At 32.3% G+C, this 72,089-nt stretch overlaps 4 protein-coding genes across 10 annotated transcripts; 3 read left to right on the forward strand and 1 right to left on the reverse strand.

Moving 5' to 3' along the window:
* Positions 1-3,189: 3,189 nt before the first annotated feature.
* Positions 3,190-15,240, reverse strand: LOC126714576 (ABC transporter I family member 11, chloroplastic). 4 transcript variants are annotated; one of them, XR_007651629.1, is made up of 12 exons: positions 15,136-15,240; positions 14,962-15,022; positions 13,620-13,699; positions 13,189-13,240; positions 12,903-13,036; positions 12,468-12,582; positions 12,250-12,336; positions 12,027-12,075; positions 11,429-11,513; positions 10,305-10,428; positions 4,151-6,321; positions 3,190-3,610 (listed from the first exon to the last, which is right to left on the reverse strand). XR_007651629.1 is itself a non-coding variant. In XM_050414782.1 (11 exons), the coding sequence occupies exons 1-10, from the start codon at positions 15,231-15,233 to the stop codon at positions 10,350-10,352; spliced, it is 840 nt and encodes a 279-aa protein (XP_050270739.1). In that variant the 5' UTR covers positions 15,234-15,240; the 3' UTR covers positions 3,190-3,610; positions 10,305-10,349. The 4 variants fall into 4 exon arrangements, 1 of the variants encoding a protein (XP_050270739.1); XR_007651630.1 differs by lacking the exon at positions 4,151-6,321 and adding an exon at positions 9,473-9,537; XR_007651631.1 differs by lacking the exon at positions 4,151-6,321 and adding an exon at positions 9,473-9,568.
* Positions 4,951-9,855, forward strand: LOC126714575 (protein LAZY 1). 2 transcript variants are annotated; one of them, XM_050414781.1, is made up of 5 exons: positions 4,951-5,049; positions 5,131-5,197; positions 5,798-6,576; positions 7,217-7,490; positions 9,509-9,855. In XM_050414781.1, exons 1-5 carry the CDS (start codon positions 5,044-5,046, stop codon positions 9,526-9,528), a joined length of 1,146 nt encoding a protein of 381 aa, XP_050270738.1. In that variant the 5' UTR covers positions 4,951-5,043; the 3' UTR covers positions 9,529-9,855. The 2 variants fall into 2 exon arrangements, with proteins under 2 accessions (XP_050270738.1, XP_050270737.1); XM_050414780.1 differs by lacking the exon at positions 9,509-9,855 and having other exon boundaries at positions 7,217-8,353.
* Positions 15,241-41,826: 26,586 nt separating the features above from the next.
* Positions 41,827-46,683, forward strand: LOC126714577 (uncharacterized). Of its 3 annotated transcripts, none has more exons than XM_050414785.1 (5): positions 41,827-41,998; positions 42,129-42,282; positions 42,573-42,772; positions 44,414-44,643; positions 46,160-46,683. In XM_050414785.1, exons 2-5 carry the CDS (start codon positions 42,188-42,190, stop codon positions 46,436-46,438), a joined length of 804 nt encoding a protein of 267 aa, XP_050270742.1. In that variant the 5' UTR covers positions 41,827-41,998; positions 42,129-42,187; the 3' UTR covers positions 46,439-46,683. The 3 variants fall into 3 exon arrangements, with proteins under 3 accessions (XP_050270742.1, XP_050270743.1, XP_050270741.1); XM_050414786.1 differs by having other exon boundaries at positions 42,169-42,282; XM_050414784.1 differs by having other exon boundaries at positions 42,186-42,282.
* Positions 46,684-69,000: 22,317 nt separating this feature from the next.
* LOC126714578 (probable WRKY transcription factor 75) lies at positions 69,001-71,345 on the forward strand. The gene is made up of 2 exons (XM_050414787.1): positions 69,001-69,464; positions 70,984-71,345. The coding sequence occupies exons 1-2, from the start codon at positions 69,097-69,099 to the stop codon at positions 71,159-71,161; spliced, it is 546 nt and encodes a 181-aa protein (XP_050270744.1). The 5' UTR covers positions 69,001-69,096; the 3' UTR covers positions 71,162-71,345.
* Positions 71,346-72,089: the final 744 nt, after the last annotated feature.

Consider the following 72,089-nt stretch of genomic DNA (forward strand, 5'->3'; position numbering starts at 1 on the left):
GCCCATCTAATATAAAGCACTTTCTGTTTTCTCAATAAAATAAAATAAAATAATATTATACAACACACTAAAATAATATTTACAACTTATCAAACACAATCTAGGAAAATCACTGTCACAACCACCACACAGCTACCAACAACCAACAGCTACCACCACGCAACCACCACATCCTCCACAACCTAAAACACAATTCAAAACAAACCTATAGCCCATCTAAACCCACCCACCACCGTTGGAACCGAACCCAATCAACACCATTTGAACCCACACATCACTGTCTAAACCCACCCATTACCCAACCCACCCATCAAATAATAGCAACAACCAAAAAAAGAAAAAAAAAAAACCATTGCTAGAGAGAGATCAACGGCACAGTGATGCGTCAACTTGGTAAGCTTGAGAGGAAGAGCAGTGAGGGTGAGAGAAGAAAAGATGAGAGGTTGAGAGAGGAGAGGATCGGGGTTTGAGAAAAAAGAGAAGAAAAGATCTGATAGAGATATGAGAGATGAGAGAGAAAATGGAAATAAAAAATCATTAAAATTTTACAATTCTTGTCCGTACACTTCCAAATATGAGAGTTTACTGTTCATCAATGTCAAATATTTTGGTATTTAGAATATCTCATGGGAGATGTTTTTTGGTGTTTGGTATGCCAAATGCCAAATATTTGACATTTGGCACACTTGATGGTAATGCTCTAACCATCCACTTATCTTATAAATCACCGTGTGTTGTGTTGAAAGCCTTGAAAGAGATTCTTCCAAATTGATTTGGAGAAAACTTTGTTTAAAATCATGGTGTTCCAATCAAATTAACAACTCAATAGGGTGTAAAATTTGGATATGTCTGTAAGTAAGGAAATTTTAAAGAACTCTCGGAATATAGAAAAATTGTGTTTCTTCCGCTCGTATTCATGGTGAATTCTACCATAAATTTAATGAGTAAACCCACCATAAATATAAAAGAAAATTCTTAACAATTTTTCGAAATATGAAAAAATTGTGTTTCCTCTACTTATATTCATGGTAAACTCTATTATGAATTTCACAAGTGAATCCATAGGAAAAGGCATCATTCTCTTAGAAAAGTTAAAACTGAAACCATGCACGCATCCCAATAAATGTAAAAACAAAAAACTGATAAATTGGGACGTGGAAACTCAGATCACAGAGCTGTACATTCCCAGGCCTGATTAACAAATTAAACCGCCGAAATGGGCATTGACAATGACGTGTGACATATTAAGATCATGCTAGAAAAACCAAAATATGTAGAGGCAAAGTTAATGGGGGCCCAAAATGAAGTTCGCTATTTGTAACAATTGGCCCAAAGAGTGGAGATTTCAGAAAGTTTTACAAGATTAAAACTGGACCCAATTCTGGGCCTCTAGAAGGACTTCTTTTTTTGGGTAGGCTTGGAAACATTCCCAAGGAGCCTATCTGATGAGCCAATATTAGGTAGGGAACTTAGGTAATTAGATTTGAGATAAATATTCAGTTAGATCAATAGGTAAAAAAATTTTGTTATCAAATAAGAGATCTGAGAATCGAATCTTGCTTACGCACAAAAACCAATTGATTTCTTAACTTGATGATAAGAACAATCATTATTGAGTGGATGTCAAAGGTTTAAATCTTATCATATCTATAAAAAAAAACATTTGAAATTAACCACCCTCATTAATTCAAATCCAATCAGAGATAATTAAAACAAAAAACAAAATAGTAAGCGTAAAATTGTAATTTACAATTTTATGATTTTTTTTCATAATTTATTGAAGTGATACATTCATTAATTTGTATTTGATGGATGAATTCATTGATCACATCTGGTCAATTCAACAAGTTATAATAATAATAAAATATATTCCTAGCATTGCATAAAAAGAAAAGAACAAGAAAGTCCTGGTCAATTCAACAAGTTATAATAATAATAAAATATATTCCTAGCATTGCATAAAAAGAAAAGAACAAGAAAGTCCAAGCCCACTCAACAACCACCATGTGTTTAGCCAATGGTGCCTTAGCAATATTGTATCAAACGAATTATTTGACAAACTACAATATATATATATATTTTAACTTGAACCCATGACAGACCACAAGATTATAATGGACTAAATTCAACAATCTTTCAAAATAAAGTGAAAATTTAAAAACCAAGCCCACTATTGGTGATATCATTATAAAGATTTTCACTTTAGATAAATCAAATGCATAAGTCGAGTGTGAGATTTCATAATAACGGTGTTCCAAACACTTTAGACAAATTCTCAAAATCAAATTACAGGGAAAAGTAAATACACAGTTTCATCACTAGAGTTCTTGATACTACTGCAAATTATAATTGATTGAACAAGCTCTCAATTCGCTCAAATCTCAATCTTCACGTGGCATCCACATGGTCACTATCTGTCATTGGAAATGGATCGTACTGACCCCCCAAAGGCCCCAACAGACCCACAAAATGAGCCATACTTGTGCAGAGTTATGCGTTTGTTTTGATTTGGATTTTAGATTGGTAAGCATGACTGGCTTGACTGCCGGACTCTAAAAGTGGCAAATCTTTCGTTTTATAGCTCCTCGTTGGTTAGCTGAAAATGAGGATGCTTCAACATTTATTTTTGAGCCTATTGGTAGGACACTGATAGATTTGGGCAAGCTTGTCTCACCTATATTTAGAAGGGTTAGAACCGCTTGTTTCTATTTTTCTATGGAAGAAAGATGCTGTACAGCTTTAGGATTATTGTTACTTTTATACCAAGGTTCCATAAGTTCTTATCCTGACTGTTTATTATCATTTTCAAAGCTCTACATATGGAAACTATTATGATGTTATTATCATAATAGTTACCATATGTAGACCTTTGAAAATGATAAATTGTTATATAGCAATACTAAAGGGGGGTAAATTGAAATTTTTACAAAATAAATCCAATAAATTAGGAAATAAGGCAAAAATGAACCTGCTTAAACCTTGAAGTACAATGGATGGCATCAAAAAGAATTAAGTGTCTGAATCATATACTTCATAGAGACTGAATGATACTGCACTTGAATAATTTTCAACACACTTGGACTTTGAACCTAAATTCTTAATAGTCTTTTAAAGCTCGTCAAGTAGAGCAATTGTGTGCATCATCTGTCTTCCTATGTTAAGAACAGTAGTACATTTGTACCCGGAACAGAACCCAAATAAAAATTTCCATAGGGGTTCCATAGTTAGATTAGAAGATAAAATACAGGGTTACAAAGTGGATGAAATTATACACAACTACACATTTTGCCCAAGCCTCCATGCTTTCTCTGCAGTGCTACAATAATGGTATTTCATAGTAATAAAAGAGAAGTGCAACATCCACTACATTTTCACAATTTCACAACAAATCTGTTGTTGGTCTTCATTTAGGATTTGTTATGAAAATGTTGTGTCCCTAGCATTTCTTGTAACAAAATTGTAGATAAGGGTCTCTAGGATTAAAGATGGCTGTGGCTTTTGCCTCCAAGCCTACCACTGCTTTCTCCTCCTCAGCTCACTCTTAACATCAAAAGATGTTTGTGGGGTATGCTGAGATTTCATTGCAGGCAGTCCTGTCTGGGTGAATCTTCTGCAATCAAATATTGTATGACAATCAAGGCAGTTGAGAAGACAAGCTTATGTATCTATTAAATGTCACAATCATGGATGAATCAAGAATATATTTTCAAACATAAATAACTGAGGATATCAAGGCTATGTGGCTATTGTTGACATCATTACATGGACAAAAGCAAAATTTTAATTCAAGAAAGGTGCAACAAGAGCTGTGTCAAAGTGATGATTGGGTAAAAGCCGTGGCTGTCCTGGGTCCCAAATGTAATGTATGTGTAGTGAAAAAATTCTGAAACCATGACTCACACAGATCTTATACACACAATCAACAAATTAAATTCAAATTCCATTCAAGTTTTTCGAAGTCTAGGGACTCGATAGAATCTCAGCCATTGATTATCACTTTACATATGATCACCAGCTTTGCAATGGTTTTAAAAATTATAATTAGCCACTATATATCAGCAATAAACCTTCAAATATATCCACCATCATTGAGATAGCATTAAACGGGGAAAAACAGTTAAAAAGATTTGAAAAAATACTCTACTAGTACCTGATTTTAGTAATGCAAAGTAGCAACAGGATCCTGTTACAGCTCTAGTCCTGAGGCAAATATGAGATGTCTACTACAACAGCTAAAGCAAATACTTAGCAATGGCCAGTTTAACCAACTGAGGCAATCACAATAGAACGAGTGCACACCATAATCTTTTCAGTAAGGACTATCTTTCCCAAAGCATGCCACACCAAAAACTTTTGATAACTCATCCGGTGAATTCAAGGACCATAATGAGTAAAATGTTTTCAAAATTTAATCATCTTTTCAGCAAGCAATATTCGAAAATCTATACATATAGGAAAAACTGCCCATCAGTCACATTAGGCTTACTAACCAAAATGCTTGTTAGATAAATAAGTTAGATGTGTGTACAAATTCAAATGTCTATAAATCCATCTCAACTAATATGACCATTGGTCATTGAATGTGATTATTTGCATATTAAAGCACACATTTATCAGATGTGACCAACATGAAAGATTCACTTGTATTGCTAATTTAATATCTAAGTGATTGATTATCTTATTAATATGCCCATGCAACTACTCCCAAGTATGAATGTGTATGCACAATATACATAGCACACCAACTTGTGGGTCTCCAAAAACCACTCCAGTTTGTCACATGATTTGATCTTGAAATGAACAGCCAACCACAATCTTGTATCTTTCTAAATGTTTCTCTCTACCCACATCTATCTCAGGGCCTTCTAGCAGAATTCCAACTTCTTAACAGTCTTAATGAACTGATCCTCGTTCTTTTGCTCTTTAGCAATTCTAAGTCCTTCCTTTAAAGTCCCATCTTCCTTGGAATCTAAGTATACCTATATTTCTGTCTACTAGAACAGCCTGGAGATCTAAGATCAAACCCTCAAAAGAAATATCAAAATGAAGGTAAGTCCGAACTCCACCAAATTTGGAATTACACTAATGTTTTCAATCCTTTAACTCAATCTTTGCCTTCCACTGCTGCAGTTACTGGACTGGCTGCACCATAAATTTCGTCATAATAGCATCGAGCCTTTCAAGGATTTTACAATTGGTATTCAAACTGTCCTCATCAACTTTTTTCTCCCCTCAAAAAAAAAAAAAAAAAAAAAAAATCCCTGCTGAAGGCATACATCATCATTACATAAATCATCAGAGTAATCAGGTTAATACACAACCATGATAATTGCTTCTGCTACTCAATGTCTTACAGAATTCTTCACAATCTAAAAAGATAATCACAGCGAAAACAAGTATAAGTTAAAAAAATCTGGTGGCCTTTGAGATAGGTGGTCTCAAACAATCAGAACACAAACATTTTCAGTTATTATAGCACTGTAGCAATGAAGTTGGGTGATACCACCAACCTTTTGTGGACACAGGGCCACCTGATTAAGGTTCTCAGCAGTAAGTGATGGGACCACCTTGTTCTACAGTCCACATCATTCAGTGAAGAAAGCACTCAACCCTTAACTCTAACAGGCATACATGTCCAGAATGGAGCAGCCATTAAATTGATCCACATTCCCCTTTCCAAAGCACAAAAGAAAAAAGAAACAAAAAGGAATACTGATATGTCTTTCTCATAGACAAGTCTTTCTTCCCTAATTATTTTCATGGATATCCTAACTCTTTTTTGGAACTATAATTTCAGGAAACCCTTGCATTTGCCTTACTGCACAGCCATCAATTGATGACCAAGACTTCTACACGAAGCCAAGCTTTGGCTCCACATACAAATCCAGATCCTTAAAGCAACCCAAACAGGAATCTGGAAAATCTTTTTCTGACTCTGATGCCAAGAAAGAGGAAGAAAACTTAGAAGAAGAAACATCTACTGTAATCTCTGAGCTCTTCAATGGCTTTCTCACCATTGGAACCCTTGGTCTGGAACCAATCATGAGTGAGCCAGCTACACCAACATTTGCCATGCCTCTGGAGAGCTTAAATGAGAGCAAAACAGAGGTAACAGAGAATGACTTGAAGCTCATCAACTATGAGCTGGAGAAGTTCCTTGAGGCTGAAACTAAAGAATGGTGCGATGAATCATCCGGACGGAACAGTATTGCTAGCACCATTACACTCAGTGGCAAGCCAATGGATGTGGCTGAAAATGAAGATTATGAGAAAATTTTGGTATGTCCACTGCAAGGATATCTATTTGGCTCTTCAATTGAACTGCCAGAAACAAGAAAAGAAGTAAAGAAAGAGAAGGCATCACTTGCAGAGCTGTTTCATAGGACAAAAATATCAAATGAAGAAAACACAGAGAAAAGTGAGAAAGGGGAGATGCAAGACAAGAAAACGCATAAATCTGCTATGCATCTCATGAAGAAGATGCTAAAGAAGCTCCATGCTTCCTCAAGGAGCTCCATCCCTTCTGCTGCTGGTGATGCAGCTGACTCAGTTTCAACCAAGAAGATACTCCACAAGGTTGGTCTCTTGCTCATAATTCTTCTGAGAACCATTATTGAACATTAGATCCCTCAGGTGAACACGTAATCCTTAGATCAATATCACTCATTGTAATCATCTATTGTCTTATAAGTTGAATATGAGTTCCTAAGCACACTACTAGTGCCAGCTATTTAGGATAAACAAAAGTCAAATAAAAGATTCAGATGATGTGGATTCTCCGCCATCCAAAATCCTGTGTCAACCTTTTTCCCCAAGGATTCTTGCTAGCTAGCAAGAGATCCAATGGTGATTGGTGCTTTTAGTGTAACCCAAAACCCAAAAAATGGAAAGAAAGAATGCTACTTCTAATTCACGCAATTGATGTCAAACTAAAGATTCTTCAGTCAAGGTCAACAGAAATAAATTCAGAGCATAGTTAGCAATGCCAAAGCATGTTATCTACCAATCCTAGCATAGCATCCAAATGGAAAACCTTTAAGCTCTCAAACCAATCCATAACTTTTCTGGATATGTCTTCATCAGATAATAACATTTATGAATAATTTGTCATTGAACACAAATGATCACATAGGAGTTAGTGCCTCCACTGTGTTCTAAATGGATCTTATAACAATTGTTCATTAAAGATGTTAGCTTCTTTATGTGTGGCATGCAGGTCATACGTGTGTTCCACAGAAAAATCCATCCTGAAAGCTCTATAGCTGAAAGAGAATTTGTTAATTCCCATAAATATAAGGTCAAAAAAGCTCCCAGTGGTAGCTATAATAATGGAGATCAGATGCACTTGGGTGAAGACAATGATGCCTTTACTCTAGAGCCCATGTCAAAGATAAGCCACCGTTACAAGACCAAATTGAACCCACCCCAAGATGGGCTGCATGACAGTAATCTAAGTGCAAAAGAACATTGGATCATGACAGATGCAGACTGTAAGTATCAGTTTTTTTTTTTGGTTTGGTAAATTACACATGCACCAAGTGGGTTTTGAATCCGCAATCTCACCCTCCACCTACAAGTATAAATTAAATGCTATACAAAATATCTAGTATAAATCCCACCATATCATAAAATTCAGGAATTATAACTTCAAAATGTGATTACCTTCTTTGTTTGTTTGTTTGTTTGTTTTTTTTTTTTTTTTTTTTTTGGAGAAAAAAAATGTGTTATCCTCGGTATCAGTTTCTGAGAATGTGCATATATATATATATATATATATATAAAGGTAAATAGAGTGATGGAGATGTCAATATCATTCTAGACAGGAAATTTGCAAGGTGTAAAATAATTACGGTGATCTTGCCACGAATATTTTGAAAATGCACAAAGTCTTATTTTTGGGGATAAGTAAGTGAAAATGCACAAAGAAAATGATCAATTAATAGTTATATTATTGAAAACAAAAGGCATACAGTTCCATTCTAATAACATTAATTTGTTGATTTTGACATCCATTATTTGTTGAAACTAATGATGTGTCCGGATATCTTGTTATGCTAATAATTGTTGAATTAACTGTAATGTATAAACTATTGGGCATTATATTTGTCATGTAATATAAATCCCACATTAACAAATAAATATAACCTCAACATGTATTACTTTCATCATCAGTTTCTAAGTGAGGAGACACTTCAATCCTATGCTTATGTATATAACAAAACAATGAATTGGAATTTCACAAAGTTATAAATAAAGTGATGGATATGTCAATAATTAATTAGTGTTATCTTACCATGAATCTCACAAATTTTTTTTTTCGTGGGAGGGGGGGGGGGGGGGGGGAGGGAGATAAGCAAGTGAAAATGAACAATTAAGAGTTATAATATCATAAACAAAAGGCATACAGTTCCACTATAATAACATTAATATATTGATTTTGACATCCATTCTACATTGAAATTAATTCCTCCATCCCAAATTGTTAGTCCTATTAAGAAAATCCAACTTTTTAAGAGAATATCATTTAATATCTTGTTTCCTAAATAAAAGGCTTAATATAAATTTATCAAAAAATTGGAATATGAATACTGCTATTATAAAAAACATTTACTGCGTCCCAAGATTGGCGCCAAGCATTTTTGGAGTACTTTCACAAGTCAAATACAAATTTGAACTTATCCTTTTAAGCAAATATAAAAAACCTACTACTACAAAAATACAATCTTTATTGGCGCCGAGAATTTTTAGAGTACTTTCAGTTTCAAATACAAATTCCGACTTATCCTTTTATTCAAATCTGAAAAACCTATTACTACAACAATACAAACTAAACTGTATTGAAGTGTTTATAGTGTTTTTTTTTTTTTTTTTTTGGTTTCATTTGGAAGAGAATGGTGTGTACAATGCCAATTTTAAATTATGGATGAGAAGAACATTGGATAACAATGTATAGAAAAAAAGAATATTGTATAACAAGGTATGATAATGTCCTGTGCAATGTAAAATTGTTTCATAATGAAACTAGAAAAGCACCCTATTTTTATTGATTGTTTTGAGCTTCTGTTGATTTTTTTTTTTAAATGCTCCCAAAGATAAAGCAGGGGCATAATAGGAAAGTTAGTAAGTTAGCGGCTTTTAAATTTAGAAATAGTACAACATTTTGGGGCATCCCAAAATGTAATATAGGACCAATAATTTGGGATGGAGGGAGTAATAATTTTTTTTTTTGTTGGGGGGGGGGGGGGGGGGGGAGAGAGTAAGCGAAAATATAACATTAATATATTGATTGGACATCCATTATTTGTTGAAATTAATCATGTTTCTTGATATCTTATTGTGCTAATGATTGTTTATTAAAAGTAATGTATAAACTATTTGGCATTATATTTATCATGTGTGCAACTTCATTCCAGAGCATAATTGTGGCAGAAAGATAAAGAGTACTATGATGATTATGTTTACTGATTAATACATCTAACCCATTCCCACTGTTGGTATTGTGTTGTAGACTTGGTGTTGGAGCTTTAGTGACTGAATCTGAAAGAAGGTGATATTATGTCATCATCCTCTACAAGTAAAAAGTGTACATTTAGTGTTTAATAGTACATCTTACTATGTTGTGAGTGATTATGTGATGATGGACTTAAGAGAAAGTGAAGGGTCAAGAAGGTGTCTGTCTTATCTTCCTCAGTGTGATAATAAAGCTGTAACTAAGTTTCATACAAGCTTCCTAATAATGCTATTTTGAGTATCTAGAAGTAATACTTTTATCATTAAGAATATCCCAGGATTTATGTAACAAGGCCCTTCCTATATCATTGCCTATTTTCTTGTGTGGAACACCTCATACATTTATTGGACATGATGTTTGCAGAGTTAGCCATCTGCATGTGTTCTCCTTGTGTGGAGTCAAACTAGAATTAAAATTTGTTAATGTGAGTGGATTAAAAAAGGTAATAACATGTTTCAGCTTTTGGAGGATAAAGTCTAGGCACCCAATGTCCATGTCAATACACATAGATGCTAATCTGACTTGGTGCAACATAGTTCAATCATTCAAATTGCAAACCAAGAGCCTCCATTCTTAAGTTCATAATTGATCATAAAGTATTGGAAATGAAAGAACCAATGCGGAAGTGCTGGCTTTAATTTCCTGACACAAGTTTCTTTTTCTACTCAAATTTTTTTTGAGTGATTTTTTTTTTTTTTTAATTTTTTAATTTTTAAATCCTCAACAACTCATTTCAAGCACTAACATGCTAGGAATATATTCACATGAAGCACTAGGAGCATCAGGGTCAAACCTCACAACATCACAAGTTGATGAAGGCAAAAGCATATTTCCAAACTTAAAGTGGTAGTGGCTCTTCCTTAAGAATTCCACCCATTTTCATGCTCCAGGATCGATCAACTAGAGTTGCTAACTCTCTGAAAGGCACACAGGAAGCTTATAATCAAACAAAAATGCATATAATTAGGAGGAAAACAAGAGGGAAAAAAAAAGCTTGACATAATTTCCTTTTACCAGCTACTTAAGGTATGTTTTAGAATGCTTTGAAACTCATTAATTAATGAAATTAATAATAGGTTAATGAAATACAATAAACTTTAGCCAAATAAAATTTTATAATTGGTAGGGGATCTCCCCTCCAACCAACCCCACCCCACCCCCCCCCCCCCACCCCCCAACCCCCAACCAAAAAAAGAAAAGTATCTGGCTCTTTCCTATTAGCCATTATAAGATTGTTTTTATTGGTAAGTTACATAAGCACCTAATTTGAAACCATAACCTCCCCCTCCACCCATTCTTGTGAGATAACGAAGCGAATTTGAGCCAGAGCTCATTGTAAGATTAATAATTTTAGGCCAAACTGCAATTTTGGTCCTTGTACATTTGTCACATATTCAGTTTCATCCATGTACACTTCATTGTGTCAATTTCATCCTTCAACATTCAAAATCAAGGTTTTCAACTATTAATCATATCACTAAAGTCCCTCAACTTTCAACATCAAGTCAATTTTATCCTTAAAAGGCAATAAACAAGTGAAAACACATGGTTACAAAATCTGATTATGGCTACTACTTTCTCACTATCCTATTCTTTACAACTCCTCAAAAGTACACACCAAAAACAAAAATAAGGATATATGCATGTTCATGTCTAGAATCTAAAAGGTTTCATAGTAAACAGCTGATCTTGTAAAATATATGTCCAAGGCTGTAGGTTATAGGTAAAAACCATGATTGAACACATTTAACTTATAAATCTTTCTGTGGGATGACTACAATTCACAATGCATGAATCTTTCATAAGTCCAATTTAGGCAACACGCTGTTTTGAGTAGAAACAGTAGTAACACAAATGAAAACAGAAGAACAATGGTAAAGGATAAAAAATATAGAGGAAGGAAAGGGAAAGACAGACTTGAGGTCATGGCTGACAGCTAGTATAGTTAATTCTTTCTTTAGATGCTTCAAAAGCTTCACAACATCTGCCCGTGCCTTCCAATCTAATCAATGAACATTAACACAATTTGAAATTAACATTGCAGCAGTATTGTAGAAAACAAAGTATGATAAAGATCAGAAGGAAGCAAGAGGATCAATATAATAAACTTGTAAAAGATTCCCAGCAAAAGTTTTATATGGAAGCCGTTGGCAAGTCAAAATAACAAATCCTAAAATTTAGAAGCCACCGGTTCAACTGTAACTGAAACTTACCTATCATTAAGCCAAGTTGTTTCAGAATTTTATTTAAATAAAAAGGGATTAGAAATAGTTGCCAACCATATGAATTTGATTAATTCAATACAAAAAGCAGGTCTTCTTAACTATCAGCAGTAAAAAATGTTCTGCAAGCATTTTAGTACGAGAGATTTCAGAGAATTACAGGGATAAAGAATGCATGATTGTTGGATAATCTCTTATGAAATCCATATATATGTAAACCATGGTCCTATTTGCATAAAGTTGGAAGACAACCAACAATGTAGAATTAAAGGGGACCAAATGCATATTCATACCAAGACCAGCAAGGGGCTCATCCAGTATCAATAAATCTGGGATTTGTACCTAAAGAATAAAATCAACAAAAAATAATGGGTCAAATCATACCACAACTACAAGCAGTGATGTAAAAGGTTTATCTCATGAAACCAAGGCCAAATTGCCCAACAAGTGTTTGCCTTAATGTGTCCGTGCATGTTTCTGTTTGGGTGTGTTTATAGCAATTATCTAGGGTCTTACGAGTTGAATTGCCAAGGCAAGCCGGCGTTTATAACCACCACTAAGAGTATGAGGATCTTTATCCAAGGATATACCATTTAAACCAACCTGCAGTCATTAAAGAGTTTAATTTGGAATATACAGGATATTATAACCAAGACCTAGAAACAATGAACATCAAATATATAAGGGCTCAATAAGTAGGAGAAAATTAGTTTATATTCAGAGCACACAAATACCCAATTAATTGCTCTTTGGAGTCTCAAAGCAAGATGCTCCTTGAATTGGAGGTCACCCCTTTGCCTTGGCCACCCAAATGTAACTTCCTCCAGCACGTTATCTGCCATGAAGTACCTAGCTTGCAAGATGACATGCTCTTAAGGTCTAAATAAAAAGAAATCCAATAAAAATGCCAATAGATAATAGGGAAGTACAGGTGCAATTTTGTAATCTATGAAACAAGAAGCTAAAAGAAATGCACCAGCAACAACACATACAAAAACAAAGTACAAAGACCATGCAAAATCATATTAGACAAAAGGAAACAAGTTAGAAATGCAGTACGTTTTTGGATGGATTCCATTGATTTTATCAATTTTGATGAAGTGGAGCATCAAAATTCTTTTAATGAGCGAAGGAAACAACTTTTCTTCCCTTCAATTAGTAATAAATACCTTTCAGGAAACTGAAAGACAATGCCAACTCTCTCCGGGGTTAACGGTTTAGGAGATTGATTTGGATTGCCATCATTCCCATATCTTTGAATATGAATGGAACCTGAAGTTGGTTTACTCAGCCCTGCAAGAAGCTGCAAGATGGAAAGAAAATGAAATTGACACAATTTATTGAATAAAAAGGGGGAAGGATTATATAAATAGTAAGATCTCTGTTTTTTTTTTTTTTTTTTTTTGGGAATTTAAAGCACACTAACAGAAACACACATTCACGAAAGAGGTATACCTGCAACAAAGTAGTTTTACCACTTCCACTCCGTCCAAATATTAAACCAAAACTGCAGCAATTGACTTGAATAAGTTATCCCTAGAATGCAAGGTACTACTTGTTAGATATTCTAAGCTGCCCATGACAAAGATGTTGAAGTCTCTGATTAGTACAGTACAATTGATAGAGAATATGACTAGGAGAGAGGTTCCCCCACTTAGTATGGCTCTGACCTCACAAATTTATCAAATTCTATGGGATGGTCAGAAGAAAATATGGAAAACTATTAACAAAAATAATCTGGTGACAGATCTGATGGAAAAGATTATCTGTTTAGACTTTAGAATGATACCTTACCCAACAAAGTCCTAGAGAAACAATTGAAAGGAAGATCCCAAACATCGAACAATGTGCTTTGGACAGTATTCAACAAAACAGAAACAAAGTACCTTTTTTCAGGAAGTGTAAAATTAACAGACTTTAGAAGGCTCATCTCGGTCCCTGGTGGTCGATAGCTAACATCCCTAACCTTAAAGAGAGAGAGAGAAAAAAAATATTTATTGTATCCATAACTTCCTGCACTTTCACTTCAAAATTCAAATTCTAGCAAACATGAAACTGATATTTACTGGCAAAGCATGCAACTGAATACTTAAGACCATGAAAGCATCTTTTCACCCATAAAGGTAAAATCCTGTATCTGCAGAATGCAAGAAACAGATACACTGCTAATTCCTAAATCAATGCATCCAGAAAATTTTTTAGAGCACTTTGGTTCAAAATATTGGGGAAAGTAAGGGCCTGAGAGTCCATTCTAAATTGAACTGACATGAAGAATCTAAACATGACACTTACTACCTTTATAATTTTGAAGGGCTCCATTTGAGGCAAACAAATCCACCTTTTGGTAAGACCTCAAAAAAATGCAAGTTTGTATTGATGCAAAATTTTCATTTTCAGACAAATGTATGTTTAATCCCCAGAACCAAAACTTGGAAGAACAAGCATGAGGTGCCACATTAAGAAATCCCACATTAATAAGAATTTTAACAATAAAATCCAAATTTGTTTTCTCAAATGCACTCTTCTCTTCAGGAACTCTCCAAGGATTCCATTAACTACGTCTCCTAAAATCCCCGGCATGACAGTCATTTTGTTTTTCATTATGCTAATGGGTACTACAAAATCCTTACAAACTGACACTAATCACACTAGTTGCCATGCTGTAAGCCTTTTTGTATTAGAATCAGTATTACTTTTTAGCATTTTCCCCAAATGAAAATGCCGAGTATCTCCGTTTGTTTCAACATTAATGTTTTCTAAAAAATGAGTCATTTTCCAAAAAGGATTTGTTTGGAAAATTATCTCATTTTCCTATGTTTGGTTGTAACATCAAAATGAGATAGAGTTGTTTTTGCCTCTTAACTTCTTTTATTTAGCGCAGCTTGAGATAAAGTTGTCGGAAAATTTTAGCAAAAACAATCTCTAAAAAAAATAAGTCATATTGTTAATAGGGTTTTTCGTTGATACTTCCAAACACACAGGAAAACGCAAAAAACTATTAAGTGAAATAACCATATTGTTACCCTTATATTTGTCAGTACATGTGGACAAAATAACATATAACAGCGACAATTTTCATGAGCCCAAGGTGGACTAGTAAAAGTTTCACCATAAAAATCACGCAAATTACATGCATTGCCACTGTCAATGATTTTTCAAACAAGAACTAAATTGCTAACCACACAATAACAGTAGTAAGAGAGAGAGAGAGAGAGAGAGGAAGCTCACTTCAAAGCAGGAGTAATCACATTTAACACTGGAAGGCCGAGGTGTTCGGAAATTCAAACAGCTAGAAAATTGTTGCAGATAGAAATTCGATGAAATCAAATTCACAGAGAAATTAAAATCATGCGGAAAATGAAAGAGATTTAAGTGCGAAGAAGGAATTGGAAAAGTGATTACCTGGATGATGATGAGGATTTTGGTGTGATTGGGAGTGGCGGTGACTCCAGAGCTCCCCAGCCACTGAGTTTGAGAGCCATCCTGAGTTTGAGAGCCATCCTGTGCCTGAGAGGTACAGATATTGAATCAGTTGGGCTTCCAGATTTTGTTTATATACCTTATCGTTGTCCATTATTTGGGCCTTTCGAGATTCGGCTTTCTTTGTCAAGGGGCCTCAAGGCCCATGGGCTGTGGCCATGGGACCCTTTTCTTTTGGTGTAGTGATTTTTTTTTTTTTTTTTTTTTTCCTTTTAATAATTTGATGGTTACAATGTGAGAAATGGATTTAAATTTAGATTTTTGGTTAAAAACACTATGATATAAGTATCTCTTAAGTTATAAGACTCTTAGTGGTAAGTGAATATATATTAGTAGAGATTAAATTTCTATACGGATGTGGTGTAGAACTTTTACACCCTTCAATCCTAATTTGTCATATCAATATATCATATATTAAAGAATAAGCATAACATCTTTCAAAAAAAAAAAAAAAAACAAGCGTAACCACATTCAATAATTATAATATCTATATTAAAATCCAATCCAACTAGAAGTATATTGAAATATTATTAGGTATGGTAAAATATATTGAATTTTATGTAAAAAAAAATTGATATGTCAATAACTCAATATCTTATAAAACATAGATTTTATGCTCATTCTTACCAAATTTGGGTTCATATTAATAATATGAGGGTCAGTAATTTTTATTTTAGTGAGCTTCGTTTCATTGCTTTTTTTTTTTTTTTTTTTGGTGAGATAGCTCACTTTCATTGACTTATTAGAGTGTGTTTAGAACTTTCTCAGACTATTTTTTTTTTCTTTTATTTAACGAATACAGCATCATTTAGAATTCTAAAAACTATAGTATTTAACAAATCAAAATACTAATGTATTTATTTTAATATTTCACTTTATAATTTCCTTTTTATATTTTTAATACTTCATTAAAATATCATTCCTTTATTATTTTTTAATTCTTTTTTGTTCACCATCTGCATCTTTTCCTCTCTCATTATCTGTGTATCTTTCTTCTCCCACCACTCACGCCGCCGCCACCCCCCACCATCTTATCCACTGAAAAACCCAAACCCAAGCCACCACCCACTGCAAAACCGAAACCACCAAAACCCAAACCACCGACATCGAAACCCATAGCAAATCAGTAACCACTGAAACCCAACCCATAGCAAAACTGATACCACCGAAATCGAAACCCACAGCAAAACTGTAACCACCGAAATCCAAGCCACCACCTACCACCCACCTTTCAAACCCACATCATGAACCCAGAAAACTACACCCAAACCCGGGGCGGCGCTAAAGCAAATTCAGGGGGTTCATTTGAACCCCCTGGCTTCAAAATAAAAAGCTATATATATAAAATATATATTTTTGTTTTTGTTACTTTAATACTTTAATTTATTTTTAAAAATATTTTTTTCGCACTCTCTCTTAAATTTTGTACAGTATTATGCACGGCTAAATAAAAGAATTATATATATTTGATAATATAATTAAATTTAATAACAAATAAAATAGTAAAAATATTTTAAAGATTACGGCAAATTTTAAATTTTTAAAAGCTTTTAGTAGTAAATGAGTTGGGCTTTGCACAGTTTTGGTCATAAACTTATAACATGAATAATTTTATTGAGAAACACTAATTAATGATTGATGAGAAATGCTATACTCGATCAGATTAAGAGATAACTTTTACTTATTCAAATACCAATTATGGTGAAATAGGGTGAGGAACAACAAATAATAATTGTAACATACCGGCATAATAACATTTATATTTAATTATAATGAAGCGCTTGTATCTCAAAGTGTCAAATTAATATCAACACTAAACATGCTAAGATGTTTATGTTAATTAATGTAAATAAGCATAAAATTAATATCAACATCTAACACCCTACTATTGCATGAATTATGATTAAAATTGACCTAATATTTTTACTTTAACTCCAAGCAATCATCCTAAATTTACAAATTAAAACTACCCAAAATTATAAGATTAAAAAAAATTGAAAGAGAATTCACAATAACACACACATAAATATATCGACACAAAGAAACTCTGAATTAAATAATTACAAAGAATATTAATTTCTAAACATTAAAAAAATTTGGAATTAGAGTTAAATTAAAGATACTCACATGAAAATTGAATTAACTTTGACAGCAAGGAGGAAACAGCGAAGTCATGGAGATTTCACATCACCTTAAATATCCATTGTTTTTACATCACCCTTTTTATATTTAATCAATTTTCTGTCTCCATTCTTTGTGGAGTGATGTTCATTATCATAGTTTTGGATGCTCAAATCTTGGTCTCACGGCTACCTGTGGGATCTAAACATATTGGAAAAACAGATCTTTCAAAAAGTGAATAAGATTTTTGTTAAAATTAATTTTTTTAGTTTTCATGGAAGATATACAATTGATTTTGAAGACCATAATAAGCATATAAATTAGATCAAAATTAACAAAAATAACTTAAACAAAAGGCCACCCGCACACAAAACATATTCAATTTGATGAAAAAAAGATAAAGAATGGGAATTTTATGAAAAAACAAAAGAAGAAGGCAAATACATACATGCAAGTTTCATAGGTAAGGTAAGTATGGGAAGGAAAGAATACATCAAGAAATCGTACGGTAGGAAAAGGGAAAAATATACCAAACTGTATATATACCCCCACTTTTATATTAAATAATTTTAAGTTGTGAAGAAGTTGATAACTTAATAAAAACAGCAAGAAAAATGAGTTTACGTAATTATGAAGTTTATGTTAATTACATATATATATATATATATATATATATATATTTTTTTTTTTTGTTTACTTTATCCCAAAAAAATAGTTAATGTTATTAGATTGTTATTAGATTTTTTTTTTTTTAAGTTTACGTTAAAGTTAATAAATATTAGCTTTTTTTTAATTTATTCCAAAAGAAGAAAATTTTGAGAAGAAAAAATAATACTTTTAAATTTTTTACTTTATTATTAGGAAATAGATGATGTAGGATAAATGTTTATTCCAAAAAAAAAAAAAAATACTAACGTAAGCTAGTAAAATTGTTACTTTATATATATATATATATATATATATATATATATATATATTTATATTTATATTTATATTTAAAAAAAAAAGTTCATTAGAACACTTATTGTTACTTTATCCAAAGAAGTTGATAAAGATAAAAAAAATAAAAAAAATAAAACTTTTTGTTTTTATCTAAAAACTTAAGTGAATGAATTTATTGAAAAATCTAAAAATATTTCTGCAATTTGGTGAAACCACGGTTTAATTAAAAATCATATGTAACTTAAATAAAAGATAACGACAACTAAGTTTTTGTATTTATCTAAAAAATTGATAGAGATGTATAGAAAAAAAAAATTCGATAAGAACAACTATAATTTTGTGTCTATCCATAAGTTGTTTTAAAAAAATAAAAAATAAAATTAAAGGTTGATATTAGTAGTTGTATACGCGCATTAAATTAACGTTGATATGAACTATTAGTGTGAAACCAAAATTCTAATCCCCTAGAATGCTAGAACTCATAAATCTCCTATTGCTAATTAAATAAATCACTTAGAAATTATAGATAAATTAATAATAAAAATATTAGATGAAGAATTTTTGGATTATATTCAAATTGAAATTTTTATCAACTTAGAAATTATAGGAGAAGAGGATAAGAACAATATATATATATATATATATATATATATATATATATATTTTAAAAATCTAATAAAAACTTTATAGAAAAAATGATTAGATTATTATTTTTCATTTTCTAGATAAATATAATTTACTTACTTATATATCATGTTTACACATGCATAATAGTTGGTGATCTATTTGAGTTGTGCATCTAATGGAGCTGCAATATAATGATATTGTAGGACTAAGAGTGAAAGCATGTTTGTGTGAGCACACTTTGGAATAACTTTTAATTTCATGCATGTTTTCTTCTAAAAAAAAATTTCATATATGCTTGCAAGGGTTACATATATACCGATCCGGTAAAAATGGAAGCTTCATCTTTGAAATAAAGAACTAATGTAATGCTCAAGGAAGCTACCTGAAAAGGTCAAAAGAATCAATAGAGTATAGAAGAAACGATCAAGAAGAAAAAGAAAATATATTATGCTCATAATATGCACAACTTCTAATTTAATTGAGAAAAATATAAATAAATAAATAAAATTTTGACACTAAGAAAATATAAACTTAGCTATCAAAAATAATTAATTTTAAAATTGTACAGTTGTACTAACATTTTCCTTAAATTTAAAACCCCTACACCTTTGAAGAGTTGTAGAAGACAACCATATATAGTTTATCTATGACATTCAAACATTAATTGTCTACATTTAGAAGTTTATAGACATATAATGTTGTTACCATAAAAAATAGAAAAAAAAAAAAAAAAAAAAAAAAGGGCATACCATATATTTCAAAAGAAAGAATTGCATACTCGTATATTATATATAACATATATTTCTAATAATGGCCTCCACAAATATATCCAAAAAAATAATATATTTTCTCCCTCTTGCATAAAAATTTCTGTTGAACAATTAATTAAAATATTTTCTCTTGATATAATGTGTCAAATCTAAAAAATATATTAATCAATATTAGGTTTGCCAATTTTTTTTCCCACCACCTCTATCTTTTAGTGTATTGGCTTCAGTAATTTTTGTTAGTTATGAAGATAGTAATGTATTATGTAGAATCAAATTTTTTATGTTAGATATGAAAATAGCAATGTATTATGTAGAATCAAAATTACCTGTTAGGTTTTTTTTTTTTTTGTCGGCAAGATAGTCCAACTCATGGACGTTGAAGTACCTTTCTTATATGAAAAAAAAAAAAAAAAAAAAAAGAGAAATACATACCTCTAACATTGAATATGTGGGCAGAGGTAGGAGTTATTTTTACAATTGCACAGTGCCACAATGAGAATCACGAGGCTATCCATTGCCACAGCGAGTTTGTCCCACAAAAGCACTTGTTCTTCCCTGTACGTTACAAAAAAGATCAATGAAGTTATACCGAATATTCAACACTGAAAAATAAAATTTAAAAAAAGAAAAAGAAAAAAGTGGAAGGATTGAAAGGAGGCAAGGAATGTATAAAATTTTCTATTTAGGAATTATAAGAGAATGATAATTAATGGTGGAGAGAGAGTTGATAAAAAGATATAAAGGTGAAGTTTAGAGTTTATATATATATATATATATATATATATATATATAGAAGTTTAGAGTTTATATATATATATATATATATATATATATATATATTAAAAGAAAGCTGAAGTAGCCATGTGACAGTGAAAATTAATAAGAAGTTGATAGACTTCAATAGATGAACTTTTTATCCATCTATCAAAAAAACCTTCTATCCTTTACTAAAAAAAAGAATAATAGATTAACCAAAATAGGAGGAAAAGTTTCCTCCAAAAAAAAAAAGAGGAAAAGTGAAGAGAAAAAAGAAAAGAAAAGTATTAGAAATGAAAAAACGTGAAGGAAAAAATAATTACAGAAAAATATTAGAAATTGATTTTTTTTTTTTAATCTTCAATATAATTGATTAGTTGTAATACACTATTAGGCATTTGTGTCTATCCAAAGTGTTATTTTCCCTTAAGAGAAGTCTATCCAAAGAAGAGATTGACATATTATTAAGTTTTTGAGTTCACCAAACTTTATTCAAAGAGGTGATAAAGTAGTAGACAAAATTATGATAATAACAAATAATTTGCCCAAGATGCACACTTTAATTAAAAAGTATATGTAACTTAAACAAAAGATAACAATTGTAGGGACATGTTTTGCAGCCCAAGACCAAGATGTATGGGATTTTGGCCTAATGAGCCCAGTACAATAAATTTGTAAAGAGTGGGTCGAAGAACTAAACCCTAATGAATTTGACAACGGCTTATTCAAAGAGGTGATAAAGTAGTAGACAAAATTCTGATAATAGCAAATAATTTGCCCAAGATGCACACTTTAATTAAAAAGTATATGTAACTTAAACAAAAGATAACAACTGTAGGGACATGTTTTGCAACCCAAGCCCAAGATGTATGAGATTTTGGCCTAATGAGCCCAGTACAATAAATTTGTAAAGAGTGTGTCGAAGAACTAAACCCTAATGAATTTGACAACGGCTAGTGTGGATTTAAAAGATGATCAAGTAAGAAAAAAGAAAATAGATCTGAATGAATTCACTGTCCGAGGAGGTATTTTGTCATACAAATCAATAACAGTTGGGTACAGGTATAATTTTGATTACTACAATATTCTTTCTCTATTTTTCCGATCCCTTCCTCATGGAAAGTCCCTTACATGATATAGTTCCCTTTAGATCATCTTGATCCTACACTTTGTTGGTCATCTGAGCCCTTATTTGAGTACCTGTCCCATCAGACACCCTCTTTGGCTTTTTGTGATTTGTGGTAGTTAAGGCAGCACTGTTCAGGGGTCTTCTCCACATAAATGAGGCAAAAAAAGTAGTTACAGTGCATTCAATGCGGTGGTCGCAGCTTTTCCTTAGATATTTTTGGGTTCCCCTCCTTTTCGTATATTCATGATGCACGTCCTTATCAATGAAGTTTCTTGGAAGGTCACCCTGATTGTTGGAATACATATTTGAGTTGTACTTATTGTATTCGAGGAGTTATTCCTCCTTGGACCGACTTCCCATTCGTATCTTGCTCATTAAATTCTTAGCCTAAATCATTCATAACCATTTGTTCCTCCTCGGACTGCTCATGCTCTCGGCAAAGGCCCAAGACCCAATATATAATTTGAGCCCTTAACCCTACAACAACAATTAAGTTTTTGTATTTATCTAAAAAATTGATAGAGATGTATATTATATATATATATATATTTAAAAATCTAACAAAATTTCTACAATTTAGTGAAGTCATGTGGCGCAATCACGGCTTCTAAGCCCAACTTTTATTATATATAATATGATTTTTGACTTTAAGAATAAAGAGTAATTTTTTTTTTTTTTTGAGAAACCGAATAAAGAGTAAGTGTTTGTGAATTGTAAGTGTAATTTTTTATTATTATAAATTTATATTATATGTATGTGAGTGTGTTTAATATTAATTGTGTATATTACTTTTTGTTATAATATTACATATTTGTGTAAATTATGATGTGTGTGGATGTTTGCTTGTACAATATAAATATAATATAACTTTATATAATTTAATAATTAAGAAATAGACATGGTTTTTTTTTTTTTTTTTACATGTGTGTGTATTGTTATCATATTAATTATAATAACTTTTTGTAATAAAGTAGTAAAATTCAAGAAAAAAATTGTAAAACTAATGATTGTTCAAGCATTACCACCGCACATCTTTGGTACAATGGTCACTCCACAAGTATAAGTACTTGTGGGGTCTTATACTTGTGGGGTGTAGAGGGAAAAGAGCCGGGGTTCAAGTCTCCAGGAGGGAGTTTCACACACACATACATTTAGATTAGGCTGTATAATTTATGTATGAATAAGTGTGATTGTGTACATTAATAATTAATATGGAGCCAATGAGTTGAAATTAGTCATTTAGTCTAAAATATTTTTATGAAAACAAAGTCATATAGATAATAACAATTGTATAAAGATAAAAATGTTAGACAAACTTAACAAAATAAAATTATCATAAACTCATACAATAGCTACCCACATTAGCAATAGATATTCATAATGAACTATCATGTAACATTCAAAATTTGAAAACTTATAAAATAAAATTGTAAAACTTTATGTATTGTTATTATTATTATTTTTTCGATAATTCAATATATTCAAGTTTTCTTTTTATTAAAATTTTGTAGTGAACCCCATAAACAAAATTCCTGGAGCCACCATTGCCAAACCCATCAACAGTGAGACCCACAATCAGAACCACCACCCACAACACAACCAAGAGAGTGAGAGAGGAGAGAAAATCAGAGAAAGAGTGAAAGGAAGAGAGAACAAAAGAGAGGAAAAGGAGAAAGCGAGAGGTCTGAGAGACGTTTGGGAGGAAGAGAGAAAGAGTAGGGAAAGAGAAACATTGGGGAAGAAAATAGTTTTTTAATCAAAGGAGGAGAGATGTAGAATAAAAAAATTAGTTTTTATTTTTAACTTTGTAGAATAAAAAATTAGTTTTTATTTTTAACTTTGTGTTACCGTAAGTTATCAAAGATGACAGCTTAATGTAGCTAAGTTGTTATTTTTTTTAGCTATAGCACCTTTTTTGTGAGCCATATTTTAGTGCTTTAGTTGTCTAAATAACATTTTGAGAAATGATATGTCTACAACATTTTTACAATATTTTTACAACAAATCCTAAGTGGCAAGTTGTTATTGTTTGAGTAAAAAAGTAATCTTAACGTTAATTTGAAATTTGAACCAATAACAACTAACCACCTGTGATTTGTTGTAAAAATGTTGTAGACGTAGCATCTCTCTAACATTTTAGCATTTATACAATCCTTGATGTGAATGCACTAAGTTGGATAAAAGTGTAGATAGGCTCAATAAAAGAAAAGAGGCTTGTAAGTCATTAGGTTTGATTGGTCTTTTTTGTAAGAAAATTAGGTTTCAAAACTCGCCACTCTTTCACTTGTTATAACATTATTTTATTTAAAAAAAAAAAAAAAAAGATGAAAACCATATTTTCGTTCCTAGATTTTCATGCAATTCCACTTTGGTCCCTAACTTTTATTTCCACCGTTTTTAGTCCTTATCCTGAAAAACGCGTCTCATTTTTGTTCCTGCCGTTACATCAGAGACAGAAAATGCACACGTGACAAATGGAGTACACTGTTGGCACACTAAAAGCTGACGTGGCCATTAAAATAATAATAAAAAATATTATTTGACATTAAAAATGCCACGTCAGCATCTAAATTAAAAAAAATAATTTATTAATTTTAACTAAATAAAAAAAATTATAAATAGAATTAAAAACTAAAAATCACATGAATTGAGATCTAAGTGTGTCTTGAACAAGAACACAAACCCAGAAATTTAAAAAAAAAAAAAAAAACAGTTAATCAAAACCTAGCCAAATCAACGACAAAACATCTAAATCATCCAACATCAACAACAAATCAACATAGCACCAATTAGACCATAGATCATCAACAAACCCTAGAAAAAACCCAATCATAAACCCAAAATCCATAAATTACATATTCAAACCACAGATCCACACCACCACCACATCCACACCAACACCCACAACCACCACAAGCTCTGTCGTCATCAACTCATTCGCCATCGCAATCAATCAATGAATCCTCCAAAATGATGAACCGCAGCGCTTTCGAGTGGGCTTTCTAGCACTTCCTCCAGCTCGAAGTTGAACCGTCTGAGACCGAAACCACAACTACGTCGTCCTCCTCGACAAGCACGAACAAGAGCAACAACAGAATGACAAGCACGACGGTGAGCTCGACGACGTCGTTTAATGCCAGTCCTCTGCCAAATATTTCGATCGATTCCAAGGAGTACCAGGCTTTCCTTAAAAGCAAGCTCAATCTTGCTTGTGCTGTTGTTGCTTTATCTCGGGTATTTTTTTTTTTTTTGTCCTTGTTGTTGGTTTTTTTTTTTTTTTTTTTTTTTTTTTTTTTTTTAATTTCTAGGTTTGTGTTCTTGTTTAAGACACACTTAGATCTCAATTCATGTGATTTTTCGTTTTTAATTTTTTTTATTTAGTCTTTTTTTTTAAATTTAAATGTTGACGTGGCATTTTTAATGCCAAATAACTTTTTTTTATTATCATTTTAATGGCTATGTCAGCTTTTAGTGTGCCAACAGTACACTCCGTTTGTCACGTGTGCATTTTCCGTCTCTGATGTAACGATAGGGACAAAAACGACACTCGTCAGTGGAAATAAAAGTTAGAGACCAAAGTGGAAATCGCGTGAAAATGTAAGGACAAAAATGTGGTTTTCGCCTAAAAAAAGAAAAAAGAAAAAGAGAGGAATTGAGACTTTAGCAAAATAAGCCAAAATACAAGCTTGGACAAACAGACCACTCTATTATCATATCATTTAGTTGATAAAATGGGGTTATGTGGATCATAATTCATGACAAAAGTGGTCACATGCACATCACATAACCATTCTCCACATTACTATATAAAAATAATAGTAACTTCTAAAATAAGATGCGTATAATATATGATCATTTTCTGTTAATTATACTTAACAAACTGAAACGGAGTGGCTAGTTTGCATTTTACTTGCCTAATTTTCAGATGATGTTGTTTTATTTATCTCACTCTTAATTTGAACTCTTTACATGCCTAGTTTCTTCCTTTTGTAGGCAGGTTAGGCTTGGTAAATTAAAGTTTACCCCGTTTCTATTCAATTGTATTTCATTTCTTGCATTGTCATACATGTGTGATGTTATTAAGTAATGCATGGTAGAAGTTGGCAAAAATGGCCAAATACCGCTGTTGGTTGAAATATTTGGCAATCTATCACTATTTTAAAAATATATATATGAATATATCACTCTTTTAAAACTCGAGTTTGCTGTTTAACTCGAGTTCCAGGAACTTAGCCTTTAAGTTTGCCGTGCTATTTTTTATGGAATTCGAGTTTCTGGAACTCAAGTTATATAAAAAATTGGTGACTATTTTTTATGTAAATCTCTAATTATTTTACAAACAATAGTAAATCATCAAATATTTTCGCCAAAGGTAATGTTTGGCCATTTTGGCTGTAGAAGTTATTGGTCGGTAGATGCTAGCTAGGAGCTCAGTTTGTAAACAGGAGGGTGTCTAATATTTTTTTCACTTCATAAATTAGGCTTCAAAGTTTGTAGAAGCACTTGACTGGATCTCTATTCGGTCAAAAAGAGGGCAAAGAAAGAGAACATTAAATTAAAAGTGATATTTGTGCACTACAAAAAACTTGACGGTGTTTTGTCTGACATAATTGAATTGAATTATTATGATAATTTGAGATACATATTATTCAAATGTGATTGGGTTGACGTTGATACAGGTAGGGGATATAAGATAGATGAATTTGGGTTCTCCCTTGTCAATTTTTCACATTTAATACATGTTGGGAAGAGAATGACAGATGACCCATTTATTTTGGCATCTCAAGCTTTACAAGTATATTATACTGATGATGAAAGAGACAAGGATTCGCTTGTTGTTGTCAAAACAAAACCAAGGGATGTGTTCGATGTTGGTAATGGCGATTTGAGTGATAATGATGTAGACATTTATTGTGATAATGAGCCATATGATACAGTGATTGAAAATCCACCTAATAATGCGAATGACGACCTAAATTGGGCTCGAAATGATGTGGATGGAACCATAGTCGATACACCCCTTCCACTTGATGAAGAGAATTTTATGGATGATTCTGAGTCTGAAGAAGATTACTAGTCACAAGAGGGAACGTGTTTTATTGTTTTAGTGATTCTTGGTGATTAATGCTTTCAAGGGAGAATATTGTTTCATTGTAGCTTGCCTAATTAGTTTATCATTGCTTGAGTACCAGTATATATTGTTTTTATTGTAATGTGTCTAGTGACTCTTTTGGATTTGAAACAATAATATTGCTTGCAATATTTACTTTGTTAGTTTGAGTTTTTAAATTGTGGATTTAAAACAATATTTTCTCAGCTACTAGGACTAACCTTTTTGCCAAGGTGTATGAGCCATTTTATTTTCAAAATTTTTATTAGACTAATACATAAATAGCATTATACCTGGTCCAATAGCTTGGAATTTATGCTCTTCTCATTTCTTTAGTGCTAGCTGAGTTCCCACACGATGGGCAGGGAAACTTATTATTAGTTTTTTCCAATATTTCAATAATTTAGCCAAAAATCTTGTAACTTAACTGGTTGCCACATTTCTAACAAAGATGTCCAAGGTTCAAATCCCCCACCCCAACAATCGATGTATAAAAAAAATTATTTCAATAATTTTTCCAGTAAAAAAATTGTAATATTTAGTTATTTTATATACAAAATAGAGAGACAGTAAGAATATTGTAGTGATTTGATTATACTATATATATGTGTGTGTGTGTTTTCAAAATTGAAAATTGCATGATATAGTAGCTAATATAGACAAGCATGTTTCATGCCTACTAAAGAAAATGCAAATATCATTTAATTTTTTTTTTTACATTCTTGATTGTGTGTAACTAAATTTATTTTTTTCCTTTTTGTTGGACATTGTTTCAGTTGTTGCAAAACCAACTTAATTTGAGCAAGAATACCATATTTCAAACCAATTGTTCTCACATATAAAAAAATTCAATTGTTTCTAGTATAAATCTTAGAAAAATGATATTAAAATTTCATTATGCTTAAAATAAATAATATAACAGAATAAACATATTTATTCTATTAGTAATCTTTCTAATCACATAGAATAAATACTAAAATGTTAGTTCTCCCCCCCCCCCCTTCACACACACACACACACACACACACACACACACATATATATATATATTACATGTCACTAAAATGAGTTAGGAAATTATGGTCTTCTCAATAGGTGTTTGACACCACACTAAGATTGCTGAGAATAAACATCTTCACAATTTAAACCAGTAGATAACAGTAGTACAACGGTTTGGGGGTATTTTGATCATTTAGTGATTTTAGGGATTTTTTTTTTGTTCATTGTAATCATTCCTAATGTATTTTGTAAATTTGGAGGTCTAGGGGTATATTGTTCATTTTGAAAATTTAAAAATAGTTCTCTAGTTATGGACATTCTAGAGATATTTTGGTCATTTTATAATTCTAGGGGTATTTGTGTCATTCTGAGTATTTTAGGTGTATGATGATCTCATTAGGGTATTAGTTTTCTACATTGGAGTATAAAAATTAAAAACAAAAAACAAAAAACAAAAATGACTAAACTTTGTAGTTTTGTATTTAGAAAACACCTATAGAAGCACAAAAAATAAAGTATATTGTAGCAGTTGGGAAACCGTTGCCAAAAAAAAAAAAAAAAATTTGTAGTTTTGTATTTAGAAATCACCTATAGAAGCACAAAAAATAAATAATATTGTCGCAGTTGGGAAACCGCTGTAAAAAAAAAAAAAAAAAAAGTATATTATAACGGTTACAAAAATACCACTGCTACAAAGAGACTTATAGTAGCATCTGTAAATCTGCTACAATAAACCCATTATAGTAGCATTTTTTTGTAGTGGTGGGTACAGTCAAAAGGTTAAAAAAAAGTACGAGATTTCAAGAATCAAGAGGGAGAAGTGGAGAACAGACCAGATAATTTTTTGAAGAAAAATATAATGCGTTAGGTACGGTTAAAGAGAAATCAATAAGAGAGAGAAAAGAATTATTTAAAAATAGTAATAAAAAGAAGAATTAATTTGTGAAAAAAATCGAACAAATAAGACTGGCACATTACTTATAAATTTTTTCTAAGTTTTTGTTTTCATAAATTTTTTATAATGTTTTATATATATTTCAAGAGAGAGAAGTGGAGAACAGATAAGATATTTTTTCAAAGAAAAAAAAATGTGTTAGGTGCTGTTAAAGAGAAAACAATAAGAAAGAGAGGAGAATGATTTAAAAATAGTAATAAAAAGAAGCATTAATCTGGGAAAAAATCAAACAAATAAATCTAGCATCACTTATAAAATTTTTCTATGTTTTTGTTTGCATAAATTTTTTTAATGTTCTATATATTCTGTGCGGATCTCAAAATGGTACAGTGGTGCATACCATTACCAAAATATTTTTTCAATTGCCAATCCCAAATGGAATTCAAAACTTGCTTCAAACTTACTGTACGTAACTAGAGATTATACTTTTTCTTTTTCAAGTTATTTAGGGAGTGTTTGGTTGTGATGATTTAACAATAGTTTTCGTTGTTTAAACAATATAATACGTATTTTCACAATACTTTTTCATTCACATATATTTCCACAACACTTAAACAATGTTATTACAATAACATTAGCAAACAGACCCTTAAATATTCTAAATATGTGTTTAAAAAGAACTTTTACAGATACAATAGCTAACAAGAAAACAACCTATAGGATTAAACAGCCTCTTTAAGCAGGGGCGGCTTAATGTATTTGGGGGCCTAAGGCAAAAACTGAAATTGAGGCATTTTATATATTCAAATATGATTTTTAAAAATTTAAATTCAACTATTTTATTTTAAATGCAAAATTACTACTAATTAACGTGAACCATGTAGATTTTTTTTTGAAAGTCTATAGACAAAAAATTTGACAAAACTTTTCACAGCTATTAATGTGACAGATTGATAATTTGATTGTGATAAGTAAAAAAATAATGTTAGTGGTGGGCTTAAATAAAAACTAGTAAAATTTTGTCAACTCAACTTATGAAAAATGTTGTATTTTTTTTTTTTGTATTGCTTTTTTTTTTTTTTAGAAGTGCTATATTCATAATATTTTCATAACAAATCTTAGGTGTTAATTTGTTATTGGTTGTTGTGGGGGTAAAATTCATTAGTCAACAGTGGGCCTTGGGACCCGTGCGGAGCCCAGCTATAGCAAGAGGTGAAGACATGGTCGGAAGACTTTCAGCTCAATCCTGTTGGACCGAGCTTGTTTAAGGGGCGTCCGAGGAGGAGTGCCTCCTTGGACGCACCAAATGGGAGTCCAACGCACGCTCTGTACACGGTGAGAAATCGTCCCAAATAGAAGGAAAATGCTAGACGTTCAGGGGGCAACCACAACTGCCGCATTAAATGCAAGGAAGCTACTTTTCCAACCGCATTAATGTAGAAAGGACAGGAGAATAGTATTATCTTGGCCAGTGCAACTCACAGAAAAAGAAGGGGGATGTCCTATGGGACAGACACTCAAGTAGAGGCCCAGATGATTAACAAGTGTAAGGCCATTATCAATTGAAGGATGCTATATAAGAGAAGAAAATCCCCATGACTAGGGGATCGGAAAAAATTGATAGAAAAAGGAAGGAAGAGAGAAAGAGAGAAAGGAATTCTGTAAGCAGAGCATAAGAAGCACTCATACAGCCCCACGGACTGTTATCCCATGAAACTTAACGAAATATCCCCACGTTCAAATTGTTGCATGGCTTACTAATAATTACGTTTACTCTGTCAAGACCTAGTTCTGTGACCCACTCTCTACAAATTCATTGTTGAGGGTCTTTTGGGCCAAAATCGCCTGCTTGCTGGGCCTGGGCCCCAAAAACCGCCCTTACAGTTGTAATTTGAACTCATCATTGAAATTAATTTTTTATCATTAATAATACCTTATAACAACTTGTCTCTTAAGATTTATTTTGAAAGTGTTGTGAAAAATGTCATGGACGTAACATTTTTTTTTTTTTTTTTTCATTTGATAAAAAAATATTATTTTATTCATTGGTTAATACTTGGACTTAATTAATACTATTATAATATTTTTTTAAAACCCTATTGATTAAAATTTGGGGGCCTTTTTTCTACTTGGGGCCTTAGGCGACTGCATCAGTTGCTTTATATATAGAGCCGACACTGTCTTTAAGTTTCAAGTGTCTATATTTCTTTTAGGGATACAACATGTATTTTTTTTCTTTTCTGATCTTCAATGCTTTTTTTTTTTTTTTTTTTTGGTCTCCAATGCTTAATTATATGGAAAATGTCTAGATTTCAGTATCAGCTTTTCAATATCAACTACTAGCTAATTTCCCAAACACAAAACAGTTTCATTTTTAATAAATGTTCCCTTCCCATCAAAAAAAAAAAAAAAGGTTCCCTCCCCTTATCCAATGGCCTTGTGTCAATCCTTTCTCCCTGTTGACCTAGGATAAGATAGTTTGAATTGCACGCAACAGTTGTGCATGAGATTCCTCATATCAATAATCAGCTTAACTTCAACAACTTTCCGTCGGTTTTACTTTTAAAAAAAAATTGTTAATGAATAATTGAAAGTTCAGGTTAGGTCTGGTGTCCAGTAATATTGAATCTGTTGAGATGATGATATGTATTCACTTTTGGACATGTGTCATTATTTGACCGGATCCAATGTACTGGACGCACTAGACCTAAACCAAGTCTATAATTAAATACCCAACCTTAGTTAAGGTGCGTTTAATATTATTAAAGGGCAATATTGTGTAGTACTACATTGATAAAAGCAAAATACTAATTGAGAACCTTTTCATTTGATTTTTACTTTGTGTGCGTTTGGTTCCAAATTAAAAGATTAGTTTATTTTATTATTCAATTTATTTTTGCTACTATTTATAACCTTACTGTTCTTTTTGGTATTATTCATAGGTTCTACTGTACTATTTCAATTAACTTTTATCTTTAACTACAGTACTTTTAGCAAAAAAATTTTCAGTTTCAGTAAAATAAGTGAATCCCAAACATACCCTTAGAGTCATGTTAACAGATATCTTTAGAGCATTTGTTAATAAATCATAACAAGAAAATTTTGATACTACTTTTATAGGAAATATAAAAAGCTATCAACAAAATTAATTACTTTATCATTTTCCCATAAAAGATTTAATATTTCTCTTTTACTTATACGGAAAACTATAGAGACACACTAAAATTCACCCTTAAATCTGTAACATGTTTAAATGTTAATTTGTGATTAGTGCATCCAAATATATTTTTTCATGAAATACCCTTGATGGTTTCATGTGTAAGTTATGTAGTCCAATTAGAAATTAAAACTCAAACATTGTGAAATTGAGCATGAGTTTGAGTGTGTTCATAGGCAAACTGTATTTATACAATATATTGTACTACTAATTTTTATTCCCCCCACCCCCTTCCCCAAATTTACTAAAAAACTTGTGGGGCCAGAGAATTTGTAGCCCTGGCCCACTTTACATCAGGGCCCAAGGCCCGAGCCGAGGAGAGGAATTGCCGAGGACACACAATGAAAGTCCAAGTAGTTTTGATACATAGCCGAGGATGATTCTGTCCCCGGCATCCCCAAGGCATTCCTAAAAGAAATGACAAGAACGACATAGGAACAGTTTTGGGAAGAGCCGAACACATCCGCATCGATAGATAAAGGAGCCCTGGACAGTATGGCGACAAAGGACAAAAGAAAGGCGGCCATTACTGCCATTAAATACTCTGCGTCAGACAGAGCAATGCTTTTCAGTTTTTACAACCACCTCGAACCACTCTGGGTATGGGCTGATGGGACAAGTATCAGTCCTGGAAAGTTGAACCTACACGTGGACGTTGGGAGGGGAGTGAAAGCTACTATAAAAGGAAAAATAAGCAGTCCAGGAAGGGGGCTAAGAAAAAAGGCCAAGAACCAGAGCCTCCCAGTTCGTCTCGAGGAGAAAGACTCCCTGAACGAACATGGTTTAATTCTATATGAACACCACGACTAACCACCATCTGGTGACCAAGGCCTAGCCTTTCAAACCCACGCTCTACAAATTATATTGTTTGGGCCCTCAACGCGTGAACCTAATACTGTTTTGGGGCCGTCACGAATTGAGTCCTTACAATTGGCGCCGTCTGTGGGAAGGGCTTGTGTGTTGGCATAGGCGGTGAGTCGAGAAAGTCCCCCCATCACTCCCAACAGCTCGTTGTAGTGCCCTAACATAAAGTTCCATTAGGGGCTATGCTTCGAAGCGTCAGTAGTGCAGATGGTTCTAGGGGCTTGGCCGAGGGGCTAATCCCCCCTACTTAATGAAAATATCTAAGTTTTGGACAAAACCAAGGTATTGCATGGTCCTCAGACTCAAACCTATGGGGAAATCAACTACTTAAAAAACTAAGTTTTGGACAGAACCAAGGTATTGTATGGTCCTTGGACTCAAACCTATGGGGAAACCAACTACTTAAGAAACTAAGTTTTGGACAGAACCAAGGTATTGCATGGTCCTCAGACTCAAACCTATGAGGAAACCAACTACTTAAGAAGCTAAGTTTTGGACAGAATCAAGATATTGCATGGTCCTTGGACTCAAACCTATGGGGAAACCAACTACTTAAGAAGCTAAGTTTTGGACAGAACCAAGGTATTGCATGGTCCTCGGACTCAAACCTATGGGGAAACCAACTACTTAAGAAACTAAGTTTTTGACAGAACCAAGGTATTGCATGGTCCTCGAACTCAAACCTATGGAGAAACCAACTACTTAAGAAGCTAAGTTTTGGACAGAACCAAGGTATTGCATGGTCCTCGGACTCAAACCTATGGGGAAACCATTGTTATTAATACCGTTTCGGAGCCCGTTTCGGTTTGTCCAGTGGAATGAAATATTTCGGTACCGGCCGATTTCGGCGTACCGTTTCAGGGTGTTTCGGAGTTCTTAAAAAATAATTTATATATATTCTTGTAGAACATAAAATTGTCAATTCTAATAAATAAATAACTAAATATCAAATAATACAAATTATTTAGTCTTAAGTCTTAAGTCTTAAACAAAAAAAACTCTTAAGTCTTAAACATCAATAACTTGAAATATAATATCAATTTAACATCACACAATAAGAAGATTACAAGACAATAACTAAATATCAAATAATACAAGATTTACTCCTCCTCTTCATCATCATCCATGAGAGAAGGATCAAATTCATCATCAAAAGAACTCCCAAATATAACTTTTTTATAAAAAAAAAAAAAAAAAAAAAAAAAATTAATAATAGGCCAAATTTGGTACCGGCCGAAATTTGCATCTCGGCCGGAATTGGCCGGAATTGACCGGAATGACCGGAATGGACCGAAACGGCCCGAAATTTGACCCGAGGTGGAACGTGGGGTATTCCGGTACCAGTTTGCATACCGGTACGAAAAATTTCGGCCGTTCCGGCCGGAACGGAACGGAATCAATAACAATGGGGGAAACCAACTACTTAAAAACTAAGTTTTTGATAAAACCAAGGTATTGCATGGTCCTCGGACTCAAACCTATGGGGAAACCAACTACTCAATGAAAATATCTAAGTTTTGGACAGAACCAAGGTATTGCATGGTCCTCGGACTCAAACCTATGGGGAAACCAACTACTTAAAAAGCTAAATTTTGGACAGAACCAAGGTATTGCATAGTTCTCGGACTCAAACTTATGGGGAAACCAACTACTTAAAAAGCTAAGTTTTGGACAGAATCAAGGTTTTGCATGATCCTCGGACTCAAACCTATGGGGAAACCAACTACTTAAAAAGCTAAGTTTTGGACAGAACCAAGGTATTGCATGGTCCTCGGACTCAAACCTATGGGGAAACCAACTACTTAAAAAGCTAAGTTTTGGACAGAACCAAGGTATTACATGGTCCTCGGACTCAAACCTATGGGGAAACCAACTACTTAAAAACTAAGTTTTGGACAGAACCAAGGTATTGCATGGTCCTCAGACTCAAACCTATGGGGAAGCCAACCACTCAATGAAAATATCTAAGTTTTGGACAGAACCAAGGTATTGCATGGTCCTCGGACTCAAACCTATGGAGAAACCAACTATTTAAGGAGAATTCTAAATTGCTCAGACCTACGGGATGATCATATACTAGAAGTTGGATTAAGTCCTAGACGGAATGAAAATCCCGACCTGTCCTCGGATCCTCAGTTTTAAGGGAACTGATGCAAACGAGCGTTTAAGTTCAGTACGATGGTACTTCAATCATTGGACCAGATGCCAAAAATGGCTAAGGCTATGAAGGATATTAAGATGGTGGCAAAGCATCTTGGTACTTGGCGACCCGCATGAGCAGCTCATTTCGGGTTACCCCTCCTCGGATGATTACCTCTTACTCAGTACCGAGCATTCAGCCGTCATCTTGGTTAGTCTTGGGTACGTAACCTTTCTCAGGTCGGCATTATTGTATCAGATAATCTCAATAAGCTCGGAATAATATATTTTTCTTAACAAGGGCCTCGGCCCTAAGTATCATTTTTTCAGGTCGGCATTATTGTGCCAGATAATCTCAATAAGCTCGGAATAATATATTTTTCTTAACAAGGGCCTCGGCCCTAAGTATCGTTTTTTCAGGTCGGCGTTATTGTGCCGAATAGTTTCAATAAGCTCATAAAGATATCTTTTTCTTAACAGGGGTTTCGGCCCTAAGTATCGTTCAGAATAATAAAGAAAAAAAATCATATAATAGCATATCCATTCACAGCATAACTATTGCAGAAAAGAAAGAATACATAGAATAGAATAACGTCAACTTTTATTAATATAAAGAAGTAGTACAGGGTACAATGAGGGGCTTAAATAAGCCTATACAGGAAGCTAATTACAAAAGCAAAAAAAAAAAAAAAAAATACAATAAAACGACGAATCTCTCTAAACTCTGCTCTAGTAGTGATCGTGTATGAGGGGGTGACCCCCTTTGATGGATGAGGAGAAGAAGAGGAAGAAGTAAAAGCACCAGGATGGATTCGGTGATGGGAAAGAAGAAAAAGGGGAGGCAAAAGGAGGCACCAGTGAAGGAAGAGAGGAAGAAGCAGGGATACTTAATCCCTGCGTCAACCCTGACTCCTATCACGCTGGTACCATATTAGCTATGCTCGAAAGAGAGCGGATGGTATTGATGATGAGCAACCCCAGCTCAGTTGCACCAAAAATTTGATGCGATTAAGACCTGCTTCGAATTTTGGCTGAAGGAAGATGAAAAATATCTTGAGTCTCTGCCTACCCTGTCCTGATCGAGCCATCTTAAGCTTCGGAGGGACACGGTGCTTCTGGAGAAGGTGTGGTTCCTCCACCCCCACTTTTACCTCAGACATATCACACTCTAAGGTTTGATTGCGCTGATAAGGAAAACTTTGAGTGCAGCTGGAGGTTTAAGACTTTAGAAAGATTAAAGGGTCTCTATGTAAAGGAAGTAACCCCTTGCCTTGCTTCTTATATGGAAGGCAAATTTAGTGGCATTTAATCCATTCAGATTTCTAAGAAGAGCTGCAAACGAGATAGTGTCCATTTGACTCCCCAACGCCGTCTATAACGGTCAGATTTGATTGGCCTCGTAAAGGGAAGTTATTAAAGACGCGCCTCGTACACGGAAACGGCAGGAACGCATCGTGAGTAAATCTAAAAGAATATCTCGTAACTCATTTTCTAGACAGATGAAGAGACACTGACATTAATGAAGGACAACGCTGGGCAAGCCATGAGATAGGCCCGACATCACCAAAACCCTAATAAATAAATAAATAAAGTTTAAGATCAATTATTAAAAAAAAAAAAAGGTTCATCACTAAGTTATTAGGTTGAGGAAATACTTATCTAGTTTTATGCTATTTTGAACTAACCAAACACGTCTTTAATTTTAAAAACATAATAAAATAGTATTTTGTTTTTATTCCCAAAAATAAGTTTTTGAAAACAAAAATAAAAATAGTTACCGGTCATGACCTAATTTTTCTACCGCCTTTCCCAAGTAAAATAAACATCACAATATTTACTTGCAAATCATAAATTCTAAAATCCATATTCAACTACCATCTTTTGTATTTTTCCCGCGAGGCTGATACCCCTCAACAACCATTTCGGTCAAGCAACAATTGAAAGGAAAAAAAAAGAATGGAAGTGAGAAAAGAATAAAGTCATGATCACTCTTTGTTTTTTCGAAGTTTCCAAGCTATTGTCCATTCCAAAGTTCTCACCGTTATTCACAATATTCGTGATAGATGCATCACAAATATAACGTGAAGAACAAGATGGTTTTCTGTGTACATTTTTTTAATTCCCAAAATTAATCACTGTGAACACACATTAATCCATTCAAAAATTAATTAATTCTACAAATTAATATGCTAAAGTCTAAAGATGATTAGGTAGGGCCTTCCATGAACACATGTGAAGTGAGTATTCCAATTTTCAAACCGAGGCGTATCCTGTAATTTGGCATGAACTTTCTTTACAATTGAACAAATGGTCTTCGTTTAATTGTTTAAATAGTTCAGACTTCAAATTAGTAACACTTTCAAAAAATAGATGACCAAAAACTGAGTACTATTTGATTTAAACTAACATATATTGATGCCTGTCACGAGATCTTGTAAATTATTTTCTCTTATATAATATATCTAATTTTAAATGTCAATGTTTTTTTATACCAACCATCAATAAGATTAATATATTGACTGAGAATCTGTGACCAGCCAGTCAAATAAAATATAATGGCACTAGTTTTTTTGGGGGTACTGACTAAGGTCCTTGGGTCAATACCACATTGAACTTTCCTCAGAAAAATTTCAGTGCTTTCTCCGCATTTTACATATGATAACCAGTCAGACCCTTTTGGACTTGAAAAAAAAAATTGTTAGGTGGAGCATATTATAATATATCTATTCTTATCTAAATTTTTGAATAAATTAAACAATACGTGTAGGCCCCATGTAGATTTCAGATTTACATGCTTATTTCGGCACCCATAATTGTGAGCTTGCAGCCTTTCACAGTTTCACACCTCTCTATCATATGCCGTGTAAATGAGTTTTTCTATGATTACACGTCACCACAAAATCTCACAATCACAAGTTCTATCTTGATCCATCATCAGTCAACACAAGATTATTGTATCATGATTTATGAGAAACATTAAATATTGTCTGTTAATCTACGAGGCTTTTGACCATTTATATCTTAACAACTATTTTAATTATTATTACAGTTTGACCCTCTGCAAAGTTTGGGTGCAACTTTGTCATTTCGAAATAAGAAATTATTATATAAAAAAATTTCAACTTATAACGTTCCTTCTATAATAATTACTCTTTATTATCAGGTTAAGATATTAATTATTATTATTATTATTTTTTTTTTGTGTGTGTATAAACAAGGTTCAAACCACAGATCTATTATCCTATCAAAAAAAAAAAAAACCACAGATCTATTATTTAATGATAAAATATTTTACTAGTTGAGCTAACTGAAATCTATGAAATAATAACTTTTTAATTGCATGCTATTAATATCAATGTAATGCTTTTTTTAAAAAAAAGAAAAAGAATTTATGTAAATTTATTTGTTTAATTATTGTAATTTATCTGCTTACAAAATATAAAATGTTAATAATTTTAGGTTATTTTTTAAATAGGTTGAAATAGATCAAGTCATGTCAACTCGCTTAATAAATGAGTTGTGTCAAGGTTGAAGGATTGAAACATAATTATTAAATGGGTTGGATTATTGCATAAAAAGAAAGGGTTGGATTATGTTTAAGCCATATTTTGCGATACCATTTCCTCCGCATAATATGACCACAACCCACTAATACTACAAATTGTCACCCCTCCTACGTATTGGCATATTTGACACTATTATTGGTGAAACAAATTTAAATGATTACCCACAAAAAATGTAAAAAAATATAAAATTGTTCTTATTGATAAACATTAGTGAACCTAAATATGGCAAGAGGGGAAAAAAGCATACGGTATGTGATGTGAGACGGAGGCCCTCACTTTTTGAAATGATGAGAATAATCTCACTTGTGAAATGTGAACTACGAGTAAAGTGGGGCCGAACTTTGTTAAATGGGCATTAAGGGTCTGTTTGGATACTACTTATTACTGAAAATTGAAAACACTATAGTAAAATAATTTTTAAATATGTGAATAGTACTGTAGGACTCAGTTTTAAAGTTATATTTACTGAATTTCGTACTTGCGGGTCATGTGCATTGTTTATGGGACCCACAAAAAAATGTAGACGCCAGCTTCAACACAAACGTGTTGCTCCAAACCCAACCTAATTATCATATGGCGAATGTTTGAGTAGAGAAGGAATTAGGTGAGACGGGCGTGCGCGCGTGGGTCCCACATGTTAGTGAGACAATGGGCTTAAACGCCTGTCTCACCCAGAATTTTCTCGTTTGAGAAACTATTTCATATACTATGTATTATACTTTGGAAAATGCTAAGACCACATAATTTATCACAACTTTTTGTTATAATTGTGACGTGGCAGAGCGTGATCAATGAAGAAAAAATTATGGGTTTATATGTAGGTGATAGTTAATCACTCATAATTTACCACGTCAGAGTTGTAGCAAATTAAGCTGTGGGATAATTTGTAGTCCTAGAACTACTCATATACTTTTTTTCTTCAGCCAAAAAAAAAAATGTATTATACTTTTTTTCATATAGAATGGATATTCTCCCCCTTTTTGATAATTGATAGTTATAATAACGAGGTATGAGTGATTTGAATATTAGATGTTTTTATTAAAAATACCATAAAATATTAGTCGAATTAAAATACTTTTAAATAAATAATGGGAAAATAGGAGATGATGTTTAAACCACAAATGTTAGTATTACAAAGAATGGAACTACTATTACATTATCACTTTATATTTATATATATATATATAAAGTGTGTGTGATAAAAAAATTAATAAGAATTAAGGTTAAGATTAAATATTATAAATCAAATGTACTATCTAATATAACATCATTTAAAATTTCATGGGTTCAAAGTGATAATATCTTGCCATCCATTGGTATTCAATCTTCCCTTTAGATTCTCTCCTTTTTTTTTTTTTTTTTTTTTTTGGTGCTAAACTATTCCCTTTAGATTCTTGTTCTACCTGTTAAGACTTCGTTTGAAAGTTTATAAGGGAATGTAATGAAATGATTATAAAAGAATAGAATGAAATGTATTTAAGTAAGTAAATGGAATGGAAAAGAAAACAATAAAATGAAATTAAGTAATCTTGTCTGGATGTTTAAAATAAAAGAATAGAAATGAATAAAAAGTAAGTAACCTCATTTGGAAGTAACATAGAGAGAAATAAATGAAATTATTTTATGACAATATTACTATTAGATCCTTATTTTAAAATAAATGAGTAAATATATAGGGGTATTGTGGAAATTTTAGTAAAAAAATCATTAAATCAAATTCAATGAAATATGTACTTTTGGTTGATTATGACTAATTTTTTTTAATTGAAATTTGAGTATTTCTTCTATATAAAAAAAAGTTATTCCCAATTTTGGGGAAATGAAAATTTGAGGTTTTGAGGAAATAGAGAGAAATGAATATTTTTCCTATCCATTTAATTTTCTCTTACTTAAACTCTCAAATAAGAGAATAAATTATCTATTTTTTCTATTAAAACTTTCAAATAAGAGAATGGAAGAATATTATAAAATTATTTTTTTTCATTCATTTCTATTTTATTTATTCATTTTTCTCGTCTCAAACAATAACGAAGTGTTAATTAGAAGGAGTTCACTATTCCACCCCACACACACACACACACACACACACACACACACACACACACACAACTGGACACACACAACTGGAAGTTCATTCTATTTGATGTATTTGGTACATCTAATGTACTATTATACTTTTGTTTATTTATATATTTAAAATAGGGTCATACTAGCAAGTAACGAATGTTCTTAAGATATTAATTAATAGTCAATTTTAGAAAAATTTTGATATCACTTTTATGGAAAATGAAAAAAATTGTCAGAATATTAATTACTTTTTTTTTTTTTCCTCATGAAAACTTTTCTTAACTAGATTATTAACCAATATTCTAAAGACACTAGTTAATCATTAACATTTTCTTTTATAATATAATAGCTGAGTGGAAGATTCATTTTAAACGCTAGGAGGTGGGCTAGAAGGCTCAAGGTTCTATTACCGTAGTAGCACGTCGGGTTCACCTCGACAGCGTAACATCCACGTGGTTTCTCATTGAACACAGAAATGAGAAACCACGTGGATATTGAACACAGAAATGATTTATGAACACGTGGATATTGAACACAGAAATGATTTTTGGATTGTGCTAACGGGCACAGCACGTTGCCCGTTAAGCACAAAATTTTTTACTTTTTTTCTTGCACAAGTTTTGTTTTTTTTCAGTTTATGTGAAGTTTTCAGTTTCGTAGGTACTGTTTGAATTTTTTTTAACTTTTTCGAACATATTTATTTGTCTTTTCTGCCCTTAACCAGCACCGACGGTACTGGTTAACATTCTCCATGATTTTTTTACAGCGTAACATCCACGTGGTTCATAGTCCTGACTCCTGAACACTGTTCATAAATCATAACGACGACAGCAAACAACGTGCGGAGGACAGACTATGTACTGTAAAGTTGCCTGGTCTTGGACGTTAGTTTTATTTTCGAGTCTTTTACTAATAATTTCCTCCACACATTTACATTCAGCAAAAAGGATATTTTCTTTTACCCAATAAAATAAAATAAAATAAAAGTGCAAAGTGCAAATTACGGATTTTTTTTTTCTTTCATTTTACGCATAGAGTTTCAGAATTTATATTTTTTAAAATTTAAATAATTTATTAATCATAGCATGATGAAAATTACTTGCTATATAAAAACACTTTGACGAAAAATATGAACAAAAAAAACTGCTGATGCAAATATAGTATGACTTTATAAAGTAAAATCTAAAAATTTTATTGAAAAATTCAGCAAAAAAAAAAAATTATTGGAAAAACAAATTTAAGGTTTTGATAATATTTCACACAATTTTAAAATTATAATTGAAATTGTGTATTTAAAATAGGACGTGTAACTAATTATTTGCAATAGCCCCTCAAATCTTATTCAACAATAGTGCTATAAATATATTTACTATTTACATGTCTACTATATATAGTGCAATAAACACCTTTTTTTCCTTAAGAAACGCATTCAACAATAGCGCTATAATTAGATGTGTACTATAGTGCTCAAGAACTGAGTGCGTTCATTCAGCAAAAAAAAAAGAAAAGAAAAAAGAATTGAGTGCGTTCTCTTCTTGTGTCTACACTTTATTGTTGAAGTGTTTCCTCACGCCCTTTTAAAGGTGAAAGATGAAACACCCTTCTGTACTATTTTAATTGCTCTACCAACTTTAAATTTAATATAGTCCTCGTTTAATTCGTTTTATTTTATTTTAATTCTTTTAAATTTTATATTATTTTTTGGTTGATTAGATTTTCAGCAATTTATATATATAGTAAATCAATCCACCAGTGGTTTCTAAGTTTCAGCTATGGAAGAAACTCCCGGGAAGAAAGTGCTGATCACCTCAGATGGTGATGAGATCTCAGAGAACATTGCTCTCCATTTAGCCAAACGGGGATGCAGGTTTGTGTATAACTCATTCTCAGGCCCTTGAATTTTGCATGTTATTATCTATGTATATATGTGTTTGGTTGCTGACAAAATGGTGGAAAAATGAAGAAAGATGTGAACTTTTGAATAATTTGTTTCTGGGTTATTCTTATTTTGTTTCTTTGGCACATTTTTCTCACCAAAAAGATGGTTTAACCTGTAAAGAATTTTGTTAATTTTGATAACGTTGATTTCTTTACTGTTTTAATCAATTGGCCAAGATGTTTGAATGAATTTTTGATTGTTTTTACACTACTTAACAGCTTGGTTCTGATGGGCAATGAGAGCTGTCTTCGGAGTATAGCCGAAAAGATAAATGGTTCGGTGAAAGGTGTGAAGCCGGTGGAGGTGGTTGGTGTAGATATGGAGGAGGAGAGAGAGGGTCACTTTGCTGAGGCAGTAAACAAGGCATGCGTAATTCTGGGAAGTTTAGATGCTTTTGTTCATTGTTATTTCTATGAAGGTACAACAAATCTGTCTGGCTCAAGGCCTATTTTTTTAATTATTAAGACAATATTTTTCAATATTCTTATAAAAAAGTAGTTAATTGCTAAGACTGCGCAGAATCTTCGGTTCTCTTTGCTCTTTTTTGTAATATTTCCAGCAACTACTCTTTGGAACTCAATATAGGATGATATTTCATCAAAAGTAGTTATTTATATTTTAAATTTTTTTTGGGTGAAACTCGTGTCCTATTTATTAGCATTTATCCATAGCACATTTAATTTTAACTTCAGATAGAATAGAATGGCAGAAAAGAATAAGTATCTGACCTGACTAGTCTTTTGAGGATTATAGCTGATCCCAAAATTTTGAGACTAAAGGATTGGTGGTTGTTGTTGTGAGGGACAGGGCAAAGTTGAAGCCCCTTCCATATGTGGTTTTAATAGAGTTTGGACAAGGCTTTGGATAGTGAGTACTGTAATGGTCTTGGACCTTCATGACTGACTAGGGTGGGACTTTTGAAATTATGGGATTTTCCTAAATTTACTATTTAAAGGAATTATGTTCATTGCAATTCTTGTGCAAAGATTGTTAATGTGTGTACATATATGAGTGGGGGTACAAGTTTTCTGTGGTTTAAGTAAAATATACTCTAGGCTCCTTCTTTGATTTGGATCATAGCAGATTCTATTTGATCCATCATTCAGCGTTAGCTTTTTGTCTGGTTAACAGTCAAACTGCAATAGTTTAATTTCTGATATAGGGGTTGAAGGTTATTGTTGGGTTAGAATATTACTTAAATCTTCAAAGTGACACCATTTGGAACCTTTAAAGGTATAACAATGTGGAGGCTATAAGAAGGCAACTATATAAAGATCATGGTATTTTAAGATGGGGATTGGCCTGGGAGAAGCCAAAGAATTCATTGGTCAATTACCTTGCTACCTAGAATGATTAGATTTTTTTTCCCCCTCTTTTTTTTTTTTTTTTTTTTTTTTTCATCATCTTCATTTGAATATAATTGTTATTCTCAGATGCAAGTCATTGTGATGGCAATTTTCATAGAAATAAATAGTTAAGGTATGCATCATCATCTACAAAGAACTTGCATAAGTATAATTTCTAGAAACTGCTTGAATCAAAACATAAAAGTGTTTAATTGATGCGTTCCTAACTCAATAGTGCTGGAATTTGGATTTTTAACTTGGCGACCTGACAAAGAATGACAAATAACTGTATACACGGGTGGTGATGCTGCTATATGTCACCACAAAAGAGGCAGAAAAAAGGATTGCCATCGTGCAAATATCATTTTGTGGGAAGATAATCTAAAATATGTCTAACCATACCCTAATTCAGATTAGTATTGATTTTATAAATTTTGATGGGGCTCAATTAATGAATATTTTTAATTTCTGAAGAATCATTGAACAGAAGCTTGATATTGTATCAACCAACTGAATTTATTTTTTATATTATTTTTCATTTTTTTCTTTAACCAAGAACATTTTTATTAGTCCGAAAGTCTAGACTTCTTATCTTAGGGACATTCTTTTTCTTCATTTTTTTTTTGGTTTAGTGGTTAACATTTATAATTGATTATATTTGGGATGCGCTGGAGGTGAGCTAATAACAGATTTATCACTTCTGATTGAAACAGGAAAGATGCAAGAACACCTACAATTAGGTGGAGATGAGTTCAACAAGATAATGAAAATAAATTTTATGGCTCCGTGGTTTCTGTTAAATGCTGTGGGAAAAAGAATGCGGGACTATAAATCTGGAGGTTCCATTGTACTCTTGACCTCGATAATTGGTTCTCCAAGAGGGCTTTATCCAGGAGCTGCTGCGTATGGTTCATGTTCGGCAGGACTGCAGCAGTTAGTCAGGGTAAGTTTATTACTGTATAATATAAGCAGTCTTTTACATCTTGAGTGCATATATTATATTATTTTACTTTTTTTTTTTTCTTTTTGATAAGTGTATATTATATTATTTTACTTCTGGTGGGATCTTCTGCCTAAATTTATATTCTGCACAGGAGAGTGAATCAAAAGACACATTTATGTGTTTAGATTGTGAATTTAGCTTGTTGACATGAAGGTTTATTATTGTAATGAGAATTTCTGACTTGAACCCTACGCCATATCTTTTAGTGATGGGGTTGTATGTTGATTGCCTCTTCATTTGGTTAGCAGTAGCATCTGTGCTTCCAACAATTTGACTTCTTCATGTCATATTTGTTTGCTCTATGAGAGAGAGAGAGAGAGAGAGAGAGAGAGAGAGCTTTCTGAATTATTTGATTGTTGTAATTTTTCTGTAAGGTGTTTCACTGCTTGCTACAAGCATTTGGTTACATTAAGCAGAAAGCATCATGTGACCACAATATATTGTATTAGTTGATTGAATGAATGATGATCACAGAAGCTTATTGTGGTGAAAGGGAAGGAGATGTTTAGTTTTTACATTAAACAAGAACCACCTTAATGGTCATTTCTGAGGTTCTTACTAATGCATTGTGGGGGAGTTAGTGCTTGCACCAAGTGTACATGAGAAAAGTCAATGTAGTGGTAAGATCATGTGCTATATTGATTGTTTGGTGCAGAGTGAAATGATTTTAAACTGCAGAAGGATGAAAAGGGAAAGAATAATGCTGGTACTAGTGGCAAGAAAAACTTTAATGACCTTTGATTTAGCGTATATGGGCTAGATGAGCTCAAGTGTGCAAATTGACTGTTGTATTCCCAATAGTAGGGACTGGCTTAGTTGACTCACAAACGGCAAACCTCATGTAGTGAGATTCTAACGTTTATAGGTAAATTCTATCACATTAGGTGTTAGAAGATGTTTAGTTTCTTCCAATAGTAAGACCACATGAATTCTCAATTCCAAGGTTTTACATTAATTAGGTGGTATTCTCATGTAATGAAGTTTTTAGGCTTTGGCATTTTTTTTTTTTTTTTTTTTTTTTGAATTAGGCCTTAACTAAGTTGTCGAGGTTCATATGACTCATTTCCATAATTGCTCTTATGTTATCACTTTTGTGGACGTTTTTACAAGAAATTAAGCATCAGGATAGGGATTCTTCTATTTTAATGGATATAAAATTGCATTTCCGTAAGAATACATTTATGAGCTGATTTATGAGCTAATTAATGGGTGCCTTCAGAGTATTTGTTAATAAATCATTTTAAGAAAGTTTTAATACCATTTTTATGGAAAATCTTAAAAGTTGTCAAAAAAAAATTAGTTACTTTTTTTTTTCTTTTTCTATTAAAATTTTCTAAGGGCATTCATTAACTTTTCTCTCCATTTATAACCGCAAATACTTTTATTATGTGTTTTGTTTCCCCTCGTATTTTCATTTTGGATTGTTGATTTCAACATTTCCGATGGCTCTTCTCAGGCATCAGCTTTGGAAATCGGAAAATACAAGATCAGAGTTAATGCAATTGCACGTGGCTTACACATGCAAGATGAATTCCCAAAGTCAGTGGGAAAGGAGAGGGCAGAAAAGTTTGTCAATTACGCAGCACCACTTGAGAGGTGGCTTGATGTCAAAACAGACCTGGCTTCAACTGTTTCCTATTTAATCAGTGATGGGTCACGTTACATGACTGGAACAACTGTATTTGTTGATGGAGCACAATCTCTTACAAGGCCTAGGATGCGTTCTTTCATGTGATTCTCATCATCTCTGCTAGAATATATTGGCAGAGTTAACCAGAGAATTGAGCATGGAGCCCATGATCGGATGTGTTGTCTAGAAACATCAACAGAAAGCATTGCTTTGGTAATTTAAGAGTTACAATTAAAATTTTCTTATTTTTTTTATTATCTGTTGCTCTTATTAATATGTTCAAGTGTAATAAATTCAGCTAATTGTATGAGAACTTTTACAATTTTAAGTATTTATACTTTATATTGCTACTGCACCACTCTCAATCTTGAAGGGTCCACAAGAACTGTAAACAATTGCAAAATGATGGGTGAACCTGAGAGAGAGAGAGAGAGAGAGAGAGAGAGAGATTTGCTGCTGCACCACTCTCAATCTTGAAGGGTCCACAAGAATTGTATTTAATTGCAGAATGATGGCCCTTTAGCAGCTATAGCTGCATTTATATTAAATTAAATTTATTACAATGAATACAATGTGGGGAATTGTAGTACTGGCAGAATAGTTTGCAAAAGTTTGCATGCAAACCAGGTTAAGATTGGAATACTTTGCTTGTACACGGCAGGTAAGATTGGACTTGGGCCTTGACTGGATTGGGCTTGATATCTTTAACGGCGTTCAAAAAGTCTAAACTGGCATTGGTTTTCTGGTAATGTCTAGGCCGTTAGCAAAGGTTGATGTATGGTTTCTCGTAAGGTAAAATTTTTGTAACATCTGAAAACTTAAAAGACAGGCATGTCTCCTAGAAACTTCCTTCTACCTCCTTCTTTGAGGCCTGTATTAGAAGCACTTGATGGTTACTTGCTTCTTTTTCTCTATGGGCACCCATTAATAGGACCCATCTATGACTCATGGATGCTTATATGGTCAGACATTTTCCAGTTTTCAAATGGAAAGCAACTTTTTGTTGATGGGCACCAATTGCTTCTTTTTCTCTATGTTCAAATCTCAAAATGATTATTGACGGAATATTCGTGTGCCACTGTGATGCAAACCTCATGGTTCACATAGGCTGATATTAACATTATGCTTCTGAATTACAATGAATGTTGAAAATAAATTTTTACTTTGTTTTTGTTAGTTATAATTGATGAACTCCTTAGTCAATGCAAATGATAAACAACATGACAATTATGAGAACAACTGTGTTTATTGTATGAACTCTGTTCATGGTCACAAGCAGCTTACACTAATGCCTCATGTTGAACACCATAGATTATTGGTTGACTCAACCACTAACAAGACGTTACTAGGATAATGCATGCCTATCACGGATCATGGAGCAGATAGATCTTGCCCACACTTTAGAATAAATTATCAAAATTGTTGTCAACCATATATATATATATATATATATATAAAGGAAGTATAATGACAAGATAAAAGAAATATTAGAGCAAAATTATATCTGAATTATTTGTTCTATTTAGTGGTCATTTACGGTGTCATATTATTTCTAATTTTGAATCATATCTTTTTTTGCTTTCAGTATTTCTCTGTTTCTATTTATATACTAGTCGCAAATCCACGCAATACATAGAAATATACAACTATTTTGTAACGTGATATAATGTATAATGTATGATTTATTCTATAAAACGTCCGGAAATATTATTTCTAAAATTATTTTTCATCTCTCCATCTCTACAATTAAAAAAAAAAAAAAAACTTAGGTGCATTTGATTGATATTATTCCATTATTATTTATTTATTTTTTGAGATAAAAGATAGAAATAGTATTCTTTTTTCTAGTGATCTATATTATTCAAAATTATGTATAGTGTGTTAAGAAGATTATCATGATAACCAAACCTTATCACAAATTTACAATTGATATTACTCAAATAATTTATAGAGATATTCAAATATATAATCATCTCACATCTAAAATATCTAAAAATTAACTCAAACCAAAACTATAAGAGGGATAGAGAGTACATGTGATAAATAACTCAAAAAACACACCACCAAAGTGTATCATCCAAAAGTAGAGATACAAAAAAAAGCAAAAAAATTCATCAATCTAAAATAGAGTTGCAAGAAAGAATTAATGAGAGAGAGAGAGAGAGAGTATTCACCTTTTTGTGTGAGCAAAATATGGATTGAATGGAATAGAAAATAACAAATTTTTATAGTAAAAAAAAAAAAAATTGGGGAGAAGAAGAGTCAAAATAAAATGAAGATGAAGAGATGAGGAAATTGTAAGGTTAAGGTACAGAGTAGTAGAGAGATAAAAAGATAAAAATAAGTAAATATTGGAGAAGTTGTAATTGTAAAGTGGCAAATTAATAAGGAGAAAAATAATTAAAAAATAGAGAAAATATTGAAAATAAGTTGATGATGTGGCGTTGACATGGCTTAACATGAGTGTAGTAACAGTAAACTCTACGCTTCAGCTTTTAGATATATATATATATATATATATATATATATATAAAATTAGTGATTTAGGCATTAACTCTTCTTATTTGAGTGTGTGTATATATATATATATATATATATATATTCATAGTAGTGTCATTATTGCTCTCTAGAAATTAGTGATTTAGGCATTAACTCTTCTTATTAAAAGAAAAATAAAAAGACCATCACACACCCTTGGTGCAGTGGTCACTTTACAAGTATAAATGTTTGTGAGGTGTTGGGGGGGGCAAGGGCTGGGGTTCAAGTCTCCAAAAGGGAGTTTCACACACATATACACTTAGATTATGTTAGAGTATAAATTCTATATTGTATTAAAAAAATAAAAAAAAGCCATAGCTTTAACTCCCTTTTTTTTTTCCCCTTCCATATCATCATCTTCTAAGTTTGAATTTTGACTTTTATTTTGAAAAGACTAACACTCCCTTGTTAGTTGAGCATAAGCCAAGAATTTTGATTTTACACTTGTTTTTAATTTTTCCCCAAACATCTAGAATGCGATGAATTGACTTCAACAATTTTGCTTATTATATATTAAAACAGTAATAGTTTTCTTGTATCAATGAAGCTATGATATCCTGAATTGTATTTATTTGTGTGTGGATTTGGATTATGACAGTGTTGTAAGGGGTTTTATACTTGTATTAACTATTAAGTTGATTTGGTATGTATAAATGATAACAAGTCATATCCAGATTGTATCCCAAAAGTATGTGTCATAGTTAGAGTTCCCCTGTACTTTTGGGATATAACCTAGATATGACCTATATGTTCCTAAAGTCGTGATAAAAACCTACATTAAATCAAACTCCGAAAGGCAAAAAGTTTTTTGGAACATTGCTAAGGGAAAAATAATGGTATGTATAAATGATAACAAGTCATATATATATGCTGTGGTTTTTTTTTATTTTTATTTTTCCTTAATAAGAAGACTTAATACCTAAATCACTAATTTCTAGGGAATAATAATGACACTACTATGAGTATTTTTTGATTTTTAGATCTAATAGTAATTAATAGTTCACAAAATGTGTATTTCTTGTGAAGTTACACTAAGTGTAACTTGAATCCAACTCTATATATATAATTTAATAAAAGGATTTGATATCAAATACACTTCAATAAAACAATGCCATGTCTGATTTTTTTCAATTAAAAGAAAGAGACTAATACACAAAATCACAGTCCCATTAAAAATTATATTAAAAAAAATAATTCAAATATTAAAAAAAAGAGACATGGACATAGAACAAAAAAAGAAAAGAAAAGAAAAAAAGCAACCAGAGATGCTGATGGAGACCGGAAGAACCAGCCAGAGTGGCCGCCTTTATGCTAGGAGCCTAGGACAAGCCATACGGAGATTCTAGATATATATATATATATATATATATATATATATTTATATAAATTTTTTATTTTATGAATATCTAGAGATATCATAAAATCATTGTCTGCAGACGTTTGATGAGCAGGTTTCAACAAATTCCGGCAAGCAAATCAATGTGCTGGTGGTTTTGTTAGGAAGAGTGTAAGGATGACTGCTGATTTCTTTATTTATTATAGTTCACTTGTAGACATTTTAGATGTTTTTGAGGGGGACCTCAATGAGATGTGTAAGCTTTGTTTTGTTAGTTAGTTTTAATTCTATCGTCTTTTCATTAAAAAAAAAAAAAAAATCATTGTCAAAGTTAACTTATTTCTACTTTCTAGAGATACTGAAAATTCCTGCAGATTATGTGATATGATGCCATTCGGGGATGTAGCTAGCTTTGGACTAGAGGGCAATGGCCCCCATAATTTTTTTTTAAAAAAAATTATTTTATATATATATGTATTAATTTTAGTAATTTTATTCTATAAAATTACATTTTTTTTCCCTTAAACAAAATTATTGATTTTTTAAAGAGTAATGCTATACTTACAAATGTTTTTACAAATTGTTTTGGTAGCAAATTCTTATTGGTTCGTATATGGACTCACCACTCACATAATTTTTTTACTTACTAGTAACCACTTATTACATCAATAATTTATAAAAAAAAAAAGTTTGTAGCATTAGTAGTTTCCTAATTTTAGTGACTATAAAAAAATTTATAGATCTAAAATCTAAAACAAAATATACAAGCCCAAAAAAAAAAAATAGCTCAACAACAAAAATTACCAATAGTAAAACTTATAAAAAAAAAAATTAAGCTCAGTTAACCAATTTTATTTAAAATAAGCAACCCTGTCATTTAAAAAATCATAAACAATAATGTAAGGATCCAATTTGGTATCCCAGCCCAAGGTGTGAATGGACTTAGGTCCAAAAAGCCCAAAACAATGAATTTGTAGAGAATGGGTTAGAACATTGGGCTTTAGTTATCCAAACATCAAGTTAGGTAGGTTTGATGACAAAAGAATGAAGATACACAAGTGTAAACTGAAGAAAAATGTCCTCGGTGAAATTCGAGGATACGGATTCTTATAAAAAGTTCTTAGGTAATGTTACAAGTCTAATTCTAGAATGCTACAATTATATTTTTTCAAATTTTCCCGATCCCCCTATCTTATTGCCTCCTTCTTTTATACTGTCTTTCCTTTTCATATCCACCCTCCATGTGCTTGCCAGATGGTCGGTGTGGATAATTATCCCATCAGCACTCCCCATAAGTCCTTATGTAGTAGCTGTAAGGCTGAAATACACTGTTTAGGTATCACTTCTACATTAATGCGGTCAGGGAGTTAGCTGCAGTGCATTTAATGCGGAGGTAGTAGCTTTCTCTTTAGATATTTTAGGACATCTCCCTATCCTGAGTTCTCGTAATGCTTACCACATCAACTGGGTGTTTCTGTGACATTTTTTCGAACGACAAGCCACCCCTACGGACCTCGGCCTCGGTTAGCCGAGGAAGCTCTTATCCTTGGCACAACTTCCAGGGTAGTTATGATCTCCACTGACTTCTCCTTTTACCAAAATGGACTCTTTTGAGAGTGTTTACCCCTTCCTCAAACGCCTTCAATCCTCGGTTTGGGCCTTAGGCCCATGATACACATAAATGATGGGCCCCGGGGCCCAACATCCCTACAAATAATAATTTTGTTCTTACCAAACAAATAATAATTTTGTTCTTTCCAAAAAAAAAAAAAAAAAAGACATAACAAACTTTAGCAGCTAAGTAGTAGCAGAGTTAAAGGTTGAAACTGTTACACATGACTAACAGTAAAACCGCCCCCCTTAACTCAAAGTTCTGGCTACGTTTCTGATGCCATTCAACAATGGCAACTGCTTATTGGAGTTCAAGGCCAATGCAAAGCAGCATCCATCAAATTCCATTTGGCCATGAAAGTTGTTCTTTAGATACATGATAATTAACATCTAAATCATAGAGCTAACTTTTAATTCCATAACAAAGCCAGCAAGTTGCTAATGAATTCAATTCTTTAATTTGTCTCTATCTTTTTGAGTAGACTTGAAGTTGCTAATGAAAATCTGTAAAGCCAAGAACAACTTAAAATTTGAGATAGGGTTACATATGCCTGTAAATAAGCCAAGAAGAACTAAAATTAGTACTCTATGAAAGAGTGATATAATAATTACTACAAATTTTACAAATTGGTAATAAATTTTAACATTTTTCATTAAAACTTCGACTCATGAAATTTGGTGGAGGAATGTGCTAGACAACACACAAATGTGGGCTTAAACGTACCAGATGGGCCTAAGGGCTGGTTTTAAATAATTAGGCCTGTCCAAATTTTGGGCCATCTCCATTGGAGAAAATTGAATTGGTAATGGCCATGGGTTGGCTGCTAAGACGTTGAGGAAGTTGTTGTAAGCCGTGGTTTTTTTGTCTTCAAAAAATTCACCATAAGAAATATTATATTTATAACAAATTCTAAGTGGCAAATTACTATTAGCTATTATTAGTGAGTAAAAGAGTAATTTCAGTAATAGATTCAAAATAGAATTTAGAATTTATTGTAAAATTATTATGAAAATGTAGGGACACGATTGTTTAACGGTCCAAGAATGACGTTGGGCTCGTATAAAAAAGATCCCTCACAATATGATTTGTAGAGAGTGGGCTTAAAAGGCTTGCCCTTGATCACGGGGCGGTGGTCCGGTCCGGATTTTAGAGGGATTCATGTAAGAAAAGGTTCAGCCTGAACATCCAAGCCCTACAGCTTTGTAGCCTGAGGGATTGGACTCCTCGGACTTAGTCCGAGGAGCATTAAGTTCTTTTCCCGGTTACCCGGCGGTAGGTTTTTTGTGGTGTGCATACATTGTTAAGGTGTTTTCACCCCTGGAATCCTTTTCCTGGAGGTGGGATGGTAGGCTCTATTTTATGGCCATTTTTCCCAGCCCCCTTCTCCAGATTACTTACCTTTTCTTTTATACTAGCTTACGTTCGTTATCCTTCGTCCACGTGTAGGGTCAACCTTTCCAAGACTGATATTTGTCCCGTCAGTCTAATCCCAGAATCGTTGGGGGTGGTCGAAAAAGCCGAAGAATCCGGTTCTGTTGGGTGCAGAGTCTTATCTGGGAAGGGTAATAAGGGCAGTTTTCCCGAGATATTTTAGATTTTCCTTCAAGTTTGTTCCTATACCGCTTTTGCCCCTCTTCTTGGTGGAACTTTGGGTCTGCCGAGGATTGGACTGTCCTCGGCTGCATCCCTGGGCCATTTTGTGCTTTATATTTTTGAGCTTGGGCCATAGCCTTCTTCGGCTTGGGCCTTTGGACTCCCCTTGAGCAAGTGGGCCTGGCCCATAAATTATTGGGCCCCACAGAAAATATCATAAAGTATTTTTCACTAAGCTAATGGAGTAGTTCATTTTGGTGATGACTATAAGGTCAAAGAACAAAGATTTTGCCTTCTTTCAGCTTACCACCCCCTCTAATGGCTATTGGCTAGTCTAAAACTCAAAACGTTTCTCTCTCTCTCTCTCCCTTTTAATTTTTCTTTTTGAGTCGTCTCAAAATTACTGAAACAGTTTAAGAGTTGAGCTTAATTTTCTATTACAAAATTTTCTTCAAAAAACAAATAAGCAAATATTTTATAAAAATAGTGAATGACATCGTAGGAAGATGATTAAGTCATTATTATTTTTTACTTATATTTGTACTGTTTCAGATATTACAATAAAAATGGAATAGTTTATTGATCGTAGCCAAAGCATCTAAGACCTATTTTTGGTAAGTTCTACTTCTATATACACCAATTAGATTTTGAATCTAGAGCCTCCAAGCTTTAGCATCTAATAACTCTTTAAAACATTTTTTTAGCCAAATTAAAGAGCACCACAGTTAAGAATCATTCCAAATCCGATTATCTAACGCTATTCAAATAATTCTCACCAAGTTTGAAAATCATTGTAGCATTTTGTAAAACTTTTCTTTTCTCTTTTTTTTTATTCAAACTTTCTTTCTCTCTTCTCATTCTTTTTTATAATTCAATTATTACACAAAGTGGGGGAATGCGAATTTAAACAATGATTTTCTTCATAAAGAAGACCAAATAGTGTCACAAATCTACAAGGCTCTTGCCCTCTCTTATCTTTCTATTCTTTAAAATAAGAATTTATAATGAACATTATAATTAGAGGTATAGGAAGATGAAGGGTGTGATGTAGGCTGTATTTTAAAAATGGGTAGCTAGACTTTTCATCAAAACTTGTTTAAAATATGTAAAATTGAATGTGACTTCTCTCACAATTCACTTTGTTTTTATTATGGAATGAGTTGTGTGATTTGAATACGCTCTGTTTGTTTCAGCAATGATGTTTTCTAGAAAATAAGTCATTTTTCAAAAATTATTTTCTATAAAACTATCTCATTTTCCAATGTTTGGTAGCAATTTTAAATGAGTTAAAAAACAATTTCCTAACTTCCCTTATTTAGTTTGCTGTGAGATAAAGTTGTTTTCCAAAAATTTAATGGAAAACAATGTCTAAAAATAAGCCATACTTTTTATATTGGCCAAATTTTGGAATATAATTTTTTTTTTCCAGCTGCCATCCTACTCTTTATTTTGTAATACATCTCATTAAATTATTTTAAATAATTTTTCTTAAGTTTTTTTACCCCACAATCCTCCCATTTTTTTTCCATCCCTTCAGTTTCAATCTCGCCACCCCGCTTTTGTTAGCCTTTTCCTCCAATCGCCGTGGAGTCGGAATTAACTGAGTTAAAATTCAAATCTAAATAGAACAAATTCTAGAAGGATCTAGAAGGGAGATAGATTGGATCGATCGGATCAGAGGTGAATAAAAAAGAAAAAAGAAAAAAAGATTATAAGGATTTATGGAGCAAAATTAAAAGTTTAAATTTGCAAGAGCATTTGACATGATTGTAGGCAGAATAGATCTAGAGGCCAATATTAGCAACATGGTTGAGGTGCACCTTCATGAGGCTTGTAGGGACACGATTTTAGTTGACCCGATCCTTGTTGGTCAAGTCTTGGCCCAAAAAGTCCCACACAATGAATTTCTGTAGAGAATGGGCTAAAGAACTTGGTTCCAATTGGCTTATTCGGTTTGTTGCATGGACTCAGGAGACACAGAAACAAGAACAAAAGGAGGTAACAGTGAAAAGAGATCCTTCTCAGATGATATGGTCTCCAACTTGATTAACGGGCACAGATTCATGCAAATAAAACCTCTACAATGTTCTCTCCTCCCTCCCCTTCTGTTTTTCTCGCCCCTTTCTCTTGGGGGACTTTTACATATTATATAGACCCTCTTCTATCATCTGGGTTTTACACTTGTTGATCATCCAAACCTCCATTTGAGCACCTGTCACATCAGACACCCTTATCAGTTCTTTGTGAGTTGCAGTGACCAAGGTGACACTGTTCAGGGGTCTTCTCCTTATTAATGCGGCCAGGAGAGTAGCTATGGTGCATTGAATGTGGTGGTGGCAGCCTTTGCTGAGATATTTTGGGTTTCCTTTCTTTTTACGTGCTTGGAAGGGAGACTACAGTAGCTGGGATGCACTTTTGATCCGGATTTTAATTTGGAACGTCCGAGGAGGAATGACTCCTCGGACGTGTTCTCTTTACCCCTGCGGGCCTGGATAGGGATTCTGGGCCACGACGTCTCCTCGGACAGATGGGTCCTCGGACGGGCTCAGGGCCCAGCCAGCCTATTATTCTGGGCTGATCCCCACAAGGCTTTTCAAGTCATACCATCCTTCTCCCCTATTATATTTACTAATAAATTATCAAAAAAGAAAAAAAAAAGAGTAAATTTTATTAATACGAGAGAATGCATCCCCAAATTTAAATTGCTCCATTTCAAAGCAAATGTCGAGTATTGTTCTCCTCATTGTCATTGCTAACATTTAGATTGCTCCTATTTATTTGTTATTTTTGTTTTTTTGTTAATCTCTCTGTATATAATCCATCTAATCCTTATTTAATTTTAATTTGATTACAATCTAAATTCTTCATCTAATCCTTATTTTTTACTTATAGTGTATTATAAAAAAAGCAACAACTTTCTTATTTTTTTTAATTACTAAACTACACACTCTAATGCATCTTTAATTGCAATTTTTTTTTTTTAGGTTTTTAGATTTAAATATATATATATATATATATATATAAAATTTTTCTTCTCCTATAATTTCTAAGTTGATAAAAATTTTAATTTGATTACAATCCAAATTCTTCATCTAATCCATTTAACAAACAAGTTTAAGTTTAAGTAAGACTCTTATTCTATTTGTTCTTATCGACTTATTTGGATAAAGTAACAATAAATATTGTATTAATTTTTTTATAAAGTACCAATTTTACTTTTAGCCTAATTTAAACATTAATTGTTGTTTTTTTTGTGTGTGGATAAAATATCAAATGATAGCTAAAACGTATTAACATTAATGTAAACTTAATTAAAAAATATATATAATTTAGGTAAAAAAAATTAGAATAAAGTAACCCAAAAAAAACTAATATATATATTTTAAATAATGACAAATTTTGAAATAAAAAAATGACAAATTCAAATCCACGTAAGTTTGAAGAAAAGCTTACAAATTTTGTTTCATGATATTGAAAAAAAAAAAAAATACAAAAAAAAGAATAAATCATCTTATGCATACAAACATATTCATTGCATTCTTTTAATAAGTTATTACTTATATATATATATATGTGTGTGTGTGTGTGTGTGCATTTCAAAATACCTTAGTTTCACAGAATATGAATTTATTATATAACTTAAAAGTAAAATATTTAATTATTTTTATTATCTATTCTATTATATAATTTTAAGTGAATTAATTAAAAAAACTATTTACATATGAATTTTGATTAAGCCGTGTATCGCACGGGTATAATACTAATATATATATATATATATATATATATGTAAGGACTCGATTTGTGACGACCCCAAAATGATGTTGGATTCGCACATTAAGGGCCCAAACAATATAATTTGTAGAGCGTGGGTTTGAAAGGTTAGGCCTTGGTCACCAGACGGTAGTTAGTCATGGTACTCATACAGAAATGAACCATGTTTGCTCGAGAAGTCTTTCTCTTCGGTACGGCCTGAGAGGCTCTGGTTCTTGGCCTTTTTTCCCAGCCTCCTTCTTTGGATTGCTTACCTCTCTTTTTATATTAGCCTTTACTCTTCCTCCATCGTCCATGTATAAGTTCAGCTTTCCAGGGTTGATACTTGTCTCATCAGCCCATACCCAAAGTGGTTAGGGGTGGTTGTAAAGGCTGAAAAGCATTGCTTTGTCTAGCGCAGAGTATTTAATTGCAGAAATGACAGCCTTTCCTTTGTTCTTTGTCGCCAATTTGTCCGGGGGTCCTTTCTCCATCAACGTGGATGTGTTCGGTTTTTCCCTAAACTGTTCCTATACCGTTCTTGCCCTTTCTTTTAGGAGTGCTTTGGGATGCCGAGGACAGAATCATCATCGGCTATGTCTCAAGGCTATTTGGACTTTCATTATATGTCCTCGGCAATGCCCCTCCTCGGCTCGGGCCTTAGGCCCTAATGTAAAGTGGGCCAGGGTCACAAATTCTTTGGCCCCACAATATATATATATATATATATAAAACCAAAGCCTTTGGAGCTCCCACAATTTTCCATGTCACCAATATTTTCTTTTTCTTTTTATTTTTATTTTAGGTTTTATATCTTATATATTTATTATTTCTCTTTAACGTGTAATTATCTTATCAAGTGTTACAATAGTTTAGTTTAAGAAAACTCTATTAGATATATGTTTCAAGTGCTTGAAAATTCTACTTCAACTAAAATTCTATAACAAAAATTTCAACTAATTTTAACCCTTGCCAAGGTTGAAACCCTTCATACTCACTCAAATTTTCACAAAGAAAACACACACAACAATTTGAAGATTTTGCAAAGAGGGTATGGGACTTCATGAGACCACTTTGTAACGTTGCATCCATAGAGTTGCTCAAAGTAAATGTAGAGGTAAGGACATGTTGCCATCTTTCATGCTCTAACTCTCTATGATTACTACTTTATAATATTGTTATTGTTGTGACTTGTGAGTGAGTTTATTAGTATGAAAAATCTACATGTGAAAATTTTAATTGTAATTTTTTTTACGATTAAAACATTAGATTTAATCGTATTTTTTATTTAATAATTAACAATTTCATCAATCAAATTTTCTTTAATGTTGGTCTAATTTGTACTACTATGTATGTTATATATAGAACCCTCATATGATCATGGAAAAACCACTCTATAAAAAAAATTGTCATCAATAGCAAGAAGAAGAGCTTATTCTTGACCATCAAAACCACAAATTTCTAGTCATCAATAATATGAATGTTGTGATATAGTCCATAGGTATTTTTTAAAAAAAAGGAGAAGTATAGTCCATATGGGAATGGTTTAGATGTTTCCTACTTGATTTTGGAATCTCAGATTGATTAGTAAAATAATATGGAGTGAGAAGGTGCATTATTCATATTAAAAGTGGCAATTCACATTGATAAGAAACTAAATAAGAACGTGTACTGACCTCTATACATATGGTGGTGGTGGTATAGCGTTGGTATATGTGAGGGTTAGCAGATAAAGTTTTGTCTTTTTTATTTATTTAAAATATGCATCATACTTTATTGATACCTATACAATCCCTATAGGAAATTATTCAAATTCTACTACAATTTATTTGTTAATATCCTATCAAATTTTTTTTTGGGATAAATAATAAAACAAAAGCAGCCGCCACCGCCCACCATTATGGTCTTTTTAAAAAAAAAAAAAAAATTAAAATATGCATCCTACTTGGTTGATATCTATACAATACTTATGGGAAACTATTCAAATTCTACTACAATTTATTTGTTCATATCCTATCAATTTTTTTTTTTTGGATAAGTAATAAAACAAAAGCAGTCACTGCTCACCATTACGGTATTTTTTATATTTTATATTTTATTTTATTTTATTTATTTAAATTTAAAATATGCATTCTACTTGGTTGATACCTATACAATACCTATGGGAAACTATTTTATATTATAAAATGATTTTTCTATTAACTTTTAATTAATATTTTTTTCATATAGGACTCTCTATTTATTTTTTTAAAATATATTTGATTTTAAATTTAACTATCTCGTACATCGCACGGGTTAGCAGCTAGTTATTATTATTATTATTATTTTTTGTAGATTTTTGTCTCATTGGTCTGATTTTATAAATTGGAAATTGATTATGGGCTGAAGCAAACCTGCGCAACCGATTTATTTATTTATTCAGTGGTCCAAATATGATTCTTAAAAAAAAAAAAAAAAATCAGTGGTCCAAATAGACAAGTACCCTTCTCCCAATATTTAAAAAAAAAAAAAAAAAAAAAAAAAAAAGAGACCATTTTTGGACAAAAAGTAAAGACCCTGTGATTGTCATTAGTTTGTTTTGTTTTGTTTATAAACAATTTTATAAAGTTTTGTATTGTTTTTATGTTTTGTTTTTAATTTGACATTATTTATGCCGGCTTTAAACAATTAAATAGATCTGCTAAATTCAAATAAGGTGTGTCCTTTTTGGAGATTGCTTGGATACGGAAGATATTTCGTTGATTTGTGAGTGTTTTGGAATCGTTTCCTTTGTTAGTGTAACTTTGTAACTGTGATGCCTTAGCCCTTGTCGGTTTTGTTAAAGAGAATGAGGAGAGCATTTAGCTAGAAGAATATCTCTCATTTCTCACTTTTATCGTCAAAATTGATTCTGAATAAACGAAAGTTACTATCGTTTCTACTAAAAAAAAGGAACAAATTAAACTTAGCGCTTATTTGGTTGAGAGAGAGAGGGAGGGTAATTTTGGTGGGACCTAATTGTTTTTTACCCAAGCCTTTGGGGTGATTATTTTACCGACTTCTTGAATTGGAGAGAGGAGAGTAAATGAGGAGAAGGAAGGCTTAACTGAGAATTTACTCATCTGTCCCTCTTCTCCCTTCCAGCGTTAGTTCTTTTTTTTGGTTGCTAACTATTAATTTTTTATTATTATTTTATTTTATGTAATGGGGATATGAGAGTGAATGTAATTTTACAAAGTTACAAACTACATTTTTTATCTTCTCACTTTTATTTTCAACCAAACAAAAAGAGTTTTCTATCACTCTACTTTTCTATCTTACCAACCAAACACAAATGAGATAAAACTAAAATTTTTTTATCCCTATTTTTCCATCCCCCAACCAAATGAGCCTAAGTTACATTATTATAAATCTAGTACATTAGGTTTCCTAATTAAGTTCAAATACATGGTTGTATAGACAAAACGCAAAACCTGGCTGTTTTGCAAAGACAATTAACTTTAATACAACTATGTCTTTAAATTGAATTAGAACATCTATCGTAAAAAACACGCACATTTAATAAGAACATCTATTGTTCTATTGTATTGCATCTAAAGTACTACACGTAAATTTTGGTCTATCTGGAGAGGGGAGATGTAGATGTAGATGTAGAGAGACCGAAATTGGGCACCGGAAACATGGAATAGTTATGCAGTGGAGTGTGGATTTTCTCTCCTATGACGTAGAATTGGTGAAAATTGTGGAAATGGAATAGATCTTTGAAAAGGAGAGATTGAAGGGGCAGTTGAGCTCAAAGAATGAGCTCTTGCCAACTAACACAGAAAATGTGGCATGTGATTATTTGACGTTTCAAAACTTGTTTGAAAAATCCAAGCAAAGCTTTCCTTTTCAAATTTACTATGAAGAAGAAGAATAAGGGGCTGCGCAGACCTAACCAAAATTATTTGAGGTCTTAATCTGCAGGCCTCCTTTTCAAGATTCAAACCCACATGCCCTCATCAACTTTTCCTCTTTCCCCAAAATTTAGAAAAAACCCACGTGTCCCTTTCTCTTTTTAAGAAATTGGCTCAATGCATCCCATTAGCAAATGTGTGGATACAAAAAATTAGATAGATATCTTGTATTCGATAGAAATGGTCTGTACTGTTATAGGCAAGTAGCCAATACTTTGGCCTCTGTGGCCAGTATGTAAATTTCTTCTTTGTTGAATATTACGTCTGTTAACCAAAAAAAAAAAAAAAATTGGTTGAACTAATATATAATAATACATGTACTATAACTATCTATCCTATCTTAATAATCTTCATGACTAGAGAGAAAAATTAATAGATTAGTGGGTAGTGCTCTATCCATGGACCTTTATCACTAATCTCTAGAGTTATGGTAGCATAAAATATGCTTTGTTTTGGAGTTTGGATGTGATAAAGTGAGGGCATCCAAGAAAAATGTGATAAAGAAAGAATAGTATAAAGGCAAAGAATCTACCCCCCATTGGTACCTTTACTAGAAAAAAATAAAAATAAATTAAAAAAAGGAGGAGGATATAAACTTTGTCATAGAACAACAAACCATATGGTCATGGCCCTAATGGGATGTTCTAGAGTGGAAAATCATGTCAACCACTTGTTTAAGACCAACCTTTCTGAATTTGAATCCAGGTGGTTAGTCCATGATGTTTGTAAAACTACCACAAAAATAAGATACTTTATATCTATGTATTCAAAACCATCTTTGTTCTATACCAAAGCTTTCCATGATATATGTTGATAATATTTCGTGTGTGTTTGAATTAGGTTATTTATTTGTTATTTTAAACCTATATACTAGAAATTGAAAAAAAAAATACAATTGTATTTAAAAATCAAAGAAAAAGCTAATCCTTTCAAAAAAATTTCCCCCAATAGAATAATACAAGAATTTTTAGATTTATAAATATCGAGTCTACGAGTTGAATCTTACTCTACGTTTGGTTCGAAAGATATAGGAGGGAGGGTTCATTTTCTTTATAGTAATACAAAGAATTTTAAAATTCATAAACTTCATTTAAATCTAACTCTGCATACGTTTGGTTTAGTAGATATAAGAGAGAAAGGAAAGAGAGGACAAAAAAAAGAAGGAAGAAGCATTTCCACAAATTCGACATGAATGTAGGGTCAGACTCTAGGCATAGGCCATTAAGCGGTTATCTAAGGTCCCCATTAAAAACCTCCCAGAAATAATGGGTCAATAATTAGCTTTATGGAGAGGGAAAAAAAAGAAGAAGAGGCATTGGTGGCATGTGGACTTTCTTTGCTACTTCTAAGAAATTGTGGGTTAATATAATCCAATCAAATTAGAACCTTAGGTTACAAAAAGAAGTTGTGACTTGTGATATTGCCGAATTATTATTGACAATCAAAATCCCTTAATGGTTTGGGACTTCAATTTTTTAAGCCAACTAGCTAAAAAAACAAAAGCCATCTCATCTCCCACGTGACCACATACCAAACAATCTCTCTCTCTCTTTCTCTCATAATGATATAATATTGAGGAAAATAATAATGTAAATAATTATAGTGATATTCAAACATGTAATATAATACTTCTTTATTATATAAAAAGATGAGATTCTTTTCCAAATGCAGTCTTACAATTTACTTACATTACATGTTACAATTATTTCTATAAAAAAAAGTTATTTAAAATTAAAATTGATGAAATTATACTTAAAGTCGATTATGTCACAGGAAGATTAAGTGACTTAACCATATTATTATTTGAAAATGATATGTTTAAAAAACCTAATACAAAAACTTAATTAGTAATTTTGCATCTCTTAAAATAAGAAAAATAGATTTTAACTTGAAATTATAATATAGAAAATTAAATAAATTTTATATATATATATATATATATATATATATATCAGTTAAAAATAATTATTTAAACAAGGTTATACTCAAAGTTGCCATCCTAATCTCAAATTGTATTGAATTGGCCTATGTGAATGGATACAATTTTTATTAAGGCCCATATTTTGAGGGGATTCAAACTCAAGTTCTCTTTCATAAGAGGAACTAGGAAATACTATTGAATTATGAGATTTTTGACATTTAAAAAAAAAGTGTTATATCCATAATATTTTCACAACACTTTTACAACAAATCTCATATGGTAAGTTGTTATTGGTTCTAATTTGAACATAACACTTAAATTATTTTTTTGCGCACCAATAATACCCAATAACAACCTGCCACCTAGGTTTTATTGAGAAAGTATTGTGAATAATAATTTATTGTTATTTATATTCAAACATACAAATATAAAATAGAGTTTTTCTCTCCCTTCCCTTTTTTCTTTTCCATTCATTCCCGAAATGCAACCAAACAAATAGAGTATTAATCCCCACTTTCCATGGAAAGAAAATATCACTTCAAACCCACGATTATTATTATTTAAAAATGGAATCACATGATATATGTGATGCTTTGCCATTATATCCGTATGGCTAGAAATAAGGAAATTAAAATACATGCCTCAAGGCTCGAAAGGTACATAGTAACGCTCAAGGGGTAAAGTTAATCTACTTCATGGAAATAGATGGGGTGGGGGTGTCAATATTTGACATGACCCACAAGCTCAACATGAATACGAAATGAGATTTTACGGGTTACAGTTGGACCTTAATGGGTTTGGATCATAAATGGATTGACCTGAAAGTGACATAATAAGAAATGTGTCATAAGCGGGTCAATGCGTGTGACCCGCAATTGTCATGTTTTGACATGCCAATTTATTTGTGTAAACGCAAAATGACTTATTTAACATAATTTATTTAACTTATATAACAAATAAATATTCATTTTATTTTAGATTTTTCAAATACATTTTATATCCAACCTATATTTTAAACTTAAAAAGAAAGTGAGTAATTAAAAAAAATGTTATAAGTGATATAATTGTAAGTTATAAGTGCATGTTTATGAAGGGTGTCAATTCGTGTCAATTCGTGCTAACCCGAATTGACACCCTTCATAGACATGCACTAATGGAAGCATATTGTAGGGGTGTCAATGTTTGATCTGACCCGCGAACACGACATGAGTTTTTGCAGGTTAGGATTGGTTCTTAGTGGGTTTGGGTTATAAATAGGTCGACATGATAAGAAACATGTCATAGGCGGGTCAACCCGCATGACCTGTAATAGACACGTTTGATATGCCAATTTATTTGTGTTAACTTGGAATGACCCATTTAATACAACCCGTTTAATTTGTATAACAAATCAATATTTTTTATATTTTTTAATTCTTTTTTAGTCTCAATCTCATATCTTCCATTGCCCACACCAAAAACCAAAACCAAAACCAAAATCACAAACTCAAACCCAACCCATTGCTACCACCCACCACCACCCACACCCACACCCACTGCCACAACCACCACCACCCACAACTCAAACCCCCAACCACCAAAATCACAAACAAAAACAAACTCAAAAGCAAATCACAAACCCAAAATCAAATCACAACCAAATCACAAACTCAAACCCACACCCACTGCCACCAGCCACTAGCCACCACTGCCCACACCAACTGCCATAGCCATCACCACCCACAACCTTAACCCTAACTAGGGATGACAATTTTGCCCCACCCCGCTTGACCCGCCCCTCCCCGCTTTGCCTCATGTGGGTTTTTCCCGCCCCTCAAAGGTGGTAGGGTTGGGAAGGGGTGAGATTTTAGCCCCGTACCACGGGGCGGGGCGAGGCGAGAATGAGTTTAGACTTTTTAGACCCAACCTGCCCCATCCCTGCACCGCCCCCGCCTTGCATTGATAAAGGTTAAATTGTAAATCTTTCATACCCTAAAACCCTACTATTTAAACAAACATACCATCAACTTATTTATTCTACCTAACAAAACTTTCTGCCTCTTTTTTTTTCTCTCTCTAGCAAAGTTGGAAATAAGGTACCAATTTTAACATTTTCTTTTGTCTTTATTATAAACAAATTTATATACTATTGAATCATTGATTTTGTATTATGAGATTTTTGTTTTTGTTGTGATATTGTCTTGTCATACACTTTAATAATATTATTCAATTTTTGCGAAAAATTAGTTTGATAGGATGTGATAAATTTATTTGTAATTTCAAGTATATTTTTATTAATGAAACAGGTTTTATTAAAAACAATTGTAATTGTTGTGGGCAAATTAATAAGAAGTAGAGTTTTACGAGATAGGGTGAAGGTTTGCGGGGCCCCAAGGGGTGGGGATGGGGCAAGAAAGTTTTTCCCGTCATGTGGGGCAGGGCGGGGATGGGGTAAGACAAAACCATATGGGGCGGAGGCGAAGCCCCATCCTTCGGACTCGCCCCGTCCCATTGTCATCCCTAACCTTTGCCACCAAAATCACAAACAAAAACAAACCCAAGACCAAATCACAAACCCATAAAAAAAAACCATAGAACTTCATACTCACCCACCATTAACCACCATCGGTCCACCACAAAAACCCATCAAACAGATACCCACTACTAGCCACCACCACTGGTCCACCACAAATCGTACAATCAACCACCATAAACTGATAGAGAAAATTTCACAAAAAAAAAAAAAATTGATGGAGAGAGGGAAAGAGAGGCTGGTGAAAGAAAGTAGAAAAAAGAGAGTTAAGAGAGTCCAGTGGAAGAGGAAGAAAATGGAAGAAGAAAAGATTGAGAATAGTGAGTGAGAGAGAGATGATATTTTAATTGAAGGAGTAATAAAATATTAATATTTTTTTATAAGTTTTGAGCTACAATAGGCTGTCAAAAATGGTAGTTTCTGTAGCTAAGTTGCCAAAAAAATTAAGTATAGCAACATTGATGTAGTGTGTTTTTTGTGGGATGAGTTGCTAAAATGGTTTTTTATTTTATTTTATTTAAGTTTTTAGCATTTTTGATATGAATGCTCTTAGCATTTTTGTAGATATTATATTTTTGTTGAATTATGTTATTTTGAATTTGGGTTGAAGTGTATGCATTTCTTTGGAATGTAAAGAACTTATTTCTAGTGGAAGAGGAAGAAAGAGAAAGAAGAAACGATTGAGAATAGTGAGAGACATAGAGGCAAATGACATTTTAATTGAAGGAGTAATAAAATATTAATATATATATATTTTTATAAGTTTTGAGCTAAAGTATGCTATAAAAAATGACAGTTTATTGTAGCTAAGTTGCAAAAAAATTTAAGTATAGAAACATTGATGTAGTGTGCGTTTGGATTGCGTTAACTATGCGTTTTTGCGTTTGACGTGGGACCAGCTTACACTATGCATGTTCAGCCATTCACGCATTTACGCAGTTTGTCCATCCTTGTTGGGACCCATGTGTACTATATAGTTTGTTTATACACGCAGTGCAGCCATTGTGCACTGTGCAATATGCACGTCTCAACATTTAGTTGCGTAAATAGTTTGTCCATCTTTGCTGGGACCCATATGTGCTCTGTTTAGTTTTATTTTAAAATTATTTACTACAGTGTTTTCAGTTTTCAGCAAAATAAGCGGTATTCAAACACACCCGTAGTGTGTTTTTGTGGGACGAGTTGCTAAAATGGTTTTTTTTTGTGTGTGTGTGTGTGTGTGTGTGTGTGTGTGTGTGTGTGTGTGTGTGTGTGTGTGTGGAGTTCTTAGCATTCTTGATGTGAATGCTCTTAGCATTTCTGTAGATGTTATATTTTTGTTGAACTATGATATTTTGAATCTGGGTTTAAGTGTATGTACTTCTTTTGAAATGTAAAGAATTTATTTCTAGATGGATGTTATATTTTTATTGAACTATATTATTTTAAATGTAGGTTAAAAATTTGAAGTGTATGCATTAATTTCAGGATGTAAAAAAATTAATTCTATATAAATGTTATATATTTAACATTAAACTGGTTGAAATGAGTTATATTATATTTGTGTCAATCAAACATAACCCGTTTATTAAGCATGTCAAGTAAGATGAGTTATGTCAATCTAACACAACATCATGACATGAACCGGATATCCTATCCTGAATTGACACCTTTAGAATATTGCACCCATCACCGATAAAAATGGAAATAATTAAGAAAAGAGAACTTTTTACTCCATTTTGAATGTTCAATGGTCCACTACACGTGTGATTTCTGTATCAGTCCGAAGACAGCAGCTAGAAGTTCGCGCCGTGACTAAAGTTACAAACTTGAATGTCGTTCATCTACAATTTTCTCAAAAAAGGAATATGAGTCTTTACAGATAGTCAATAAATATTTACAATTAATTCACAATATTTCAAAATTAACATATCACCTTATATATGAATTATTGAATTTAAAAAAAAAAAAATTATAGCAAACCCATTTATAAGGTGGTAAGTTAATTTCAAAAGGATAGAGTTTGTCTTCAACCACCAATAGAAAAATAACATTTGTACTTGTCATGTATATTGTACATGATTTGTATAACTTAGGGTACGTTTGGTATGCTATAATAGTTCCTATAATAGAATAATTATTCATATGTAATAGCAATTCGGTCATTTGGTTGCATCTTTATTACATGGATTAGTTATTACATTGGAATGAATATTCTTTAAATTGAAAAATAGTTATTTCTCTTTAAAATGGATGTAATAGCTATTCTTTAGTATATATAATAAATTTTGAAATTAATATATTTCCAAAAATATAAAATTTCCTTATACATCATCTTTTACAAGCTTTCCATATGTAACAACCAAATTTATGAATAGTAATAGTTTTTCCATTACAATGTCTTTTATTTCCAGTAATAAAGATTACTATTCCTAATGTAATCTACATTCAGTGTACCAAACGTACCCTTAATTAATTAAGCGAGTCATATGTATTATACATAATAGGACACATGTCATCAATCTATTAGAGGTTGGGAGTCCAAGGCTCCATGTTTGAAGTAGAACATTTTCCATTTAAGAATACTATAAAATTATTGTGAATTTTTATTGTAGGCGTAATTAGCATGAATGAACCTTATTGGTACAAAGTATTTGTAAAAGGTTTTCACTCTTTTAAATTTTGTCCAGTCACATGCATACTTATCTTTTGTAATAGTTAAATAGTAGGAAATTCCTTTTTATAAACATTATGATAAGATTTGAAAGTTGTATAGCATATAATTGTGCCCGATCATCTTTATTTATGTTACTAGTTGAGTTAATTAGACTAGTCCACATTAAATAGTAGGGATGAACATTATGTATAGATGTTGTCTACAAAATTTATGTTAAATAAAAAACATTATTCTATTTGTGTCAAATATCATCATTAAATAATTGACTTGGGTTCAAATTCTCTCTATATAAAAATATATATTGGTTTCAGTTATGATGGTTGAGAGTAATTATCATGGCGCTAACATCATAAATTTTAAATCCTATAGTATCTATATATAAAAAGAGAAGAGTTAATTTTAAAATAAAAAAACAAAAAAATATATTTATTATGTTATTGATGTGATGCCAATTACATGCATGTGTTTCTCAAAAAAAAAAAAAAAAAAAAAAAATGCATGTACATTTTCAGGTGTTTCATGTAAAAAAAAAATGTAAATTTTAAAGTTATAAGTTTAGGAGTTTCAAGATATACTCAATTATTTAAGAATTAATTTAATCCTCTTAACTTCTAACTCCAATGATGAAGCCGCCTCCATTTTCCACCTTTCTTTTTCAAATCAATCCGCTAATTTTCTTAACCCTTGCGACATTTCTCGTGCCGTTTACGACATCAGTGACCTGATCTATATATCTCTTTGGACTTTTCTTCTCATACAATTTGCACTTCATAAATATATATACACATATGGTGAATGAATGTTGTGGGTATAATAGACACTAGCCGCCGCCCCCACCTATAATAGACACATTCTTCTTTGTTTTTGTTCATTTTTCTTCTTCCTTAAAAAGTTCATCTGTCTCTCCATGGAAAACTACCAAATGTTCTTCCCTTGTTCATCTACAGGGCAGTCAACCTATCCCTTTTCAACAAACATGGGAAGCTCTAATGCTTATCATAATCTTCACGGTGAGAGCTCCAAAGGGTTCATTGGGTTGGGGACAGAGAATCATCATGTTCCTAGGGATGAAGTTAATAAACAACTTTCTCAAAGGACTGAAAGCTTTGCTAGAGATGAGAGTGATGAGGTGAAACCAAGTAAAAAGAAGGGGGAGAAGAAGATAAGGAAGCCTAGATATGCTTTTCAAACTAGGAGTCAGGTTGATATACTCGATGATGGTTATAGGTGGAGGAAATATGGCCAAAAGGCAGTTAAGAACAACAAATTTCCCAGGTTAGTTGATTTCATTTCTTTATTTTCTTACCTATATTTTCACATATCCATCACAGTTTTTGTGGACACTCTTTTTTCTTGGATTCTTCTGGTAAGTGTCTTCTTGATGCTTCTTAGATTTGAATTATATGTAATAAACATGTGATTAGACCCCACCAAAAAAATGAATACCGTTCCCTTGTTCCAAAAAGTGAGATCCTCCTTGATTTCCCACAAGACAAAAAGAACTTAGTTGAGAAGATCGAGTTTGGTGCAATTGTTCCTTTCACATTGCAAAACATACACACACATGCATCCTTCCAAGGTGCACATCGATGAGAATTCAGTGACAGTTTCATTACGTGATGCATTTTTAATAGTTTTTCTTAATTCTAGCTAGGGTTTTCCTTGTCAGTTCTTATTCTTTTTTCTCTAAAAGACAACGCTTACTCAAACGAGGATCTCAAGAATTACATCTGAGAAACATTTCAATTCTAATCACCTCTCATTATATGGTTCAATTGGTTCTCCGTGAACATTCTTCCGTGTGAATTTTAGTACTAGTTATTTTCTTATTTTACAAAAAAAAAAAAAAAAAAAAAAAGAAAGAAAGAAAGAAAGAAAATACGTATACATATGCATGCTAGGGAGGACTATATCAAAACAGCAAAATCTTTAATTCTATTTTGTAATTTTGATAAATTCTACACACTGACAGTTAGGGTTTGCATTTAGAATTGATGAATCTAATTGAATGTCTGGAAAAATTTAATAGATCTCATTTTACTAAAATATCAACAAAAATAAGAAAAAGAAATCTGATTAGATCCTAATCTAAAATTGGGGAAAAAAAAAAAAATCATAACCATAATGGAAAATAGGTACGGTTGCTCTCCTCCCGTAAATCTCCCTCCATAACCTTGGTGGCTTAAGCTTTATTTATTTCGACACGAAAAGAAATCAAAATGATGAGTTTTTATCAGCTTGGAAATTAATGTATCATTCTCAAAATTAGGTATCAATACCTATATCGTGTATGAACATTGTAATTTTCATTTTGTTGTTTGATGCTGAAAGTTGAAACAGTACTTCTTTGAAGCCAATTGCCATGATGGTCATTTTGAGTTTGTCACGATGAAAAGATATAAATGCCATATCATTTAATTTGTTAAACACAATTTGTTTTGTTATTCTAAGTGGTTATCCTATGCTAGATAATGAAGAATTTGTTGTTCTTAACTCTCACATAACACTGCTGACTGCAATTTTTCCAATGATTAAACCATATCGGAACATTCTATATCAATGGGTTGCTGCATTCATAAATTAGGATGAGAAATTAATTCACATTTCACAGTGATATAGAAAATATAACATGATGATCATGCCTACTTTATATTGTACTTTGTAAATTATCGATTTTTTCAAAATAATAAATTATTAAGATATGGTAAATTTAATATATTTCTCTTTCCTATTTTACAAAATAGCTAGAACAGATGCCAAGAAAGCACTGTAATTCTATTTTCTCCTTTTGTAGAAGCTATTATCGGTGTACGTATCAAGGTTGCAACGTAAAGAAGCAAGTTCAACGCCTTACCAAAGATGAAGCCATTGTAGTGACTACTTATGAAGGGATGCACACCCATCAAATAGAGAAGCCAACTGACAATTTTGAACATATCTTGAGCCAGATGCAAATTTATACTCCCTTTTGAACTCTTCACATTGAATAGGTGTAATGTAATTATGCATACTTTTTAATTTGTAAGAGACAATACATTTTGCATTTACTCCCTGATCAAAAAATAAAAATTATGCTAGCAGAAATGGCAGAGGCTGCCTACTTATATGTATAAAAAATTTCTTGGTTATAATTTATATCTAGAGAAAATTTACCTTCTTCTTCTTCTTCTTTTGGACGAATAAGTTATCTTAACTCTAGCAAAACAAAAAGATATACAAAAAGATTTATAATACCAAAACTACAATCGGCTGATGCAAGCTGAAGACACAAACACCAGCAAACAAAGTACTACCAAAAGCTTTAGAAACATCATACTACAAGCAGATAAAGTCAGCTGTATAAATTACTAGCTTATTTTCCTCCTAGAAAACACAAGCAGCTTATTCAGCTGGAAACCAGTGCATTTTATCTTCCTACGCTTCAATCTCACTTGATGAAGACCCCACTAAAATCCACAAGATCTTCTAATTTAGATGGCCGCCATGCTAATGTGTCAAGGCCTCTCAAATGACATTTAAAGCTTTTGCAGATATAGAGCTAGCTATCTCATAAATCGCTCGATGACCATACTTTGGGAACAAAGCACCCTCATGTACCAATTATCATACCAAAGAAAAAAAATATTACTATCCTCCCAATTGAGTACTTGATGAGAGGCCTAGTCACACCATTAAGTTGCAATATTTTCCTTTGTTGCAATATATATATATATATTTTGTGGAGAATTTTAACTAATTAAAAATCTCTTTCCTCCCAACAAATAATGCAACTCTTATAGATCTAGCTTGGGAGAACATATTTCATATATGATTAAGAATAACAACCACAATTTTAAAACTAGAATGAACAAAAAAAAAAAAAAAACTGGAAGATTGAGTGGTTCTTGTTTTATGATACGA

This window comes from Quercus robur, chromosome 2, assembly GCF_932294415.1.
Source record: "Quercus robur chromosome 2, dhQueRobu3.1, whole genome shotgun sequence".
NCBI classification, from domain to species: Eukaryota; Viridiplantae; Streptophyta; class Magnoliopsida; order Fagales; family Fagaceae; genus Quercus; species Quercus robur.

Excerpts from the sequence above, each read along its gene's own strand:
- LOC126714578 (XM_050414787.1), top strand. The coding sequence starts at position 69,097 with ATGGAAAACTACCAAATGTTCTTCCCTTGTTCATCTACAGGGCAGTCA. Across the intron at positions 69,465-70,983 it reads AAGAACAACAAATTTCCCAG|AAGCTATTATCGGTGTACGT; the intron begins GTTAGTTGATTT and ends CTCCTTTTGTAG.
- LOC126714575 (XM_050414780.1), top strand. Across the intron at positions 5,198-5,797 it reads TTTCAAGGATTTTACAATTG|GAAACCCTTGCATTTGCCTT; the intron begins GTATTCAAACTG and ends CTATAATTTCAG. Across the intron at positions 6,577-7,216 it reads CCAAGAAGATACTCCACAAG|GTCATACGTGTGTTCCACAG; the intron begins GTTGGTCTCTTG and ends TGTGGCATGCAG.
- LOC126714577 (XM_050414785.1), top strand. The coding sequence starts at position 42,188 with ATGGAAGAAACTCCCGGGAAGAAAGTGCTGATCACCTCAGATGGTGAT. Across the intron at positions 42,283-42,572 it reads TTAGCCAAACGGGGATGCAG|CTTGGTTCTGATGGGCAATG; the intron begins GTTTGTGTATAA and ends ACTACTTAACAG. Across the intron at positions 44,644-46,159 it reads GACTGCAGCAGTTAGTCAGG|GCATCAGCTTTGGAAATCGG; the intron begins GTAAGTTTATTA and ends GGCTCTTCTCAG.
- LOC126714576 (XM_050414782.1), bottom strand. The coding sequence starts at position 15,233 with ATGGCTCTCAAACTCAGGATGGCTCTCAAACTCAGTGGCTGGGGAGCT. Across the intron at positions 15,023-15,135 it reads AAATCCTCATCATCATCCAG|CTGTTTGAATTTCCGAACAC; the intron begins GTAATCACTTTT and ends ACAATTTTCTAG. Across the intron at positions 12,076-12,249 it reads TTGCCTTGGCAATTCAACTC|GTACAAATCCCAGATTTATT; the intron begins GTAAGACCCTAG and ends TTTATTCTTTAG.